The 63,195-nt window shown below is 45.2% G+C and overlaps 1 protein-coding gene across 4 annotated transcripts; it reads left to right on the plus strand.

The window, feature by feature from the left end:
• The first annotated feature begins 19,140 nt into the window (after nucleotides 1–19,140).
• On the plus strand, nucleotides 19,141–60,677 carry LOC128346556 (17-beta-hydroxysteroid dehydrogenase type 6-like). Of its 4 annotated transcripts, none has more exons than XM_053299985.1 (5): nucleotides 19,141–19,271; nucleotides 43,318–43,639; nucleotides 45,885–46,143; nucleotides 57,166–57,323; nucleotides 57,909–60,677. In XM_053299985.1, exons 2-5 carry the CDS (start codon nucleotides 43,327–43,329, stop codon nucleotides 58,124–58,126), a joined length of 948 nt encoding a protein of 315 aa, XP_053155960.1. In that variant the 5' UTR covers nucleotides 19,141–19,271; nucleotides 43,318–43,326; the 3' UTR covers nucleotides 58,127–60,677. The 4 variants fall into 4 exon arrangements, with proteins under 4 accessions (XP_053155960.1, XP_053155958.1, XP_053155957.1 ...); XM_053299983.1 differs by lacking the exon at nucleotides 19,141–19,271 and adding an exon at nucleotides 36,311–36,459; XM_053299982.1 differs by lacking the exon at nucleotides 19,141–19,271 and adding an exon at nucleotides 36,495–36,625.
• Nucleotides 60,678–63,195: the final 2,518 nt, after the last annotated feature.

Below are 63,195 nucleotides of genomic sequence, written 5' to 3' on the forward strand. Positions count from 1 at the left end.
TGTACGTGCATGGAAGTTTATAGTTCTGGTGAGGTTTTTTCCCCTGCACATTACATTTTAAGGGCTACTTGTAAAGTCCAGTCTTCTGTGTTCTGAGTATGTGCTGTGCAACACAGATAGCTTCTTTTCTAGGGATGTGTGGTTCGGTTCAGATCCTTGTGCATCTGCCACTAGGGCGGACATTGGCAGTGTGCCAGCCAAAAGGCAGGCTGCACTGCCAGTCCAGCGGTGGGCGCAGTTGTCGGGCAGCCAGCGTATTGTTCGCGTGGACCATCATCACCTCACCCGCCTCATAGGGGAGATTATTTCCACCGATGACCAGCCTTTTCAGGTGGGCGAGAACACCGGCTTCCGCCGGATTCTCCAGTACCTGGTGCCCGAATATGTCATCCCCTCAAGGACCACGTTCATCCGGAACGTGGTCCCCTCCCTGTACCGCCAGTGCAGGGAGCTCGTGTCGGCCGAGCTGCATGCAGCACCGGCGGGCACCAGCGTGCATTTCACACCGGACCTCTGGACCAGTGTCAGTGGGATGCACGCTGCTTTCCTGGCCCTCACTGCCCACTGGTGTGGACCGGAGAGTGTGGGGACCTCCTTGGGTGATGCTTCCGGGTCCTGCACGGCTCCCGCTACACTACGGCACAGGTGGGCCATCCTGCACGTGGAGACGATGGACACCAGGCACACCAGGGAGGAAGTGGCGGCCGTACCCGACTGCCAGATAGAGGAGTGGATTGGCGGGTGTCCACACCTCTCTAGGGGATTCATTGTCACCGACAATGGATACAACGTTACCGCTGCTGTTGAGACGGTCATGGGCTGTGTGAACATACGTTGTATGGCACATACGCTCCATCTGAAAGTCAGGGACGCCCTTGGGCTTAAGGAGCTGAAGGAGTCCCAGGAGAAGGGCTGCCCCCTCGCAGGTGCTTTTGCTGCCACGGCCACGCTTGTGGAGAAGTCTCGCAAGCTGCCACCCACTTCCACCGCAGCGAGAAGTCCAGGAGACTGCTTCGCCAGAAGCAGGATGACCTTGGGCTTCCTCGCCATCTCATCCCTATGGATGTAGAGACGCGGTGGAACACCACCTTCCTCCTGTTCCAGCACCTGTTGGAGCAGGAGAGAGCCCTTGTCGCCCTGGCGAGGCACGAGTCCTTGGACGTCTGCGACCTCTCGAACACAGAGTGGAAGCAGATGTCTGAGGTGGTGTCGGCACTCAAGCCCTTCCAGTTTGCCACGAAGGGCTTGTGTGGCGACACCACTCCCTTGAGCCAGGCGTTGCCCACAGCTATGGGTCTGGATAAGCTGATGGGTGAACTCCAGATTTCACTGACCATGCCAGAGGGTCGTGCTCTGGCTGGGAGGCTGAGGTCTGGGGTTGACAAGCGGCTCGTTGGTGCGCTGGGAGACAGGGAGGAGTATGTCCTCGCTTGTCTCTGTAACCCAGCCATCAAGGGCAATGCCGTTAGTGCCGGCGACTTGCCCGGGTGGAGGGACATCCTGGTACAGAAGGTCAGGGAGGAGGAGGCCGCTAGGAACCGCAGAGACCAGGATGTTGGTAGTGGTGCGGGGGCAGCCCCCGCCGCCCATCCCGCACCCAGCAGCAGCGTGGGCGGCCAGCCGGCATCAGCTTCCCCTTCCCCTCCCTCTTCCCAGTCCAGCAGCATGGCATCCCTGGCAGCGCCATCGCAGCAGCCATTTGCTCCCAACTCGAAATCCGCCCAGTGGTTTCAGAGGTTCTGCTATGGCGCCTTGCCTGGTATGCGGGAGGCTCAACCTGCCAGGCCCCCTCCAGTGCTGAGCAATGAATTGCGCAGTACTTGGAGGAGCCTGTAGAGGAAGACGGCGTGGACTGCACACAGTTCTGGGCGCCCCGCCACCAAGTCTGGCCGGACCTGGAAGTGGTTGCTGTGCACCTCCTCTCCTGCCCCCCAACCCGTGTCCAGAGCGAGCGGGTGTTCTCACGTGCCGGGGACATGGTGACACCCTCTTGCTCCCACTTGGACCCTGGGCTGGTGGAGCAGCTGGTCTTCCTTAAAGTGAATCTCCCCCTGCTGGGCTACCCCAAGCTAGAGTTTGAGCCGGGTGAGTGATTACCGTGGGTTGCCCCATGGTTGGTCACCTGCCTGGCTCGACCTCTGTGCTTATCCCTACCCTTCCCCCTTCCACCTCTAGCTGAGCTGACATGCCAGATGCTGAGCCGTGCCAGCCAGTCGCAGCGTGTAGTGTGCCCACACAGAGATGCAGTGGTTGGTAGTAGTAGTTGTAGTGCTGCGACTGGCCAAACTTTTACAACGCCCATGCCCACCTAAAAAGAAACCCAGTGCTGACCAGCAGCAGCACAGGCCCTTATCTCTCCACCTGTCAGCATTTGGGGACCTGGCGTGGGCACGGCACACACCCCAAAGTAGCACGCGGCCCTAATAGTACTAGACGCAGCGGCAGCGGCGGGTATACGTTCTAATAGTGTAAATATGTAAATACCAGTATGTAAATAAACATGTAAATAATTTTTTCTTTAAAATCCCTTGTCAAAATCAACCCTCAAAATTATGCAAAAGGAAAAAAATTGGTAACAAAGGGAGAACAAAATTAATGCTAAATGAATTGATTTTATTGAAAATGTTACCCAAAATCACGTGTGGGGGGCTTGGTTTACATGGAAAAAATAATTTAATGATTTTTTTTAATGAAACGAATGAATTATCATCTTATGTTCATCTTGATTGTGGTCATTGTTGATGTTGGCTGATGGCGAAAAAACAAAAACCATCATAATAGCAATGAACTGGCTGCCAACACAACATATTGATTGATAACTATGCAGGGGGAATTGGGTGTGTGTGTGTGTGTGTGTGTGTGTGTGTGTGTGTGTGGTGCAGGCTCTGTCTCTTCCTGTTGTGTGTCTGTCTGTCTGTGTGAATGGATGCCTAGCACTGTCTGTGTGTGTGGATGATGCTTGCTGTGTAGTTTGTGCGCTGTCTTTTGTCTGTGCTGTGTGTGTAGTCTGTAGTGTCTACATTCTTTTCCTTCCCCCCCTCCAAGACTCCCTCCCCCCATGCCTCCCTCCATCCCTCCCCTCACCCTCCCCCCTTCCTTTTCATCACCCTCCATCCTCCCTTCCACGCCCACCTCACCTGCCCCCACCCTGTCTGGCAATGATGAGAATGTGGTCTGATTCTCTCCCACCGAAGCACACACGTGATCACGTGTGTGTAGAATATGTGGCTGACCAACTCTGAGCCGGACCCTCCTCCCCCTTCAATCCCCTCTGTTGCTACAACCCTCTCCCCCTCCCACTCCCCCCTTTCCTCCCCAATTCCCTCCCTCCCTCCTAGATAGCAGCACACACACACACACAACACCTGGTGGCAAACACCAGCACACATGCACTCACACTGGTGCCACCACTGTGCCTTGGGCCTCTCTGTGTCCTTGAGCAAATATGTGGTGGACCAGAGAACCATTTCTTTCAAGTAAGGCAAAAGGCATGCACTCTCACTGCGCACGCACACACGAAGGAGAGGTGAGACGACAACTACTAGAACCAGCAGCAGCAGGTGAGTGTTGTGTTGTGTTGTTGCTTGCCAATGCCATTGTCATGCTCCATGCTCAGTCTGCTGAAACTAAACTAACTATCATCCTCACAAGCAGCTCAGCTCAGCTCAGCTGCACTCAATGCACTCACTACTAGACACTACAGCTGGTGGTAGAAGATGTCCTGGAGTGGATTCTAACTTTCAAATCTGTGCTAGGATTGCCTCGCCTCCTCCTGCCTGCCTGTAATTGTGCCCTCTCCCCTTGCAGTTGCGCGTCGTGACGGGTTGGTGTGCGGGCGCCGTCTACTAGCTCTCCTCTTGTTGGCTTAGTTGGCTTGCTAGGCACTGGCTGGCAGCAGCTGTTGGCTGTGTGCTATGCTCAGGCTGTGGTGCGTGCATGTGACTGGCAATGTTGGCGTAGCAACACTGGTTGTGGTGGTGGTGGTAGTAGTAGTAGTAGTAGTAGTAGTTGTTGTTGCTGGCTGGGCTGGCCTGTGCTGACTCTGCGCACTTGGTCTGGTTTGGCTCGGTCCCCCTGGCCTGCCTGGATGCGGATGTTGGATGTGCGTGAATCATCCATGGGGAGGAGGAGAAGCAGAAGAGCAGAGCAGGTTGGCTGGCTTCTGTCTGTCTGTGGTGGCCTCAAGTGGCAGGCACTGAGTGAGGCTCAGTTGGTGGCTTTTTGGGGCATCACATCACCCATCATGCAGAGCAGCAGGTCTGCTGCTCTGCAGCTCCGCCTCCTCCTTCTTGTGCTGCTGTGCTGCTCCACTGCTGCTGCTGTCAGGCAGCAGCAGCAGTGGCCTTTTTGTTAGATCAGAGAATTAGGGATGTGCGAAAAGTTTCTGATACAAAACGTTTTGTACCCAAAACAGCCTGCTTCGGGTGTTTTGTAGACAAAACAAAACACCCATTTTCCAGATCCAAAAGTTTTGTATACAAAACAAAACGTCTCTGTTTCGGCTACAAAACGTTTTGTTGTTTCGGACCTCCATTTTGTGGTGATCTCTGAGTCAGTCTCCATTTTGTGTTTGACATCTCTTTGGATTTACCACCCTTCCAGCCTTCTGATCGGTGACCTAAATCATGGGCTGACCGGCTGACAATTCCCTCCTTATTCCCCATTGGCCAGGGGAAGGGTTGCTAACCCATGGGGTGCTGGGTTCTGTTGTTTCTGTGGTTTTCTGAGTGTAGATTCTCTGGTAGCATATGAGAGTGGATTCTTGTTTTTCACTGAAAATCTCATATGCTACCAGAGAATCTACAATGAACACCTCAGAAACACAAAACCCAGTACCCCAAGGGCTTGTGGGTATGGAGGTGGTTGGCACCCTATGTGCACTACACAACCCCTTGCTCTGGGAAACCCCAGTGCCCCCCAAGTGGAATTATGGGGCTGCTGAAACCTCCATTATTCCCTATGGGAGAAATCTTAAAAGACACGTAAACTTCAACAATTCACAAAAGATCAGCCCTTTGCCCAATGGAGAGGAGAACTGGTCTTGTGGTTGAGCATGACTTGTCTCCATAGCTAAGCAGGATCTGCCCTGGTTGCATTTGAATGGGAGACTTGATGTGTGAGCACTGCAAGATATTCCCCTCAGGGGATGAAGCCGCTCTGGAAAGAGCAGAAGGTATCAAGTTCCCTCTCTGGCTTCTCCAAGATAGGGCTGAGAGAGATTTCTGCCTGCAACCTTGGAGAAGCCGCTGCCAGTCTGTGAAGACAATACTGAGCTAGATAGACCAATGGTCTGACTCAGTATATGGCAATTTCCTATGTTCCTAATTCTTTTGAGATAATTCTGGAAGTTTCCTTGCCCCCATTGGGCACTACCACCCACCACACTCTGCTCTGGGTCATCCCTTTCCCCTTGATTTGAAGCGATACATTTGCTGGAATCCCCATTATTCCCTATGGGGAAATTCTTAAAGATATGTAAACTTAAAAAAATCACAAAAAATCAGCCCTTTGCCTAATTCCTTTGAAATTTGGGTGTTAGCTTCCACCCATTGGACACTACCACCACCACCCACTCTTTTTGCCCTGGGACCTTTTTTAAAAATCCAAATCGATTCGGATTCAGATTTGGAAAATTCGGCAACAAAACAAAACAGGGCTGATTCGGATTCAGAAAATTTGGGTACAAAACAAAACGGGGGTGTTTTGATTCGGATACAAATCGGAACAAGAAAATTCCAGAATGCACACCCCTAATGTCAACCAGTCTTTGCTGCACCAATTTGCGTGCTGTAGTCGCAACTGCCTCCAGCAAAAAAGTGGGAGATAATCCACAGCAGGAAAGCTTATGCATTATTTCCTTGCACCAGGATGCTTGTGGTTCTGCTGCCAGTAATTTGGGGATTAATCCTTTCAGGAAAAGATGCAGTTTTATCCAATAGTTTATCGATAACATCCAGGCCTTGGACTCCAATTTAAGAAAGCCCGCCTCTGAGCGGATCACTGCGTTGGACACACAGTTGGGGGTGCTGAATAGCTTCCTCAGGAAACCTGTTTGGATTTTTTCGAGTTCGCCAGATTTTGCATACATCCCCAATTGGGCTCCATATAGTAATTGAGGAACCACCTTGATCTTATAGAGTTTGATTGCTGCTGGAATATAGTTCCCCCCCTTAGACCAAAAAAATCTCTGTATTGCTGCAATATTATGTTTAGCCACTTCAGCCATTAAGCTGATGTTAGCATTCTTGGAGCCATTGGACTGAAAGGTCATCCCTAAATATTTAAATTGTTTAACCTGGTCTATTTTGTGGCCGTCAATTGACTAATTATAACTTTGTTTTTTTTAACTAAAATGAATTATCTTCGTTTTAGTATAATTTATTACTACCTGTTCTTCTTTGCAAAATCCGGCCAGAACACCTAAGGCTTTCTTCAAGCCTATTCTACTCTGAGACAAAATCACTGCGTCATCAGCATACATAAGGATTGGTATGTGTCTATTTGATAGTTTGGGCACATGAATATCTGTTTGTTGTAGATGCTGAATTAAGTTATTCACATAAAAGTTAAATAAAAATGTCGCTAAGATGCAGCCCTGTCTGACTCCCTTATTTGTTGGAATCTTCTTTGAAAGATGACCTGCAGGGGTAAGACGAACGCAGAGAGTTGAATTTTCATAAAGCCTATATATTAGTAGTAATAGTCGCCTATCAATTGACGTGTTAAGTAATTTAGACCAGAGGATGCCTCTTGAGATGGAATCAAACACCATCTGAAAATCAATGAAAGCTGCATATAATGGGATTTTCTTAGTATAAACATATTTTTCTATTAGATATTGGAGCACAATACAGTGATCCATCACTGATCTCCCAGGTCTAAAACCTGCTTGTTCTTGTTCCAGAATGTCCTCCCGGTCCATCCACTCACAAAGTTTGAGGCACAAATGCTTAGCGTACAACTTGCTGATGACATTGAGGAGACTTATCGGCCTATAATTCAAAGGGTCATCCCGCGCTCCCTTTTTATATATTGGGACGACAACTGCAAGGCCCCAATCAGTGGGGATATGTGTTGTTCAGTCTATATAGGTGAATAGTGCAGCTAAGATTGGCGTCCACCAATCTATGTTTGCTATCAAGAAATCTGGAGGAATATAATCATTTCCTGGAGATTTACCCCTCTTAAGTTGGCTGATTAAGCATTTCACTTCCTGAATTGTTACTGGGGACCAATAAGGTAAGGAGGTCAGGGAAATATCAGGTTGCGGGTAAACGGAGGTCTCGCTGTAGAGCGTTGTGAAGTGGTTCTCCCATTGTTCTGGGGAGATGGGGATAGATCTCTGTAAATATGCCTGCATCTGGGTTAGCCACCAAAATCCAACTGAATCATTATTCTTGATGGCTTTTATAATTGCCGCCCATCGCTCTTTCATAGCAATTTCCTGTTTAACTCTTAGAAGAGATTTATATTGCCTTTTATTTTCCTTTAATTGTTGTTGTAAGATAAAAGATGGATTTTGTTTAAAGTAACCTGATAATTGGACTAAGGCGCTCTTAGCCATAGTACATTCTTGATCGAAGCATTTTTTGTTGCTTCTAGTCTGGTTACCCCCACCACATTTACTCAGTCTTGACAGCAGTGGCCTAAGCTGGCAGATCAAATACTTATAATTTGTCATCATCTCATTATGTTTAACTGTTGTCTGAGTCATATCCGTATCAGATATATGATCAGTCTGTCCTAACTGACCTATGAAATAATCACGTATCCTCCGACCTATTTCAGAGCCACACCACTCATTTATTGTCTGGGCGGATCTTTGTGTCCATTTAATCTTTTGTCGGGCTGTGTTTATATCAATATTAACATCCATGTTTAAATTACCTGGTAAATCTTTAAAATCAGAAGCTGCTAATATGCAAGATAGAATAAGAGGATGATGGTCACTTTCTGGTCTCGCCTCTACTCTGAGTTCTATTATCCTCTTCAAAAAATTCTGAGAGGACGCAAAGTAATCAATAATTGAGTGCCTACCTCCCGAAGAAAAAGTATATTGGCCCGGGCGATCGCTGTTTATGGCACCATTTAATATAAATAGATCTAAGTTATTGACGTTCTGAACAAATATACAGCCTGCAAGATTACCTATCTTATCTAAAAGGAGACGAGGTAAAGTGTAAATGTTGGTAATGAATTCTGGAGAACTTAGAGGAGATTTGTTGGATGGCCATGAATAATTGTTTCCCAGTCTTGCATTGCAGTCACCTCCCAGTATGAGGGAGGCTGAGGGATATAGAGAAATTAAACATGTAAGATATAACTCCACTGCCTTCCAATGTGCTCTTATCTGCTTACCACCATGCAAAATGGGCAAATATACGTTAACACATAAAAACCTACAGTTGGCAAATATTAATAATACTGCTAACACCCAGTCTTCATAATAGGGGATTTCCTCAATTGGAACTCTTAGTTTTGGGGATATAAGTGTTGCCAATCTTCCTCAATTTCTACCCCACCTGGAGCTGGCAACTGCTGGTGGCACAAGTACTTTGTAATCAAGAAAATAAAGTTCATCCTTAATCCAGGTCTCCTGCAGGAGAATTAAATCATGACTGTCGATAAAATTTTCAAAATCTGGGTCTTGTCTTTTTTGGCACCAGCCAGAGATGTTCCAAGAGAGAATCATGAGTTGATCACAGGGCGGGCAACTACATGATTGTCAATTGATATTATCATATTTTTGCGTTGGATTCTTGCATCTTAGCATGATCGAGCCCACCGCCGAGGAAGTATGAGAGTGACTCCCCTGTAGGGGTTGGCACAAAAAGGGCGGCATAGGCTCTGGCGAGGCAACTTCTGAATTTACAGTAGAATTCTGAGGCCCTACATCACCTTCGCCAATAGAAAAAGCTGAGGAAGATGATATGTTCAATAAATGGGTGACTCCATCAAACTGAGGGCCATCCCATAACAAAAGCTTTGTCGGCTTCCCTTGTTTAAGCTTAAGTTTGGATGCTTTGTAGGTGTAGGTATTTTTATCTTCTAGCCTTCCTGAGTTTACGATGGAATCTCTGGATTTTGTTAAAATGATCTCCATGGGAGCAGTGGGTAATTCTCTTAAGTACTCAGCTCCTTCACATCCAGCGTCAAATTTATGTTCCCTTCGTAACTCTCCGTTGGAAATTTCGGCGCCTGCTTCAGATTTTCCAAAATCCTCCAATTGGCGTGAAGGATACAGGTCTTCAGATATCTCTCCCACTTCTGAGATAGTTATAAACAAGAAGTCATTTGGTTCTTTTGAGTTTAAAAAAGTTGAACTTGAGGGGGCTTTTATATTCTTTATTTGCTCAGTACACCCAGTCTGAGTTTGTTGGTCTTTCATATCTAAAGAGGAGCTGTGTAGGAACGCTCTCTTCTGGATGTCACCAGTGATCTGGTTCACTCGTGTGGCCATACAGTTCCTCATAGTTCCGATGTATAGTTCTACGGGATCATCTGGAGTATTCAGAGGGGTTCCAATAACCCTTCTAGGGAATATCTCCCATTCCTCTAGGCGGTTCCTCATTCTGAGCAGAGACTGTGGGATTAGTGCGTAATCGAATCGAAGCAGCAATTTAAGCATGCGAGATTTAAAAGTTTTTAACCTTGAGAAGGATATCAGATCTGCTGCATGTATTGGAAAGCATAGAATTTGAGCAAGTGAAGAGCTAATTTTTGCTTTTGTATCCCAGCGCTGAAAGTTAATTGAATTTTGGAAAATGTCTAATATGATATGTCTTGGTTGATATGTTAACTGGGAAGTTCTTTTCTTATTTTTTGAACTATAGTTGTCTGTAGAAGTTGAACAAGCATCCCCTTGGTATGTGATGGAACTCTCAGATGCCAACATTTTATTAGATGTTAAAAACTGCACTCCTGTTTGAACAGAAGCATCTGAAACCTGTTTGCCTTCCTTAAATTGCAAGGGTTTGTTGCCATCAGAGTTACCAGTTGGGGCTAAGTTAGTTAGCTTTTTCAATTCCGCTTCTAAAGAGTCCATCTTAATTGCAATCTTGGAAAAGTGCTGGAACAAATATATCAGAGTCTCCATTATGAGTTTTGACATTTTCAGTGGTGTTCCCTCATCAATGTCAGCTGAACTTGCTTTTCTTAAAGGGCTAGCATATAAATTCGCTGAGTCATCCATAGATAATAGTAAATGTTCACTCACACCATTTGAGAGGGAGTTAGATGGTTTATTGCAAGCATAGTTCTGATCTTGGCATGCCTCCAGTAGGCTAGTCCCTAATCCCTCATCTGCTTTATTAAGATTGTGTATCACCCACACATTTCCAGCATTCAAGGTACTCACAGTTTGTGACTGCAGATAATAGGAGTCTATTTTCACTTGTACAGCTGTTCCATCGATATTAGAGGATCTCAAGGCTCTGCCGGAACCCAGAGAGCTCTTATCTGTAAGCTTAATTTGGTTGCTTTGCTTTGTTTTCTTAGCTTGCTTTTTCTTCATTGTTTACTAGGGGTGTGCAATTCGGGTTTTTGGGTGATTTGGCTCGGACCCGAACTGAATCACCCCTGTTCTGTTTTGTGCCTGAATCTGGGTCACCCAATCACCCTTGATTCGGTTCGGATTTGGATTTAATCCAAATCCGAATCCGAATCGATTCATGTGGGTAAAAAGGGGCCCAGGGGCAAAATTTTGGGGTGGGGTGGTAGTGCCCAATGGCTGGAGTCTACCACCCCAATTTCAGAGGGATTGGGCAAAGGGCTGATTTTTGGTGAATTTTTTAAGTTTTAGTGACTTTGGGGCAGTTCGGGGGCATATCATGGGATCTGGGCAAAAGGAGTGGGGTGGGGTGGTAGTGCCCAATGGCTGGAGTCTACCACCCCAATTTCAGAGGGATTGGGCAAAGGGCTGATTTTGGGGAAATCTCTGAAATTTACATGTCTTTGGGACAGATTGGGGCATATTGGGGCAGAAAGTGGGGCCTGGGGCATAAGAGTGGGGTGGGGTGGTAGTGCCTAATGGGTGGAGGCTACCACCCCAATTTCAGGGGGATTGGGAAAAGGGCCGATTTTTTGAGAATTTTTGAAGTTTTAGTGACTTTGGGGCAGTTTGGGGGCAGAAAGTGGATCTGCCCCAAAAGAGTGGGGTGGCGTGGTATTGCCTAATGGGTGGAGGCTACCACCCCAATTTCAGGGGGATTGGGCAGAGGGCTGATTTTTTGGGAATATTTGAAGTTTGGGTGTCTTTGGGGCAGATTGGGGGCAGTAAGTGGATCTGCCCCAAAGGAGTGGGGTGGGCTGGTAGATAGTGCCTAATGGGTGGAGACTACCACCCATCCCCAATTTCAGAGTGATTGGGCAGAGGGGTGAATTTTGGTGAATTTATGAGGTTTGTCTTCATAAGGTGAAGTGTGCTAAATTGATTACTTCCTCATATTATTCATAGTAATTGAGGTGTGAAAAAGTGAAAGTGGGGTCATGAGAGTTGTTTAATTGAAAAAAAATCTCATTTGCTATGATAGAATGAGAATTCACACCTCAGAAAAAACTTTTTGGTAGACCAGGCCTCCGGCAATCAAGTCCTTTGTGGCGCACGCATGTGCGCGCGCAAAGCCTCAGTAGCCTACAGGACTTGAAAGAGAGAGGAGCTCTGTTCGGTAGCTCCTCTCTTTGTTTTCAGCAGCATGGGTGAGGACTCGGGTGGGCGGGCAGGCAGGCGGCTGGGAGGGAGGGAGGGCTGGCGGGCGATGGCGGCAGTGTTAGTTTTTGGCTTAATCTGCTCACGGCGGGGGGGCGGCGGTGGGGGCGGCTGGTTTCCAGCGCCCCGTTACTCTGTGGAATACGGGTGCTGGAGGGGACAAAGAGGCAGGAGGGGTAAGTAAGCCCTCCCCGCCCTAAAAGGAAGGCCCCCCTTCGGTGCCGGTCCGGACTGCTCCGGACCGTGCACCTCCCTACTTAAAATGTGCAACTTGCTCATTCTTCTTATTATTATTATTACATTTATATCCCGATCTTCCTCCAAGGAGCCCAGAGCAGTGTACTACATACTTGAGTTTCTCTTTCACAACAATCCTGTGAAGTAGGTTAGGCTGAGAGAGAAGTGACTGGCCCAGAGTCACCCAGCAAGTCTCATGGCTGAATGGGGATTTGAACCTGGGTCTCCCCGGTCCTAGTCCAGCACTCTAACCACTGCACCATGCTGGCTCTCTTATGACCTTTGATCCTCCTGGCAAAGGCCATGATTTTAGTTTTGTGATAGTTAATTTCGATGCAGTCCCCCTTGCAGTGCAACAACAAAGCCCTCAGTACTCTTCTAAGGCTGATGGGGGTCCTTGAGAGGATGGTTGCATCATCTGCATATAACAATATGGCAATATGTCTCCCTGCAAGTTTTGGAGAGTGAAAATCAGGATTGCTGAGCTGGCCCACCATAGAGTTAATGTAGAAGTTAAATAGGAGTGAGGTCAAGATACATCCTTGTTTAATGCCCTTCTGAGTTAGAATAGCTCTTGTGAGGTGACCTCGTGGACTACATCTCACCTTGAGTGAGGTGTCTCTTTGCAGGATGTGGAGAAGATATAGCAGACGCCAGTCAATGGAGGAGGCCTACAACTTCTCCCATAGTTTAACACGTGAAATAGAATTGTATGCTGCCTCGAGATCAATGAAGGTGGCATAAATGTGTTTTTAACATGTTTTTATCTAATTTTTATCTTATGGATTTTAAATGTGTTATATTTTATGTTTTAATTCTGTACACCGCCTCGAGCTTTTTATACTAGGTGGTAAATAAATAAATAAATAAATAAATGGAGGTCATCCTGCTGGAGGAGTATTTCTCTATGAGGCGCTGTAGGACTAGGCACTGATAGATGGTGGAGCACCCTTCCCTAAAGCCTGTTTGTTCCTCAGCAAGGAGATTTTCCTGTTCCAGCCAATCTCTAAGTTTCCCATATAAGTGTCTCACATAGAGTTTACTGATGGTATTGAGCAAATGAATGGGTCTGTAATTGGTGGGATTGTCCTTTTTGCCCTTTTAAAATATGGGGACAATGATCGCTGCTCCCCAGTCTTTGGGAATTTGGCCATTCATATTGATATAGGTAAAAAGCGATGCCAGGATAGGGGCCCACCAGTCCAGATTGTTTTTAACAGTCTCCAGAGGAATAAGGTCCTCTCCTGGAGCCTTTCCTAGTCTTAGTTGGGCACCTAGACTATGGATCTCTGAAGTTGACACCAGAGCCCATGCTGGGGTATCCTCAATCTGCAGACTGTGGCAGGATCTTTGTATAAATCTTGAAAGTTTCTCCCAGATCTCTGGATGGATATGACAGTCCAAGTGATTTGGGCCATAACTGGGAGAGTTCTTTGTTAAATGCCAGAACATAACAGAGTCTTTGGATCTAGCAGCCTGAATGAGTCCCATCCAGGCCTCTTTCATGGCCTCTTTTTTCTTACTAGCCAGTAGAAGTTTATACTGCCTTTTCTGCTGAAGGAGGTTCTGTGCAGCCCACAGTCCAAAGCTGAATTTGTAGACTCGATAGGTATCGGCAAGGGCTTTTTTGGTGATGACACAGTCCTTATCAAATCACTGCTTGGAGGCTGGTTGATGCTGTGCATGAGGCTCGCGGTTCTTATGAGAGAGGAGCTGCTGTAATTCCTGAACTAGGGGCTTATAGGACTCCAAAGGTGCATAGGTAGGGTCGCTGTTAAGTAAGGAAGATTGGATACACTGCAGGTGGTCAGAGGCAAGTAGCTCTCTCAACGCTTGATCCAGTTGTGATGTCCAATATGCACTATCTGCCAGGGATATAGAGGAATTATAGTGGTTCTCCATGTGGCACTGATAGATGAAAGGTTTCAGAAGTAGCGAAATGGGAAGGTGATTGCTGTCAAATTTGGGGACAACCTCAAATCCATGAAAGGAAGCAGGTTCCCTGAGGTAATAAAGTAGTCAATCAGATTCATTCTGGAGCCGGCAAGATAGGTAAATTTGGCGGGATGGTCATTTTCAAGCAAGCCATTCAGAATGGAGATATTAAGTCTGGTGGTCATTTGACTCAAAGAAAATCAAAGATTCTGATTCTGCATAATTTGACCTTTGGTTCTTAGAAAGATGAGTGAGAGGGAGCCCGTCAGCCTCGAGGCTGGGTGGATAGGCCCACAGTTGAGTGTACAAAGTGTGATCGTCAGGACCCAACCTGGCATTTAAGTCACCACCCTCCACCACGTATGCATTAGGAGTGGAGTGATCTGCTACATAATTTTCAAGTTCAGTTCACATGGATCTAACCTGTAACTTCCTACACTGGGGAGGGAGATAGATATTTATTATCAGCAATTTGCATTGGCTGAATTGGACCAGAACTGCCATCGCATATTGCTTGAGTGAAGGAAGCAATTTCAAAGATGCACGCAGAGAAGTAGCAACAAGCACACCCAGGCCATCCTTGTATCTGCCATGTCCAGCCCCAGGTACAGCACCAACTGTATAGGAAAGGAAGCCATTGAGTAGTAAATCCTTGGTTGTCCATGATTTCTGAATCAGAATAATATCATGGAAAGAAAGTCTCTGAAGGAGGAGTCTGAGACAGGAAAACCAGCCTGCCAGATTCCAAGATAAAAATCCAACTTTATGTTGGTCTACTGGATGTCATTGGGTAGCAAGTGGAGCATTTTAAAGTTCTTGGACACTCCCCCGTTGCGTCTGTCTCTTAAACTGGCTGTCCTGGGTCCATTCAGGATGATAGGAGAGTCTAGAGTGCTCCCAAACTCTGGTGGCATATCTTGGGTCTGCATCACCCAAGGAGGTTCCTGGTCCTAAATCCTGTGTGATAGTGTCTTCTGGGGCTTCCGAGATGGTCTGGGATCTCATGTCAGGAAGGACAGCAGTGGGGACCTGGATAGACATCAATCCTTGGGGATTGTCTAGCATGTCCGTAGTCTTCAGTTGGTCATCACTGAACAAGGGCATGTCAGATCCCAGCTCTTGTACTTCAGGTGATGCATCCCTTAAGTCAGCAGAGGGATGATATGAAGGCTCTGTAGGTGGTAGGATAGCTAGGGAGCTTTGTCCCTCATTCTCATTGGTTGCCAAGATGGTTGTAGGGATCGGGACCTCCAACCCTGAGGCCAACTCCTCCATTTCAGAAGAAGTCATAGCAAGGACTTAGGAGTTTTGTGGCATAGGCAGTCTTTCTGGAGCGAGGAGGGCAGTGACACTATCAAAGTGTGGATCCGTGGACAGCAACACTCCTGGGCATATGTCAGTTGTTGCTGGGTCCTCTGCCCTGAATATGCTAGGACAATTGTTAGAGACAGGGAAGTGCCTGGAAGATTGTTCTCGGTCACAATCACTTTCCAGGTCTGTTTCAGACTCTGAATCAGTTGCAAAATCTTCTGCATCCGCTTTTAAGAGTCTTTTTGGGGGTGATTTAGGGGGTGATTTATTTGAATTTCTATTGATATCTCCTGGTTGGTTTCAGGGTCTGAGACTGAGTGGCCAGCTCTGTGTCTTTTTGGACTCAGTCTCTTCAGGAGTGCATCAAGTTTACTCTTTAGTTGTAGCAAATCATCTTGTCTGCAGGGCTGAGAGTTAGCCAACTCTGCAGAGAGAGTCGGCTGTGACTTGTCTTGGGTAAAAAACTTGTTTTGGTTATGTGACCTTGAGTAAACATTTCTGAACTTCAGTTAGTGAGGCACTGTCATAGTTCAGAGGGGGCAGTTTATTTTTAATGTAAGATTCAGGATTTTTTGCTACTGATGTTTATAGGGCCCTTAATTAGTGACCTGGAGCTGAGATCTTTAAAAACATGATGCGAAGTGATGTTGAATTGTCTCAAATGCTGGCCTGAGTGAAATAACTGAGTTGGCACCCTTGCTGTCTTGAACATTAAGAATAGCCTTTTGAAGTCCATCTGAATTGGCAAAAAGCGAGAATGCTCCATCTCGGAAGAGAAGATTTGTTGATTTAGGAGTTCCGAGAGGGAGGTGAGTATCTTTTTTTTGTTAGCCCATAAATGTGAATCCTTTCTGGGAAAGTGGATAAGGATCTGATGGGCTTGCAAGGTTCTTTGCAGCTTTCCCTTGCTTAATCCATCTGCCTCTGGATAAGCCCAATACGGTATGGTGGATGACAAGAAAGAAGGGAGGGCTGACTCGGGGCTGACATCAGCTGAGTTGTTAACTCCTTGCTGGGTCCTAGCTGAGAATTGGGCAAAAGCCTGTGTTAAAGTCTCTATTCATCCCCCAATTTCGTCCAGGCGCCTTAAAATTAAAAACAAACTTTCTGCGGAGATAAGACATGTGTCGCTCAGCTGCTGGGTAACAAGGTCAGACTGAGAGTGAGGTGCTTGCACGACTATTGAGCTTCAGCCCCCTTGCCTTGAGGAGGTTCCCTCCTCATCCCTCCGGTGAGATGATTTTAAGGTGGATTGTTTGCTATCTGTCTCCTGGTGAGTCTGCCTGTCAGTGGGGCTGGAGGCTTCTGTGGTCAGGGCTGTGAATCTGTTCTTGGTACTCACAGCAAATGAGTCACCCAGCACTGCCTCAGTTGCAGGGAGGAAGTTTTCAATCCTTAGCTGTTTCTTCTTCCTTAATCTCCCCTCCTCCTTCCTCAGGGGGGCTCTTGCTGCTGGGACTTTTCTGTAGTCTTTTCCTCCCCCAGATGGGGTCATCCCATTGGATGGCATGCCTGGGGAGGAGGAATGCCCAAGTACAGGCAGGAGCTTGATGATTAGGCTGTTAGCCCATCACCATCTTGCAATTGGTACAGAATGCTGCTGCCAAATTGGTCTCTGGGTTGCCCCATAGACCACATTACTCTGATTTTAAAAGATCTACACTCTTTACCAATAGGTTTCCGGGCAAAATACAAAGTGCTGGCTATTACCTATAAAGCCCTTAATGGCTTGGGCCCATGGTATATAAGATAATGCCTTCTTAATTATGAATGCCACCACCTATTAAGATCTTTAGGGAGGTTTAGGGAGGTCTGAGGGTGCCGCCAGCTCATCTGGTGATGACTCAAAGGCGTGTCTCCTCTGTAGTTGCTCCAGGACTGTGGAATGCATTTCTTGCTGAGATTAGAGTTGCTCCATTCCTTGTGGCTTTTAGGAAACAACTGAAGACACATCTCTACAGCCAAGCTTTTTAGTTAGATGGTGTGTTAATGGATATTTTAATCTGGTTTTTATAGATGTTAACTGTTAAATTTTTGGTTTGTTTTATTCTTGGTTTTATGCTGTAAATCGCCTAGTGACATCGGTAGTGGGCAGTATAAAAATCAAATAAATAAATAAAATCTCTATATTAGGAACTCAATAAACTCACCCATTAAAAATAATGCTTTAAAAATGTTATTTTTATATACAAAATATTTTTGTATTTTATAATTACTTTCTTTTGTTTTAATGTGCTTTTAATTGTAAGTTTTATTCAATCACTATTTTATTCTTGCGAGTCACCCAGAGAACAATTGTCATAGGTCTGCAAACAAAGTTGTTGTTTGTTTGTTTGTTTGTTTATGGCTAGAAGCATGTGTTTCTATTTAGCTGTGAAATTATTTCATTTCCATCTATCTGCCTTTTTTTTTAGCAGGCGCATTGGGTACTTCAGCCGACGATGCAATGAGGTAGGCCACCACCCCAACGGACCCTTTGCTAATGGAGCGCCGTGGGGAGGGGGGGAAGCAGAGGGAGGGGTAAGTGCACCCTCCCCCACCCTTAAAGTCACCCCCCACACACACCTTCAAACTTCCCTTGTCCGGTTCTGTGCACATCCCTAATACATAGGAATGGAGCAAAAGTGTCAAGTTACTTGGATGGAACAGGGAAAGGGGGCTGATGAGCCAGATTTGGGAGTACCATTAAAAGGTACCATAAATGGCCTCTAAACCAGTTCCATGCACATCCCTGCTGTGTATGGAGTAGAAAAATGAAGCTGCATTTGGGAAAACCAGTGATTTTCCAAGGAAGGAACTGTGGGTACCCTTAGATGATTTTCTGAACTGAACTGAACTGAACTGGCCTGGAAGCCTTAAGGGTTCTACTGCCCCAGGCAGCCACCTGTACTATCTACTGGGTTCAACCAGTCCTGGTTAGAAGCTTTGAAAATTGCTGCTTAATCTGGAGCCTTCTTCACCAAACACTCTTTGGAGACCCCAAGCTGACCATGTGCCAGAACAAAACTAGATGTGATGTGGGAGGAGAAATACAATAGCAGGGCAAGTCAACTCTATGGGAAACATTGTGAGTGGAGGACTAAAAATGCTTCCAGGCAGAATGCATCTGTTTTGTGTTAGATGATGTTAAATTGGTAGCAAGGTTGAAATGTGATTGCAATAAAGCCATTTTCCAGCAGAGCTATCAACCAGTTTAAAAATCTGATACAAGCATAGTTAAAACACGATTTTTATTTTTCACACATGCACACTGATAGCAGAAGGCAGGTTCAAAAGTGCTCTGCAAGGCAGAGGTGGAAACTGTCCTAACTCATCAAGCATGGTCAACTGGAACAGTTGTCCTCGCTCTGAGCAGGCAGCAACCAAGCATCCATATACCCAGGCACATTTTTAATAAATAGTGGAATATAAATAAACTATTAGGTGAGGCCAGTCATTGACTGGGCAAGGTCATTTTGCATAGATTACATTTCTAGGAAAGTTCAAGAAATTAAATATATATGTAATATAATTTTCTATTAATGAGCTTGCAAAAGGGAAGTAAAAACAGTTTGAAATTTGTAGGATTTCAGCTTCAAACATTATTCATTTTATTGTATAATGATCATATATGGCAAATTTAAAACATAGTAAATTTGAATCTGAGAAGAATCTTCTGCTTTTCTTGGGCATTACATTGCTCTGGAATGAATGTTATAATCTTGAGACACATTTTTATAGGGAATATGGGACCTCAGGGTTTGAAGAGGTTCTGCTGAGGCTGGTGGGGAAGAACTGGACAAGAGATCCAGAGGGAGTTTCACCAGAAACTACATCTATTTGGAAATGAAACAGTACATCAGTCTGGTCTTGTAATGATCAAACCCTTAGCTTTACACACAGTGTACTTTCTGTTGGGCTGGGCCTGGCCCTGCTTGGAAGGGTGGAGCTACTTTCAGCCTGCTGAGTGAGAATAAGTTCAGCAGCAGCCACTTCCACATGCAAACTGCTGTAAGCACAGAAGAGTGACTCAGAAAAGAGAAGCTCACTTCTGTTCTGTTTCCAAACTGAAACCAGAAGACACACCTGGAATCCATTGCAGGTTAGTTCCTGACATCCATGCTGTGTCATCCAACTGCCCAGAGAATAATTTGTTATGAGCCCCTGGTGGCACAGTGGTAAAACTGCCACCCTGTAACCAGAAGGTTACAAGTTCGATCCTGACCAGGGGCTCAAGGCTGACTCAGCCTTCCATCCTTCCGAGGTCAGTAAAATGAGTACCCAGAATGTTGGGGGTAATATGCTAAATCATTGTAAACCACTTAGAGAGCTCCGGCTATAGAGCGGTATATAAATGTAAGTGCTATTGCTATGAGGCGGCTAACAGATACAGTTGTTTATTACCATCCTCATCCTCATCCAGCAAGTGACATCAACATGATGTGATGTTGGCGTTCCATGATGGCTGAAACTCCGGATGATTCTTGCCTTTTTAAAGGACTGCTGTGGAAGTGGATATGGCTTGCTTCTGAGGCATGAAAAGGGTTTAACTCCAGGCCCAGTGCGGATTCCCTGACCTAAATCCACTCCCCATCACCATGCTTTTGGGGGGTGGGGTGGATATATTTGCAGGTTCAGAGCTAGTGTTGCCAACAATCCTGTATTATACGGGATGTCCCATTTTGGAAGCAAATATCGCTTGTTCCCTATAGGACACATTTCCCTCCATATTATTGGCAGAGCTTGGGGCCGTCCCTCATCCCTCAATGTATTTGCATTGAGCCCTTTGAAGTCTGGGTGAAGTCTATATTATAATGTGAAAGAAACAACAAAGTACAGAAAGGAGCCCCAATTACTCTGCAAATTTGCAGGAGCTATTGACTCAGTTTGCCTACATCTTGAAAGCTGTTAATTATTTACTTGTCAAATGTAAATAGACCCACAGACTCCCACTAACTGACTCCAATCAATATTCAACCAGAAATAATCAAGCTAATGCAGGGAAATAAACCAAAAAGGAAAGGAAAAACCAGAACAACCGGTGAGCGGCAACTATCCAAAGCTTTTGAAAGAAAAAACAGGAGGGCAGAATGCCAAACCTTCACAGGGAGTGAAACGAGACTATAAAATAGTCATATAAAATAGACTAGACTAAACGAGATATAGACTAAATAGAAATTAGACTAAACGAGACTATAAAATAGTCATATAAAATAGACTATAAAATAGTCATGAATCTGTCACTGTGGTCCTTTATTACAGAATTACTGCAATTAGGCATTCAGATAAAGAACCAGAAGCCAAAGAATCAAAGTCACTGGGAGTATTAAAAAAAGTTGTTTGGAAGTGAGTAATTAAGTCTATGTTGATGTCTCTAATTAGATCTTAATTAAGAAGGGTCAAATGAAGATGGAAAGAGGAGCTCAAGAGACGGGGGAAAAGTGAGTCAGATTACAGCAGGCAAACCTCTTGAAATGCAAGTTCTCCCTTCTGGGATCGCCCAAAAAACTTCCAAGATCTTTATCAGACCCTAAAAGCTTCCAGGCTACCCCCAAGCCGAGGGGAACCAGCTCTTCCTTCTGTATTCAATCTTGTCAGCTGAAAATTTATAGACCGTGGGAGAGAGAAAGGTCTTTGCAGACCTTACTTCAAGGCGCCATTTTGCCGAGTGGTGGTGGGGAGGCTCTTATTTCAACAAGGAGTGCATTCCAAAGTCCAGTTTCTGCAATGGAGAAGGCTCGTTCCCGAGTAGCTGCCAGATGAGTTGGCTGCAGCTGCTGGCAGACCTCTCCAGATGATCTTAGCAGGCGGTGGGGCTCATGGTGAAGAAGACGTTCTCTTAAATACCGAGGGCCTAAGCTGTTTAGGGCTTTATAGGTGATGACCAGCACCTTGTATTTTGCCCAGAAACATATCGGCAGTCAGTGCAATTCCTTCAACACAGGAGTAATATGGTCTCTGCTAGATGACCCGGAGACTAACCTGGCTGCTATGTTCTGAACCAACTGTAGTTTCCAGACTACGTACAAACACAGCCCTCCACATAGAGTGCATTGCAGTAATCCAGCCTAGAGGTTACCAGCAGATGTACCACTGTTTTGAGGTTGTTCATCTCAAGAAATTGACACAGCTGGCGTATCAGCTGAAGCTGATAGAAGGCACCTCTGGCCACCACCTCAACCTGGGACACCAAGGAGAGGATCAGATCCAGAAGCACCCCCAGATTGTGTACCTGTTCCTTCTGGTGAAGCGTGACCCCATCTAGAACCGGCAGATCATAATCGTCTCCTGAGTTTTGACCCCGCACAATAAGTACCTCTGTCTTATCTGGATTCAGTCTCAGGCAGGCATTTACGGGGGTTATGCCTTCCCCGATGATGTTGACATGGAGAAATAGATGTGGGTGTCATCAGCATATTGATAATACCCTATACCAAATCCTCTGATGAGCTCACCCAACAGTTTCATGTAGATGTTAAAAAGCACTGGAGACAGTATGGAGCCTTGTGGGACTCCAAACTGGAGCTCTTGTTTTGAACCAAGTGACATCATCTGGAATCTGCCCATGAGGTAGGAGCGGAACTACTGCAAAGCAGTGCCTCCCACCCTGAATCCCCTCATACGTTACAGAAGGATACTATGGTCAATAGCATCAAAAGCCACCGAGAGATCCAAAAAGACCAACAGAGTCACACTCCCTCTGTCAATTCCCAATTGGAGATCATCCATGGTCATGGAACTTGTGTTGGAGTCTCCCAGACTTTTGGTACTGGGAGACTTCAATGTTCATTTTGAGACGAACTTGTCCAGAGCTGCTCAGGAGTTCATAGCGGCCATGACAACTATGGGCCTATCCCAAGGGGTCTCTGGACCTGATGCACATTGCAGGTCACACACTTGGTTTGGTCTTTTGCTCTGATCAGGTCTTTTGCTCTGTTCAGTGGGTGGGGAGTCCTTTGATTCCTCCATTGTCATGGACGGACCACCATCTGGTTAAAGTTAGATTTACAACCACTTTCCACCTCTGCAGGGGTGAGGGGCCTATTAGAATGGTCCTCCTGAAGAGGTTATTGGATCCAATAGGATTCAAAAAAATCTTGGTGGGATTTAATATTTGCTTTGTCAATGATCCTGTTGATGCCCTGGTGGAGAACTGGAATAACATGCTCACCAGGGCAGTAGACACGATTGTTCCTAAGCGTCCCCTGCGATCTGCTTTGAAATTGGCCCCTTGGTATACAGAAGAACTACGGGGGAAGAAGGAGCAAGGTAAGCGACTGGAGCACAAGTGGAGAAAGACTCAATTCGAATCCGACAAATTATGACATAGAGCACATCTAAAGATCTATGCTCAGGTCACAGGGGTCCTATGTTCAGGAAATATGTGAGGCAAAGAAGCAGTTCTTTTCTGCCCATATTGCATCTGCGAGATCACATCCAGCGGAGTTGTTCAGAGCTGCGAGGGGGCTAGTATGTGCCCCCCGCATCCTAATTTGGAGCCATCAGTTTCCCGCTGTGATGTGTTTAATGAGTTTTTTTGCAGATAAAATATCTCGTATTCAGGCCCACTTAGATGAAGACTCCACAATTGCTGCAGTGTCTGAATTGGAGGTGTCCAGCAACTCCTCTTATGTGGTTTGGCTGGATTGGTTTCAGTTTGTGACTCCTGAGGATGTGGACAAGCTGCTTGGGGTGATGTTTCCTTGTCTTAAGGAGCCAATTATTAGATCTATTTTAAAGAAGCCTGGATTAGATTCCTCAGAGTTGAGCAACTATAGGCCTGTCTCCAACCTCCCATGGCTGGGCAAGGTAATTGAGAGAGTGGTGGCCTCTCAGTTTCAGAAGGTCGTGGAGGAAAATGATTTATCAAGACCCATTTCAAACTGGTTTTCGGGCGGGCTATGGGGTGGAGACTGCCTTGGTTGGCCAGATGGATGATCTCCAATTGGGAATTGACAGAGGAAGTGTGACTCTGTTGGTCCTTTTGGACCTCTCGGAGGCTTTCAATACTGTCAACCATGGTATCCTTCTGGAACATCTGAGAGTGTTGGGGGTGGGAGGCATTGTTTTTCAGTGGCTCCGCTCCTACTTTTTAGACAGATTCTAGATGGCAGTGATTGGAGACTGTTGCTCATCAAAATCAGAGCTAATGTATGATGTCATAAGAACAGCCCTGCTGGATCAGGCCCAAGGTCCATATAGTCCAGCATCCTGTTTCACACAGTGGCCCACCAGATGCCACTGAAAGCCACAGACGGGAGTTGAGGGCGTGCCTTCTCTCCTGCTGTTACTCCACTGCAACTGGTACTAAGAGGCATCCTGTCTTTGAGGCTGGAGGTGGCCCACAGCCCTCCGACTAGTAGCCATTGATAGACCTCTCATCCATGAAGTCATCCAAACCCATCTTAAAGCCATCCAGGTTATTGGCTGTCACCACATCCTGTGGCAGAGAGTTCCATAAGTGGATCACACGTTGTGTGAAAAAGTACTTCTGTTTGTTGGTCCTAGACCTCCTGGCAATCAATTTCATGGAGTGACCCCTGGTTCTAGTGTTATTTGAGAGGGAAAATAATTTTTCTCTCTCCACTTTCTCCACACCATGCATGATTTTATAGACCTCTATTATGTCTCCTCGCAGTAGTCTTTTTTCTAAACTAAAAAGCCCCAGGTGTTGTAGTCTTGCCTCATAAGAAAAGAGCTATAGGCCCCTGATCATCTTGGTTGCCCTCTTCTGTACCTTCTCCAGTTCAACAATGTCCTTTTTAAGATGTGGTGACCAGAATTGTACGCAGTACTCCAAGTGTGGTCGCACCATAGTTTTGTATAAGGGCATTATAATATTAGCAGTTTTGTTTCCAATCCCCTTTCTAATGATCCCTAGCATTGAATTGGCCTTTTCCACAGCTGCCGCACATTGAGTCGACACTTTCAATGAGCTGTCCACCATGACCCCAGGATGGATCCCTCTCCTGGTCAGTCACCGTCAGTTCAGTTCCCATCAACATATACTTGAAGTTGGGTTTTTTTGTCCCAATGTGCATCACTTTACACTTGCCAACATTGAACCACATTTGCCATTTTGCCACCCTCTTCCCCAGTTTGGAGAGATCATTTTGGAGCTCCTCACAATCTCTTTTGGATTTCACTACCCAAAAGAGTTTGGTATCATCTGCAAATTTGGCCACCTTGCTGCTTACCCCTAGCTCTAGATCATTTATGAATAAATTAAAAAGCACCGGTCCCAGTATAGATCCCTGGGGGACTCCACTTCTTACTTCCCTCCATTGTGAAAACTCTCCATTTATACCTACCCTCTGTTTCCTGTCTTTCAACCATTTAGCAATCCACACATGTACTTGTTCCCTTATGCCGTGACTGCTAAGTTTTCTCAGGAGTCTTTGATGAGGAACTTTGTCAAACGCTTTTTGGAATTCCAGGTATACTATGTCAACTGGATCACTTGACACTCTCAAAGAACTCCAAAAGGTTTGTGAGGCACGATTTTTCTTTGCAGAAGCCATGCTGGTTCCCTGCCAGCAGGGCCTGTTCTTCTATGTGCTTTACAATTTTATCCTTGAGGATGCCTTCCATCAATTTTCCGGCAATGGATGTTAAGCTAACCGGCCTGTAATTTCCCAGATCACCCCCGATCTCTTTATGAACATCAGTGTTACATTGGCTACTGTCCAGTCCTCTGGTACAGAGCCTGATTGTAGGGATAAGTTATATATTTTAGCAAGGAGGTCGGCAATTTCACATTTGAGTTCTTTGAGGATTCTTGAAGGAATCCATCCTTTATGATCCATCATCTTTGAGGATGGATGCCACCCGGCCCTGGTGATTTGCTAGTTTTCAGTTTTTCCAGGCAGTTTAGAACATCATCACTTGTCACTTGAGGGTCCTGGACTCCAATATGCTACTGATCAGCCTAAATTTGGCTTCCAGGACCTCCTGACTACATTTCCAACTTTTTCCAATTAAAAAAAAAATTATTCCATTTTTCCACAACACAAAAAGGAAAGCACAAATAAAACAAACAAACAAACAAACATACAAACAGAAAAAGGAGAAAGAGCACATAAGGACTTCCATCTCATCATTGAAACAAGTGTCAGTAACAATATCCAGGTCTTGCCTGTAGTTTCATCATTCTCCCCCCGATAAATCATACAGAAATCAACTCTGGGACATTTTTAAAGCATTTGTTATTACCCCTCGAAGGCCTGATAAAAATCCATTTTATAATGTGTTTTTAGATAAACAAGAAGAGGGTCCCAATCCCTTTTAAATACTTCAAGTTTATTTCTTAATAATGCTGTTAATTTTGCCATTTCTGCCAATTCTAATACTTTAAGTATCCAATCCTCTTTACTCGGGCAATGACTGTCTTTCCATTTGTGAGCAAATGTCAGTCTTGCTGCTGCTGTCAGATACACAAAGAGGACCCATTATTTCCTCGGCAATGCATTGTTGTCAATACCTAATAGTATTGTTTCTTGGCTCTTGGGAAAAGTCATTTTAAACACTTTTTTGAGCTCATTATAAATTAAATTCCAATAGCCTTTAGACTTTTTACAAGTCCACCGTAAATGTATATAGGAACCCTCCTCTTTTTTATACTTCCAACATTTGACATGTTCTTGTAGATTAAGGCCAACTTCTTGGGAGTTAAGTGCCATCTGTACATCATCTTGAGATTATTTTCCTTTAAACTAGAACAGGCAGTATATTTCATGTCTTTTATCCATAGCTTTCCCCATTTCTCCAAGTCAATATTATAACCAAAGTCCTGAGCCCATTTTACCATAGAAGTTTTCACTACTTATTCTGACCAAATAGTTCCAAAGGTAGCTTTTCTGTTCTTTGAACCCAAGTGGGTGTTTAGTCAAAAGGGATGTTATTGCTAATAGCTGACAGACAAGACTTGGTAACACTATCCAAGGCAAGATGACAGTACAGGCCATGTGGGGTGGGTGGGCAGGGAAGGAAACAAGAAGATAAACCCAAAATGCAAGGAGAGGACTGCACTGAAATGTGTTTGCTATGGCTGACCACTCCAGCTTGGAGGCAACATGATTTTTGGAAAAGGAGAGAGAGAAAGAAGGAGTAGCAAGAGCCAGACCTTTTCTCAAGCCTGGAGCACATCTTGTATAGCAATCAAAGCTGAATACATGGAGTTTGGCTGATTTTGTGGGATTTAAGTGGGGAAAGGGGAGCAATTTAGGAAACCTATCAAAGAGAATGTTTGTTTTAGTTTTTGCTCCTTTTATTAGCAGTCACTCTCTCCCTGCTCTCTTCTCCTCTGCATGGGTCACAATAGCCTGGCGGGGGAGGAAGCAGTGGGCGGTGGAGCAAATATGCTGCCTGGAGAACAGCCTGCTGCTGCCTCTCCCAGCCGGGCCGTCCAGAGCTCTCCAGACTTTGGAGCGCTCCAGACGGACCTGGTGGGGGAGGAAGCAGCAGGCGTGTAGTAGTATCTTTGTCAAGTTAAAATGCAATTACCTTTTGGATCAGCCCATAGCTGCCTCCCTGAGCTGGCCCGTCCAGAGCACTCCGGACTTTGGTGCACTCCAGATGATTGTCTTCAATTGACACCATGAATCAAAAAGTCTTCCCCCTCTGGCCATTCTGTTGGCTGCCTAAGCAGTCCATCAGCCTTATCCTTATCGGACTAGTTCTCAGGGTGGTACAAGCACCGCCCACCTTCCAGAAACAAAGGTGAGCATGCTTATTAGCCCTTTGCTCATTAATATTTAAATTTTGAACATTTAGCAATCCCCTATTGGGGCTTTTAGAAGGCTGCTACAGGTGGCCACAGCTGCAGGCATGGACTGTGCAGGGCAGGCTAGGCAGCACTTGAGGAGGCACAGGGAAGCAAATGGTGGTGAGGAGAGAAAATGGCTCTCACAATTGCCCCGTAAGACATGAAGTCCAGGCTCTGGAATAAACTAGCTATGTCACTGGCGACATTCGCACATAACATGAAACCTGGAGGTGATGAGACCTCCAGTTTCATAAACTGTATGTCTAAATGCGGGCAACCACAGTTCTGTAAAGAAATAGATCCATGGTTTCCCTCCCTGAACTGTCTTTTGTACCTTCAGTTTGTAGTAAGTTCTGTTGCCTGGACCTCTGGTTCCATGGTGCCAGCATTACATCTGAATGCCGGCACTGCAGTCTCCTCCTTCTGCAACTGGACTTGTGGGAGGAATCTCCCTTGCTAGGGCTGCTTTTGGCTGATGGCTCTGTCCTTCATTAAAGCAAGAAGCCCCATCAGCCAGTTCCCCCTTCTCTCTGCAGTCAGAGAGACTGCAGAGACGGAGCTCACAATTACGTCCGAAGGCGGATGGGAGCACATGGGGAGGGGTGCGGAACTGTGGGTCCATTGTACCTGCGGTTCCACATTACATCTGAAGGTGGCCAGTGTTTGGAAGGCAGACTGATTTGGTTGCCCTCATGATGCATCCTGCTAAAGAAGCACAGGTGGTGACTGAATGGTTGGAGATGGGGCTTTACATGAAAGAAGGCGAAGCAGATTATGATAAAAAGCATGTATAGGAAAAATGCTTTCATCTTTCCCCCTGCTGCTGTAAACCTCAAAGATTCCTAAGAAATCAGCCCTTTGCCCTATTTGGAATCTGGGTGCACCACCCTTGGGGCACTGCCACCCAACCCACTGTTTTGCCCCTGAAGCCCCACATAAACAAGTTGAAAGAGTGAAGAGAATGATGAACAACAATTTTTTGGCACAGTTATTTGAGAATTTTGCAGCGTGTGTGAGCCTGTCCCTGTGGCACTAGAACAGCAGCACAACCTATTTGTGGATTCAAGCAATCTTGCAATAAAACCACTCCCTCCCCATGGAACAGTGACCACAGGTCACTTGAGTTAGCAAGATAGACCAATGAACTGCCTTGATACTACGGAACAGCTTCAAATGTTCATTTAACTGAACTGGAGTGAGCCATAGCCCAAACAAATCAGCCTACTGTTCAGAATTGTTGAGATTTATCATCACTGCATTTAAGAAAGTGCAAAACCATGGATCATGGTTACAAGAAAGAGAGAAACAACTAAGATTCCTGCAGATGTCAATAGATTGACAGGGGTATTCCCCACCCCCCTCCTTTTGTCTCCTGTAGTCCCATGTGGATGACCTGACCCTGCAATGGCAAAAGTTGTGAACCACTGGCTTAGACATCATGTTCCACCAAATTACATTGTGGCCTAAATTACATTAGACTGCTCAACTTGGTCATCAAAACTTAGACACCACTATAACTCATAAAAATCAGAAGAAAAACAAAATAGCTCTTCAAAAGAGCCCTGAACAAGTCAAGAGATTCCTTCTAAACCTTTGGAAAGAAACACCTGTGTAATTTCAAAACTTTCCTAACCAGCTTCTTGAAAAGCTTCTCCACACAATTTATACTGTGGCTTTTAACAAGAGCTTTGGAATTGCATTGAGCTCCCAAAGATATTTGGGTATTTCTGTCTCAAAATGCTGTCTTCCAAATCCCTTTGCAAGGTCAGTTTGCATTTCAATCACACTGAGTACAACTCTTAACTAAACTATTCATGCTCAACAGCTTTTTGCATATTTTATCTTCTGCTAATCACTCAGTGCCTCAGCTGGAGTGGAGAGAGTCAGAGAAGTCAATTTCAATTGCAACGCTTTTCCAAAGAACAAAGCATTCTCTCCGAAACACAGTTATTTCAATTTGGAAATAAAAATCTCTGTTTTTTAACTCTTGATTTTGTTTTGGTTACAAAACCTCCCAAATTGCCATTTTCAGGCACAAAATGTTTTTGTACCCGAATCAAAATGCACAAGCCTAATCACTATCACTGTTAACATCTCTCTCCAAATTTACACCAAAGAGAAAGAGGGAAGAAGTATAACTATACCTCAATAACTATACCTCAATAACTATACCTCAATAACTATACCTCAAATAACTATACCTCAACTTTCATTAAGCATTATCTTCTTTTGAGATCCTACGAGGCAAGTAAGATATTTTGGTAATTACCAAATTACTCAATTAATTAAGAAATAATTGCCCTTTGCTGCGCAACTCAACAGATTAAAATTGATAGAGAAACAGCTCTTAAAACCATGGCATAATCTGAAAGTTACTGATTGTAATACAAGGCAAAATAATCATCCAAGTCTTGTCACAGATAATTTAAAGAGGAAAGTTTTGCTTGCAACAAGGAGATGGGTAATTAAATGATATAGAACCCTGGTCTGTATATACGCCATATGTGAAGTAATCTATGTTGATGTCCCAAGCATGCACACTCCTACACAGCCACCCATATATTTTTGCAAATGCATGCTTCAGGTATCAGGGAAAGATAGATGGTGAATTTCACTTCCAGACAATCCATAGAAAGACACAACCAGAGTTGGAAGTCAGTTGTCTCTTCATAGACAAGAACTTAATGTAGCATACTGTTGCTTCCAAATTGCGTTTGCCTGTGCTCACCACCAATGCTCACCACCAATGTAACACCAGTACCCCAAATTGGAAAAAGGCGGGAGGGAAGAATGGAGTCTGGACATTGACCAGCTTGACATCACAATACACACTGAATTATGAATAGGAAACCCCAATGGAAGAATGTGGTCAGAAGCAGTGGGCAGGGGCATATCTAGGGAAAATAGCGCCTAGGGCAAGCACTGAAATTGCACTCCTGTCCAAACATCTGACACCCATCTTTCAGATAACTGAAAGAAAGAGAGAGAGAGAAACCACACACACTGAGATAAATCTCTCACACAGAGAGCAATTCAAGCATGTGGGGTAGGAGGACGAACGCACACACACTGCAACTCAAGCATAGGTAGAAGGAAATCTGAGAGAGAGAGAGAGAGAGAGAGAGAAACCACACACACACACTGAGAGAAATCTCTCTCACACACAGCAATTCAAGCATGTGGGGTAGGAAGAAGAAGAAAAAAACACACACACACAGAGAGCAACTCAAGCATAGTGGGAAGGAAATCTAAGAGAGAGAGAAACTGCACACACACAGAAAAATCTCACATACAGAGAACAATTCAAGCATGTGGGTTAGGAGGAAGAACACACACACAAAGAGCAACTCAAGCATAGGGGGAAGGAAATCTGAGAGAGAGAGAGAGAGAGAGAGAGCACACTGAGAGAAATTTCACACACAGAGAGCAATTCAAGCATGTGGGGTAGGAGGAAGAACACATACACACACACACACACACACACACACACACACACACACACACCCTAACTCTAACCTCGGCAGCAGCACGGGAGTCCTTCTTTCTTTCTTTTCCAACCCCAGGGGAGATATTTGTCCCTAAATAGCTCCCTCTCTCACACATGTGCAAAAATGCACACTGGCACCAACTCACTCTCCTAAGGGTGGAGGGATTTTGCAAGCAGAAAAGACAAGACACTGTGTGTTTCCCATCTGCCCAAAGGATGCACACCCTTTCATTTCATTTCAAAGCGACAAATCTCAACCAAACTGGGGGAAAGGGAAGGGAGGAGGGATAGGAAGAGATCTGCATCTGCAAGCAGCCCATTTACACATACCACCACCAGCCCCATTACAAAGCACACGTGTCTGAAGAACCTCCAATGCAGAGAGAGACAATTCCTCCAGGAAAGGAGTGAAATCAAGCAGTGCAATGGAAGAAGAGATGGGGGTGGGGGGAGAAGTTTCTTGCACAAAACAGTTGCTGCTCCACCGCGCCCCCACCTCTGATGGAAGCAGAACAGGGAGAAGGAATGGAAGGGAAACCTGAAAGGGAAGGGAGCCTTGGCTGGCACCCTCCCCCCACTTCTTGAGAGCACAGAGCTCAGCAGACCAGACTGAGCAGAGCAGCACAGGGAGAAGAAAGGGAAGCCCGGCATCCTGCCCCCTCCACAGTCTTATGCACATTTACTTGAGAGTAAGCCCTACTAAACTTGATAGAACTTACTTCCAAGTAAGCATGCATAAAACCCAGTTGCACATTGCAAATTCTTTCCACCACATTTTCGGACATCCAGCACAAAGTCACCCTAGGCAGAATTATTTTCCCTTTCCCACATAAAATAAAGGACTACTCCTGAGCAAGAGCTGGAAGTGTCGCCAATCTTCTATACCCCAAACACTCGATTTTTCTCCCTTTTCTCCCCATGGCTGGTGGCCACGCTTTCTAATAACCTCTTTTACCTGGAAAAAAATCAACCTTTAAAAAAAATAGTACCGACCAACAGAATGCGAGCATTTTGTTTTTGTAAGTCCTCTCCCGTTGTGATGTAGCTTTTTATAGGTTAGGTATTAGGGAAAAAATGCCAATTTCCCTTCAAATTAAGAGTGGGTGGGGTCAGAAAGGTTGTCTCCACTGCACCAAAAAAAGCCCATAGCTGATAGCAATTCTCCCACAAATAGAAGGCTACAGTCTTATGCACACTTACTGGAGAGTAAGTTCTACTAAGCCGCCCGTGCCCCCCCCCACCCCCAAGACACCCTGCTGACGCTGAGGGAGGCAGCCCCAAGAAGAAGCCAGCACACACGCCCCAGGCCCGCCTGCCCCAACCGTTCCTCAACTCTCCTCCCCCTGTAAATTTAAATATTTTTTTAAACAAAAACAAAAACACAGACACACACCTTGATGCTTTAGACTTTATTGAAGAAGGTCAAGAAGACAGACACCGTTTCAAGAAGCAACAAGGCATGCTGCTGCTTGCTGCTGTCCTTGCTGAGCCTGGATCTTCCTGCTTCCTCCTCGATCCTCCCCAGCACTCTGCACAGCTCTTGCCAGTGTGCAGCAGTGCACGGATGTGAGTGGCGGGAGAGTGGACAGAGATCTCGCACAAGCGCGAGGGGGAGTGCCACCAGGACAGGAAGCCAATGGCAGCACAGCGAGCCAATGGCAGCACAGGCAGTGCTGCGCCCGGCCTGGAGCCGAGAGTGCTCACCCGATGATGGTAGCTAGATTTGGGGGGGGGGGCATGGCAGGCCGGGGGGGGCACCGGGGCATATTTGCGCCCCCCTCAAGTGGTGCCCAGGGCACGTGCCCTGCCTGCCTCTCCCCAGTTACGCCTCTGGCAGTGGGGATAATGAGAACAGCTTTATATGCCTAGCCCATGTTGAATGGTTTTAATAGGGAATCTGGCAGGAAACATTTAGCCACCCAGACTGAACTAGGGATGTGCACGAATCGATTTTTTCATTTGATTTGTACCCAAATTGAATCACCCTCAATTTGTTTGGGGTCTGAATCTGCCCCCCACTCCCGAATCATCCCAGATTCAATTTGTACCCGAATTTTCCGAATATGAATCTGAATTGATTCAGGGCAAAAAAGGGGTCCTGGGGGCAAAAGGGTGGGGTGGATGGTAGTGCCCAATGGGTGGAAGCTACCACCCAAATTTCAAAGAAATTGGGCAAAGGAGTGATTTTAAAAGAATTTTTGAAGTTGATACATCTTTAAGCCTTTTCCCATAGGGAATAATGGGTATATCAGCAGCCTTATATATCCACATGGGGGGCACCAGGGTGTCCCAGAGTGGGTTGTGGTGAGTGGTAGTGCCCAATGGGTGCAAGGAAGCTACCACCCAGATTTCAAAGAAATTGGGCAAAGGGGTGATTTTTAAAGAATTTTTGGTGTATCTTTAAGCTTTCCCCCATAGGGAATAATGGGGATTTCAGCAGCCTTATATATACATGTGGGGGGGGGGCACCAGGGTGGCCCAGAGTGGGTTGTGGTGAGTGGTAGTGCCCAATGGGTGCAAGGAAGCTACTACAAAGGGCTGATTTTTAAATGATTTTTGAAGTTTATGCATCTGTAAGCATCCCCCCCCATGGAATAATGAAGATTTCATCAGCCTTAGTTATAACTCCCTGAGGGGTGGGGGTGGTACCAGGGTGGCCCAGAGTGGGTTGTGGTGGGTGTTAGTGCTCAATGGATGCAAGGAAGCTACCACCCAGATTTCAAAGGAATTGGGCAAAAGGGCGAATTTTTGTAGATGACATGTCTTTAGGGCAGATTCAGAGCAGAAAAGGGGTTTCAGGGGCAGAAGAGTGGGTCTGGTGGTAGTGCTCCAATAGGTGCCTGCTACCATCCCGATTTCAAATGAATTGGTGAAAGGGGTGATTTTTAAAGAATTTATGAATTTTGTGTGTCTTTAAGCTTTTTCACAATAGGGAATAATGGGTATTTCAGCAGCCCCATAACTCCACTTAGGGGGCACCAGGGTGGCCCAGAGTGAGTGGTGGTGTAGTGCACATAGGGTGCCAACCCCAAGCCCATGGGGCACTGGGTTTTGTTGTTTCTGAGGTGTTCTGGGAGTAGATTCTCTGGTAGCAAGTGAGAGTGGATTCAATGTTTGTCATTGAATCCACTCTCATTTCCTTAAAGTGTTAAGGAAAGTTAGACCCTGCTAACTGGGCTATGAAGCACCTTTTAAACATGGTGATTCTTTTTATTCAGCAGGGGGAGAGTAACTGGGCCTACCCCCCCCCCAGCACAGTACCTCCAGTGACCGTTTCTAGTGTCTATCTTATGTTTCGCTTTAGATTGTGAGCCCTTCGGGGACAGGGATCCATCTTACTTACTTACTTACTAACTTACTTACTTATTATTTCTCTATGTAAATTGCTTTGGATACTTTTGTTGAAAAGTGGTACATAAATATTTGTTGTTCAAAGTTGATCTCGGTATGGATGCTCAGGAAGGAGACAAAAGAACATAGACATGTGCCTTGAGAACAAAGAGTTTCTTTTTTAAAGGGGTAATAGGAGTGCAGAATGAGAGAAGAGGGTTATTAAGCAAGAATTAGCACCTAGTAAATTAGCTGAAAACAGTCTTCCTGTAAGTGGGTTAGCAGACTCTCTCCAGTAATACCCTAGGTTGCCCCTAATACACATTCACCACATAGCGTTGCTGAGGGAGGGGGACAGAAGTATGGGGTGAAAGGTTTTTTAGAGAAAGAGACAGAAACACCCATTGTTCATAACTACCTGTGATCCAGATGGTGTCCTTTTCTTCCACGATGGCTTGAGCATGAGGCATGGAAGGTGGCATGCAAGGGAAGTGCAAGAGAAGGTACTCTCATGGGGGGAGGCATTTATAGTCAAAACAGTTGGAGGGCATGAGTGGTGGACAGCAAAATACTTTGAGTAATTGTACTATATAAGGCATGATTTTAGGATTTGAATTCCAAACCTTCAGTTTGTAAAACAAAAGCAAATTGGTCACATATACCGTAATTTTCAGTAGAAACGCTGCGGCAGGTACATTTTTTAAAAGTTGTTTTTTGCTGCCTGCGGCATTTACACCAATGTGGTGTTTATGTGAGAATTGGGGTGCAAGCTGGAAAAGTGCTCCCGCCGATGCGGCGTTTACGAGAGATTTCCGGGTGGGATTTCTAGTGGCGTTTTCATGGGAGGAAATGGCTCCCAAGCGGCATAAGAGCTACACTGCTAGTTTCAAGCTGAGAGTTGTGCTAAGAGCTAAACAGATCAGAAATAGAGCTGCAACCCATGAATTTGAAGTGGATGAATGCTGCTTTCGTAGGTGGAAATCAGAAAAAGATTGCCTGGCAAGTATGCTGAAATTGTGCAAGGAGAAGTGATGTTACAGCTTGGCCTGATTTGGAGAAAAACCTCCAAAGGAGTGGATTAAAGACTCCTGAATAGGACTGTGAATGAAAAAGGAGAAAAAACAGTTTCCATAGTGACAACTGGAAATGAGAAGACATCTTTCACATGCCTATTAGCCTGTGCCACAAATGGCGACAAACAAAAACCATTGCTAATTTTTTATTGGAAATCTATCTGAAAAGGCAATTTTCCTTCGAATGTTGTTATTCGTGCTAATGAGAAAGGGTGGATGTGCAAAGACATAATGTTAGATTGGCTTAATGAAATTTGGTGGAATACTACATAAATATTTTTGATAGAATTTGTATATTAATAGTTTCATGGTTAGTTGTTTTGTTTAGTGCTGGACTAGGACCGGGGAGACCCAAATTCAAATCCCCATTCAGCCATGACACTTGCTGGGTGACTCTGGGCCAGGCACTTCTCTCGCTGCCTAACCTACTTCACAGGGTTGTTGGGAAAGAGAAACTCAAGTATGTAGTACACCGCTCTGGGCTCCTTGGAGGAAGAGCGGGATATAAAATTTAAATAAATAAATAAATAAATAAATAAATAATATTCCATGCTTCCAATTCTTAGCTATCACCATTCTAGCCACTATCAACTAGGAATGTGCACGAAATGGATTTTGCATCTTGTTTCCAGCTTGAAACAAAGCACAAATGGCCAAAATGTTTAGCCAAAAACAGCAGTAGAGACAGCTATTTCAACGAATCACAGCAGTCATCAAGAAGTATTACACACACAGCTATCCATTTCTTGCCAAAACACTATCTCACAAACAGGGGCAGAGGGAGACCAGCGGCAGCCCGGGTTCAGCCTGCTGCTGTGGCCCTAGCCCCGCCCCCTGCATCAGACACTTCTGATGTCAGATGCAGGGCATGTGGTTAAGCCCCACCCCCTGCATCTTACATCAGATGCAGGGGGCATGGCTTAGCTCACAAATGGGGCTGTGCGGCCCCGTTTGCAAGCAAAGTCTGGCCAGCACTGCATTTGCTCTGCAGCCGGAGCAGCTCTCCCTGCCTTTTAAAGGAAGAACCTTTTAAAGGCAGGGAGAGTCGCTCCTGGCCATGCTGTGGACACAGCACTGTTTTCGCTTACACACAGGGCTGCGCAGCCCTGTTTACGAGCAAAAGCTGACCAGCGCCACATTCACAGCGAGGCCGGGAGCAACTCTCCCTGCCTTTAAAAGTGTTAGCCAGATTTTGCTCATAGATGGGACCGCACAGCCCCATTTGCGAGCAAAATAATGCCCTGCATCTGAAATTAGACGCAGAGGTATGGCTGGGGCATGACATGTGGTCCTTGAGGGGTGGTGGTCCTGGTTCTTCAAACCCATTTACACAATGGTGGCTCCACCACTGCTCACTAACAAAACAAACCACAAGGAAGGAATGCCCAAAAACGTTTATATCATAAGGAAGCAAGATGGATTTCTTAACAGCCAATTCATTTCCTTCAGATCTCAATGACAGAATGGACTGAGAGTTGCTTTGAATGACTTATGTATGCACTGTTGCTTTAAGAAAAGCTATCACCGGGCTTATTGCAACACAGCTGGTGCAACTGAATTCTAAACTTTGGTTTGTAAGAGGACAGCAAATTGGTCACATTGAGGACTGAGAGCCATTTTCTTGCTCAACCAAATTGTAAGTTATGAATGTTTGGTTATTTATAGCAGAGGATATATTTGGTCATAAATAGCATCAGGAATTTTTTATTTTTTGCAGTTGTAAGACTTACTTGAATAATCTCTGTGCAAGTTTTGCTTTGGTTTTTATAAAGTGTATATACATGAAGGTGATCATCCTTAAGGTATGATTTATGTATTTTTTTCAGTGGGATGTTATTTCCACCTCTAATTCCTTTATTTTTATTAAAACAAACTGTTGTCTATAATAGAACAACGAGCGTCACATATAGCAGTTATATCCCTTTCAGCAAATCACGAAGGCTCTAGTTTCTACTCAAACACACAACAGCTTCATTTAACAATCTTTCCAGATACTTATGTGATTGGAAGGTGGAGAATGAGCAAAGTTTTCCTGATTGGTAAATAAAATCAAACCATGTCCTTTAAAAAAGGGGGTTATCCTGACCCAATTGAAAATGAATAATATGGGATAGTTTTTCCGATATAGCTATACGCTACTAGTGCTGATGCCAAGTATCAAAGGTCATAGTTTTATTTCCCTAATGTTGTGCAATAGAGAACTTGGTGGCTGTTAACATAAATGCTATCAAATTCTTAGATGACAACTTTGAGTTAACCCCTGAAAATATATTTAGTAATGCCAACTGCGGACTCAAACTTAGCCTCTGCTTTGTGATTTTACTCATCTCTGAGAAAATCTCTGACCAAAAGGGGGGGAAAACCCACAAGGACAGGATGACCATAAGTGAAAATATGTTCCCCTTGACCCACAAACCATTCCAACAGAGAGGGAAAATACTCTTGTTGATACAAACTGATTTGGAAGGGGTCACATACCACCTATGGAAAAGGTTCTCTTTAATTCAGGCTGAGGTTGATGCAACTGGTTGCCATTTCCATATCTTATTCCATTCCAGATCTAATAGTCTGTTGTAAATCATTTCCCCTTCTCACTCAAGGTCAATTAAAGGATTGGTCATTTGATTTGTTATAATACCATACAACTTAGAACTAAGGTTTGGAGGACTCTGAAACATCTAGTACTAATGTTTCAAACTTAGTTCTCTTCTTGCTTGCTTTATTCTATCTGGATGAGAAATAATACTTAAACTGAAGGAAATTCAGCCAGGAGTAAGGCATACTCATGAGTTTCTCTCGTGCAGAATTCAAGTCAATGGGTTTATCCAAATAACAGAAGTCTAGTTGTCTCATATCACTTGTCTCATATCACTGGGCCAGTCACTTATCTCTCAGACTAGCCTACTTCACAGGGTTTTTGTGAAAGAGAAACTGAAGTATGTAGTACACCGCTGTGGGCTCCTTGGAGGAAGAGGGGGATATGAATGTAATAATAAAATAATAATAATAAAATAATAATAATAATAAAAAGAAGAAGAAGAAGAAGTTGAACAGAAAGGAAATTGCCCGAACACCAGAGGCACAAAAGATCAGCTGCTGATTGACAAAATGATTTTAGAAAATTGCAAGAGGAGAAAAACAAATCTAAGTGTTGCATGGATTGACTACAAGAAAGCCTTCGATTCATTGCCTCACTCATGGATACTAAAATGTTTAGAAACAACTGGTGTCAGCAAAAACATTCAGATATATAAGTCCAAACTCAATGGAGGGAACACCATACAAGCCATAAACACCTGGGCTATACCTGTTATCAGATACACTGCAGGAATAATAGACTGGACCTAGGCAGAGCTAGAGGTGCTGCATCGTAAGACCAGGAAAATCATGACCATCAATCATGCTCTGCACCCCCGCAGTGATGTAGATAGGCTATACCTCCCTCACAGCTCAGGTGGAAGAGGAATGCTGCAAGTCCATCAAACAGTAGAGGAGGAGAAAAGAGGCCTTGAAGAATATATCAAGGACAGTGAAGAAGATGCACTTCAAATGGTCAATAATGAGAAACTATTCTACACCAATGAAACAAAGCAGGCCTACAAGAAAGAATAAGTCAAGAACCGAGCAGAAAAATGGAGAAATAAGCCCCTGCATGGTCAATATTTGCACAATATAAGTGGAAAATCAGACATCACCAAGACCTGGAAATGGCTTAAGAATGGCAACTTGAAGAAAGAAACAGAGGGTTTAATACTGGCTGCACAAGAACAGGCACTAAGAACAAATGCAATAAGAGCAAAAGTCAAAAAGTCAACAACAAACAGCAAGTGCCGCCTTTGTAAAGAAACAGATAAAACCGTGGACCACCTAATCAGCTGTTGTAAAAAGATCACACAGACTGACTCCAAACAAAGGCATGACAAGGTAGCAGGGATGATACACTGGAACATCTGCAAAAAATACAAGCTACCTGTAGCCAAACATTGGTGGGACCATAAAATTGAAAAAGTTGAAGAAAATGAAGATGTAAAAATATTATGGGACTTCCGACTACAAACAGACAAACATCTGCCACACAATACACCAGATATAACTGTAGTCAAGAAGAAAGAAAAACAAGTCAAAATAATCGACATAGCAATGCCAGGGGATAGCAGAATAGAAGAAAAAGAAATAGAAAAAAATCACCAAATACAAAGATCTACAAATTGAAATTGAAAGGCTGTGGCAGAAAAAGACCAAAATAATCCCAGTGGTAATTGGCGCCCTGGGTGCAGTTCCCAAAGACCTTGAAGAGTACCTCAACACCATAGGGGCCACAGAAATTACCATCAGCCAATTACAAAAAGCAGCTTCACTGGGAACAGCCTATATTCCGCGACGATATCTATAACAGCAACAACATTGACAATAAAATTCAGCCATCCCAGGTCCTTGGGAAGGACTCGATGTCTGGATAAAACAAACCAGTCAATAACACCTCTCTGACTGTATAAACAAGAAATAATAATAAAAACTAGCTGAACCCGCACAGAGCATCTGTGCGGTAGTTCACTTCCTTTTTGGGGTTAGTTGGGAGAATTTGTTTGGCTGGTCCTCCCACAGCTCTCTCACTCGCTCTGTCTCCCCCCCACAACAGCTCTCTCGCTCGCGTTGACTCTCCCCCGCGTGCCTCGCTCATGCTGTCTCTCCCCCGTGCACCTCGCCCGCGCTGCCGCTCCCCCGCGTGCCTCGCCCGCCCGCGCTGCTGCTCCCCCGTGTGCATCGCTCGCCCACGCTGCCGCTCCCCCCACGCACCTTGCCCGCCCGCGCTGCCGCTCCCCCCACGCACCTTGCCCGCCCGCGCTGCCGCTACCCCCACGCGCCTCGCCCGCCCGCGCTGCCGCTCCCCCGCGTGCCTCTCTCGCCTGCGCTGCCGCTCCCCCGCTACCTGTCTCACTCAATCGCTAGAGTCTGCGGCCACCACCGGTTGCTCCTACTCCCCTCCCCCCAAGCCTTCTGCCTGTTCCCTCTACCCCAATCCTTCTGCCCCAGCATCTAAACTTTCCGTTTGTAAGAGGACAGCAAATTGGTCACATTGAGGACTGAGAGCCATTTTCTTGCTCAACCAAATTATAAGTTATGAATGTTTGGTTATTTATAGCAGAGGATATATTTGGTCATAAATAGCATCAGGAATTTTTCACGCACCTCGCCCGCCCACGCGGATAAAACAAACCAGTCAATAACACCTCTCTGACTGTATAAACAAGAAATAATAATAATAATAATAATATCCTATGGCTCATAATAATAAGGTATCAGAGAGAGAAAATTAGGATGACTACAAATCGATATGAGGGGGGAATATAATGGAACAAAAATCGTATGCCATTTTCCCCAGATCTTGAATTTAAAAAGGACTTTCAACTGTTCAGTGAGATGTTATCATATATATAATGATTTTGTTATAAACTGGAATGCATTTTCTATATAAGTTCTTCTATTTAGTGATGCATTGTTTTTGTTTTTTAGAAACAAAATATTTTAGAAACAGAAATATTCTTGAAACCTTATTTAACTTTAATTTTCTTCTACTTGATGTAATAGTCCACCTGTGCTGATAAAGAACTTGGAAACTTTTAGTGCTACAAATTATATTTCATGCTGTAATTTTTGTGCACCTTTGCCACATGCTGCTCTGACTTACCGAATACTACATAAATAGTTTTGATAAAATTTGTACATTAATAGTTTCATGGTGGTGGTTTTGTTTACTACATATCCTTAAGGTATTTTGATCCTGCACCACATACATCATTAGTATTCAGATTCCTCCCCCCTCCGCATCTCATTTTAAGTAATACCTCTTTTGTGTTCGATTGTAATTTTGGAGAAGCTGCTGCCAGTCTGCGTAGACAATACAGAGCTAAATGGACCAATAGTCTGACTTGGTATAAGGCAGCTTCCTATGCTCCTGTGAAGCACTCTGTAACCTTTGTGCAACCACTAGGGACAAATTTTCAGGGGTCATGGAGGAGACCTGGTCTTGTGGTAGGAAGCATGAATTGTTCCCTTTGCTAAGCAGGGTTTGCCCTGGTTTGCATTTGAAAAGAACACTTCCTCCTCCTCCCACTGTTTTCCTTTTATGTTATATTGGGAGCTGCACAGGATTAGTTGATTGCCTTCAGTTCTTTACCTGAATCATGGTGTGGATTTGTATTTAAGAACAAGACTCAGCCATCTTTGTATAGCACTGAGGATGTTGTCTTACATCAAAACATTTGCTATTTTACTACATCTGTGGTTTAGTTAAGCTTTTAATGTTTTTAAACTTGTAACTTGCAATTGTGCGTTAAAGAAGGTCATTGAAAAAAGATTTGACGTGTAGAAATGCGTATTTCATCGCCCTTATACTGTCTTATGGGATACTATATGTGAGCACTGTAAGATACTTCAAAAGCTTTCCAGCACATAGAGAACAAGCATGCCAGAGAGAAAGGTTCAGCCTAGCTTCTCTCTGATGTGCTATTTTTTTTTCTATTTCCAGGGAGTTTCTTAAATATAAAAATGTAATCTAACGTTTGATCCTCCACCTATAGTGAGAAGAGGTCAGGTTAGTTCTGAGGGAATTCATCTGTAGGTATCTGTTTCCCAAGTTCTTAATACTCTGCTTCACAGCAACAACAGAAAACCTAATTGTGCAAATATAGGAAACCCAAATTTTGTGTTAAGAAAACAAATTCTGGCACTCAGAATGAATCAAGAACATTGATCAAACAAATGGAGCCCCCCCGCCCTTGCATGTTTCAGTTTGCCAATTAGTATGTTTTATTCTGACTTTGGGCATTATATGTATGAGTTGACTTCAGACTAAATTGGAAAATGTCCTGCATTTGTGTGTGTGTGTCCCCAAGGGAAAAAACAAACAAAGCAGCTACTGAGGGAGGGCTGGTTTGGATCAGTACCATGGCATTCATGGAGAGAAGCTTTGTCTGTGCTGAAAATCTCACCCCTTGCCACAAAAAACAGTGTGTTGAGGTTTGCCTCCAAAGGAGCCATTACAGCAAATAACCACAGAATAGTGGTGGTTGTGGTTTTCAGTAGGAAAATAGCAGCAGTTAAAAAAGACAAAAGCCCTCTTCCACTCGCAGCACAGTCTCAGTCTGGCTCTGCTCTGCTCTGCTCTCCACGCCACCCAACCCCAACAGTAGTTATAAAAGGGAAAACACATGCAGGAGACAGTAGCTGACATCCTGACCAAATGTATTCACAAAAATCCCATGGAAATTGAACAGCAAGTTAGGCATGCCTAACCCTGTCCTTTCGATTTCAATGGGACTTCCTCAAGTAAGTTTTGTCAGGATGCCTACCCATGGCGCTTTCCAGATTACAGGCTACAACCACCGTAAAATGCGAATTGACAACAGAATTAAAGGGACTTGTGCAAATCCACCAGCAGAGGGAGCAGTCTTTTTTAGTTTGCCCCAAACACCCTAAAATGGAAAAAATACAGCTATATTTTTTGTTGGAAGTGAAGGACTTTGCTCTGTCTCTTGTCTCAGTGACAAAGGAGGACAGACTAGTGAGTCAGAGGGCTAGAGGGTCAAGACATTGATCATCCCTTCTCTATTGCTCTAAAACTATCCCTTTGGAATGTAGATTGCTAATCTCAGGGTCACTTCCTCCCTTCTCTTCCTGTTCTTTCTACCTTGCAACATGCAAGCAAGCTCCTCTCCCTGCACCATGTGTGCAGAGATGCAGAATCCATCTGCATCCAGCTAGCTAGCTAGATTAGAGATCCTAACTCCTCACTTTCCTATCTAGAATGGAGTTATCTAATAAATGCCATATATATTGATTTGAAACTATGAACTGGCTCCAAGTTACTTTACTCTCAGCATACATGCATGCCTAACTTAATCCGTTGTCTTGTGCCTCTGTGCACTCTGCTATGATGAAAAAGGGGTTTCTCTACCAAAGATAATTCCCACATTTTTAACAATGTTGCAGGACTAAAACGCAAGGATAAAATCTGAAACAAGGCATCGGGAATGTGAATGGCACCTTGCAGACAGCACAGGGCAGGGACTGCAATGTTGATAACACAGGCAAGATGGAAGCACAATTTGCAGATCTGTAGTGACACTGTGGTAAGGTTTAATCTGCAAAGTGCCTATGACACATTCCCTTTGGCCCTCAATTAGTAAAAATCTCTGTATGCAAAGAGAGCATGGTATGGTCATTGGATTTGGATCAGCTTGCTAGAACACCATTTGTTAATGTATTGCCATTTTTGCCCTACTTTGCTTTCCAGGTGTTCATTTCCCCTCCTGCACCTATACTTCATCCTGGCAACAGTTCTATGCAGTAGTTTAGCTGGGAGGTAGTGACTGGCCCAAAGTCACCTAGTGAACTTTGTGGCTGAGTGGAAATTCAAATTCTGTTTTCACAAGCTGATGGACTTGTAGTTGTCCCAGCTCTTACACTCTGCTTGTTTCTTTCTGCCTTGCAGCTTTTAGCCATGTGGCTGTACCTGGCTGCCCTAGTGGGGCTTTACTTCCTTCGCCGATGGTACCGGGAGAGACAGACGGTGGACAACCTGACAGAGAGATATGTCTTCATCACTGGTTGTGACTCTGGCTTTGGGAACCAGCTGGCCAGGCAGTTGGATATTCAGGGCATGCGGGTGTTGGCAGCTTGTTTTACCCAGAAGGGGGCAGAGCAGCTGGAGAAGGCCACCTCAGAGCGCCTGAAAACCACCATTCTGGATGTCACCAGCACAGAAAGTGTTGAGGCAGCAACCACATGGGTGAAAGGATGTGTGGGGAACAAAGGTGACAGAGTCTTCCTACTCCTGTCATGTTGTGCTGTATGTAGGCAAGGCCAGCAGTGAGATTCTGTTTAAAAGATATGCTTGTAAATTGTGATAACAAACCCTCTGCAAAGCTGATTAACAGTTTTAGAGCCCAATCCTAAGAAAGTATACAGGGAAACATGTGTCAATGTGCCACCCACAAGGTGGCACACTCCTTCTCTAGCAGTCAATCAATCAGTTTTTATTACAGCCGTTGGCCAGCCAAGAGATAAAAATCAGAATAACAAAATATAACTAATATACACAAATAGTAATAACACACAATAAAGCAGTGTACAAGCATCCAGGATAGATTACTTTAAAAACAGTAAAACAGCTCCTAAAGTTGAGACCGTAATCTCATAGCAGCCTATAGCAGTCACAGATGATCAGAACATCTGTTTGGGTCACCAAACCCAGGACACCCATGGATAAAGTAGCCGGGGAGTTGATTGATCAAATCAAGAGCTAAGCCCCATGCTACCATGGAGGTTCCCCTGGTCCCTCTGCTTTCCAAGCATGCTTTGAGCTGCCAGCAGAAGGGGAAAGTCTCATATCAGCAACTACCCTTTGATTGGACACTGAGGAACAGGAGGCAGACCCAGACCTGCTGAAATGGTTGCAGAGACTGGATCATAGTGTGCTTTGCAGAGTGGCACCTACATGGTTGGAGACCCTCTAGCCACAGTTCTCTATTGTTCCAATGGCTGCTCTGCCCCAAGAGCTGCATGATAGGTGAGTGGATCCACACAACCATAAGAGCAGAGTAGGAAGGCTCTCTTTTTCTCCTACCTTTGTTTAGACCTGGTTACAGAATCTGGTTTACCCTAGTTTGAAGAACCTAGGCTGGAGGGATTCCTGTGGATTCCTGGGTATTTTGCCTCCTACCCTTTATTTTATGGACATGTGAATTGGCCCTCCCCCCCACCGCCCCCAAGCATAGAGCTTAAGGTAAATAGCACAAATCTTAAATAGCCCAAATCTATTTCTCCATGACAGAATCATCAGGAGAGGGCATAACCTCCCTAAATGCCTGTCTGGAGTTGGTGATAGGCTGGATGAGGGATAACAAACTGAGACTGAATCCAGATAAGACGGAGGTACTCATTGTGAGGGGTCGAAACTCAAGAGACAATTTTGATCTGCCTGTTCTGGATGGGGTCACACTTCCCCAGAAGGTATGCAGTCTAGGGGTGCTTCTGGATCCAAGCCTCTCCCTGGTGTCCCAGGTTGAGGCAGTGGGCAGAAGTGCCTTCTATCAGCTTTGGCTGATATGTCAGCTGCGTCCATTTCTTGAGATGAACAACCTCAAAACAGTGGTACATCTGCCGGTAACCTCCAGACTGGATTGCGCTCTATATAGGGCTACCCTAGTATGTAGACCGGAAACTACAGTTGGTCCAGAATGCGGCAGCCAGGTTGGTCTCTGGATCATCTCAGAGGGACCATATTACTCCCATACTGAAGGGGTTACACTGGCTGCTGATATGTTTCTGGACAGAATACAAAGTGCTGGTTAGAACCTATAAAACTCTAAAGCCTGGGTACTTAAGAGAATGTCTTCTTCCCCACTGCCCATTGAGATTATTAGGAGAGGTCCGTCTACAGTTGCCACCAGCTCATCTGGCGGCTACTCAGGGATGGACCTTCTCCGCTGCTGCCCCAAGGCTTTGGAATGTGCTCCCTAATGAAATAAGTGCCTCCCGCTCTCTGACAGCTTTTAAAAAACTCTTTAAAGATGCACCTGTTCACCCAGGCTTTTAATTAATATTGTTTTAATAGATTTTAATGTTGTAACCTGGTTTTCAGGGTTTTTTAATTGTTCTAATTGTTTAATTGCCATTTTAAGATGTTTTAATTGTTAATTATTATTGTTTTATACTGTTTTATAATTTCTGTTTTAATCATTAACTGATTTTAATGGTTTTGTTTTGATGTAAACCACCCTGAGCCTTCCTGGAAGGGTGGTATAAAAATTGAATGAATGAATGAATGAATGAATGAATGATAAGTTCTCAGAGCAACACATGTGAGATAGTACCTTCTTCATTCTTCAGTTTTGTGAAAGTTAAGGTAGAACTTACACTGAAACGTTTTTGATTCTTGAATGTATATCTGCATTTGGTAGGGACCACAAAGCTATGTGGCCTTATAGACACTACACAAAACAGAAAATCTCTAGTTTTTAGCATAACATTTTCTAAGTATCTTCTCTCCTCACACAGGACTCTGGGGCTTGGTGAACAATGCAGGCATTGGTTCTCCAGCAGCTCCTGATGATTGGCTGACTAAGGATGACTTTGCCAAGGTGATAAATGTCAACCTGCTTGGGGTGATTGACGTGACGCTGCACATGCTACCTCTGGTGAAAAAAGCCAGAGGGAGGGTGGTCAATGTGGCCAGTGTGATGGGGAGACTCGCGTGCTTTGGAGGAGGTTACTGCCCAGCCAAGTATGGTGTGGAAGCCTTCTCTGACAACCTGAGGTAAAATACCAGCCCTATGGCTTTCTCTTTTGCTTGGTTAAGTGATGTTGCTTTTGCTTGATTAAAGTAACCCATTTAGCTGCTTTGAAGGAATGAGATATGGACCCAGATGGAGTCCTAAACGGCACTGAAATTTTTTATTTCTTGGTAAATAAGTTACTAAGAACATTTCTTAAATATGTGTAGCCTATTTTGTTTCCCTTGAGTGAGACTTGTATAGGGTACAGTAATGAGGTCAAAAATGTATAACACAATTCATACAGAAAAAGGAGACAACAAAAACTAGTGGGAAACAGAATACTGAGGCATTGGAAACATGGCACCGGAAGAGTTTACATCTGTATTGAGAGCAGAACTGGATGCATTTAAAACTGAAATTAGATCAGACAGTTAAAACATTAGAAACAAAATTAAGCGAAATTGACAATAAAATTTTAAATGAGAGAGTTAAACAATTGGTTCAAGCACAATCAGAATTTGAAAGTGATCTTAAGATGAGAGTAGAAACACATGTATGGATTTAAGGACATAAATGAAAGGATACTCAGACTGGAACAGCTATTGGATCAAAATGAAAATAAGATGGACATATCTGATTTTTAGAAGGATACTGGAGGGTGCAGAAAAAGGAAATTTAATGTTTATGGAACAGCAAGTTGCACATATTTTGGTTATAAGCAGTGAAGAACAAATATATCTCAAATCTGTCTATAGAATTAATGCAAAAATTGCTAAAATACTTGGAAAAAATAAAACAATCAAGAGATGTGTTAGTAAAATTTTGAGTAAATTATAAAGCCATTAGTTTGGAATATTATAAGGCAAAATCCAGGGCTTGAAATTAATGGAGAAAAATTATTAAACTGTCAGATATCCCCTAGAACATTATGGAAGAGAAAAGAATTTAGTTGAGTGGTTTAAAAATTACAAGAAAGAATTAGGTATTGGTGGGGTTTTCCAGCTAAGTTATATTAGTCATAAACAAAAACTGTTGTCTTGTCAACTCATGAAGTGGAAGATTGTTTGGATTATATTAAAGAGGAAGACCTAAGTTAAGAACTACTGTAAAATAACTTCCAGTAAATATATACTAAGCATTTCTTGGTAAATTAAACATCTCCTTTTCTACAACACAACTGAAGACGTACAAATAATTGGATCTTTTGAATCTCACATTTATGTCTTGTACCCAGCACAAGTGCATGAATCAATTCTTCTTTTACAAAATAACTCTGAAAAGAAATTATGAATGGGTTCAGACAGCCCACCGAACTTCAAATGTAGGTTACAAATGGGCAGAGAATGTCAAGTGAATTTGCCCAGCACCCAAGAAGACACGAGACACAAGGTATTGGTATAAATTAGGGCCATGATTTATTTAACTTCAGAACAACAGAATTAAAAAGAGCAGGGATTGGCTCTCCACCCCATACAGTGTGGTATCAATAGGCATGCGCCAACAGGGCATGCCTAGCCTATGGCATAGGGCAATACACCTGGGCTCCAGGCAGCCCCAGTGCTCTAAAACAGGGGCTGCCTATCCTAGCCGGCCTAGTGCCAGGACTCTGCCATAGCCGCACACACACACCCCGGTAGCCATCCAGCGATTCCAGGGAGCTTAGCCTGACAGTGTAGATCGGTCAAGGGCTGATCTCCCTGAGCCGTGCAGTCTCTAGAGAGTTGCCCTGGCCAACCTATGGCCAAACGCTTACCTGAAGGTGTTCACCAGCCAGCAAAGTTATTCCCGACTGTACTGTACCTGCCATAGTGGGGGTTAGCCTAGTTAGCCCCCAACTGCCCAACCAACCTCGCAAAAAAGCAGCCAATCCATGTTCCAGGTCTCTAAGAAACGACCTCGTCCCACTGGATGAAAGATGAACTCCATCCCCTCTTTACAAACCAGGTGCCGAGAAAACGATGTCTAGGTGTGCCACAAAACCACCCCCATGGGCCCCTACAAAACGTGCCATTTGGGCATTAACTTTTCTGTGGGCCCTGTCAATCCAATAGGGGTCCCTGGCCCCCTCCAAACCCTGCATTGCAGCATGGCGGACCAGATCACTGAGATCCCTGGAAACCAGTCCAAAACCTGTGCAATGTCCCTCTGCATGTTACAGAGGATGGAAAACCCTGACTGCATAGCTAAATCATTTTCTCCCAGGTGCACCACGATGATATTGGGTGGTGGATTAGTCACCAGGAATTCCTGCAGCCAAGGCAAAAACTGGGCAATGACCATGCCCCGACGACCAATCCAGGAGATGCCCATTTCCTGAGTCCCAGTTGTGTTCCAGGCTGAACCCCACATGCAGCTCTACGGGCCCAGAACGCAATCAAATGACCCAGGATGAGGACCCGTGCCCTCTCAGCATGTCGCACTGTGCCTGAAAGGAGAAAACAACCAGTGACTGCAGCCCAGTCCTTAGCACACATACTTCTTATATGTGGCTGACTGACAATGCCCAATGCACTCAATAGCCTCGCCCAAGAGATGCAATCGGGAGGACGCCGAAGCTGCTCCAGTACAGAATGAGTGCAGGGACAAGTGCTCCGTGGGGACCCCTGCCACTGCCAGGACTCGCTGCACCACCGCCCAGAACTGATACTGAGAAAGGGGCCGTCCATGTGCGTGCACGAACAGGCACCTGCTTGTGGACCCCTGGAGGACTGCCTAAGATGTTAATGCCTGCACAGGGCACAAGAGTACGTTGCTAGCCAGGTATAGCGAAACTAGCTGCTCCCTGCCCTTCTGATTGGTCTTGGAAAACCGAAGGCGCAGCTGCTCTGAGGCTGGTCCCAAGTCAACATCTTCCGCACAGAAGAGTGCAGCCTCATAGGGGGACTGGCAGATGGACGAGAAGCGTTCCAGGGCACCCTGAACAGCTGTGGGCATAAGGGGCATACGACGGTCTGCCTGTACCGGACACTCCCGGGCCCAGACCTCCAGCATCCTTCTTACTCTAAAGTCCCCTGTGGTGTCACAAAAACCCTGAGCTTTAGCGTGGAAAGCAATGGCTGCTAGGTAACCTGCCAGGGCCCTGGGAGATAACCCCTTACCCTTAAGGTGAACCAAGAACTGCATCAGGTGTTCAGCGGGTGAAGGCCATACCTGAGCCACTCCTTCCTAGAACCTAAACTCCTGGAAGGCCCTGAACTGTCTACCATATGCTGCCCTAGTGTTGGGAGCCAAAGAGACCCAAACAGTTCTCTGCGCTTCTAAGCACCAAGGCTCCACAGCCAAGGGGGCATCTTTTCAGGCTCCGACTCCACCTCTGGTGCCAACTGATGCAAGTGCTGCACCTGGAAACGAGACAGCGCATCCGACAAGCTGTTCTGGACACCAGGCACATAGCAGGCTACAAACATGATGTTATTAGTTAAACATGCCATTACAAAGACCCTCACCAAGGTCATAACCCTAGGGGACCTAGACGTCTGCCGGTTGATGACCTGGACCATGGCCTGGTTATCACACCAGAAGCACATGGTCTTGTTTTTAAACAGGTCAGCCCATATGTGTATAGCTACTACAATTGGGAAGAATTCCAGGAATGTTAAATCCCTGGTAATATCCCCATCTACCCAGGCATCTGGCCACCTTTCAGCACACCAGTGCCCATGAAAATAGATGCCAAAACCCAGGCCACTCACAGCATCCGATTGGACCTGAAGCTCAGCCTCTAACAGAAGGGAATCCCCCCAGAAGGAGACACCATTATCGGAGTCCAGAAAGGATGCCCATAACTCCAGATCAGCCCGCATAGGAGCAGTCACCCTAATGCTATGGTGCCAACTCCTAACTTCGCTAGTGGCATCACAGAGCCGACGTAAGAAGGGGTGGCTGGGCACTACTACCCGGCATGCAAAATTTAGATGTCTAATAAGCTGCTGTAGCTGCTTTAATGTGACCTTGCGCCTGGCGACAGGCCTGCAACAATGCCCTCAAGGTCTTGAGTTTCGCCTGTGGGAGCCTAGAGCTTCCGTATTGAGTGTCCAGCTCGATTCCTAAGAAGGTAAGGATGGTGGAGGGTCCTTCAGTTTTATCCTTCACTAATGGGACACCCAGCTCTGAGCAAAGTGAGCTTGGAAACCATCTAGGAGGCGCCTACATCGCCTGGTCCCTGCCCTTCCTAAGAAAAGGAAGTCATCTAAAAAGTGAGCTGTCATTACCAACCCAGCCCTCCAGCAAAGCGCCCATTCCAATATGGAACTAAATGCTTCGAAGGCTGTGCACGAGACAAAACATGGGCAGGGTGTGATCAATGCAATACTGGCCCTCAAACGCAAAACCCAATAGGTTAAAATCGGCGGGGTGAACTGGGAACAGGCGAAATGCAGACTCTATGTCGCATTTTGCCAAAAGCACGCCGGGCCCACATGAACGGACCACCCTAACCGCCTGATTAAATAAGGTGTACTTCACAGAGCAGAGCTCTGCTGGGATCCCATCATTCACTGAAGCGCCGTGTGGGAAATAAAGGTGGTGAATCAATCTATACTCGCCCGGTGCCTTCTTGGGCACTACCCCCAGTGGGGTGATGTGAAAGTCCAGCATGGGCGGCTCTTCAAAAGGGCCAAGAACATGTCCCAAGGCTACTTCCTTGCGAATCTTTTTGAGCACCACCATTTCCATCCCCAGGACGGACTTCAGATTTGGGGCTGGACAATGCTTTCTCAGACCAACATAAGGGATGTGAAAACCAAAGTTGAAACCCTCCCACAAATAAGCCACCTGGTCCTAAAGGGGGTACTCTTCCAGGAGGTGGGAAAAAACTGGGATCCTAATTGGGCTGAGGCCCTTTTCCATGGGATCCCCCTTGTGGAGCACCCCCAGCCTTCTGGCCACCAACTGGTGGGTCTCTAAGGCCGCCCCTGAAGCCTTTGATGTGCTGGCAGTGGAGGCTGGCATACTTTCCGCCGCGGAAGCCACACCCGTGCTGGAAGCGGCAGGGTGATCGACTGCATTTTCCACTGGTATTAAATGCCCAGCATGGCAGGGTACTTTGAACACCCTGTGCAGTGACAGGCCCAGGGGACAGAGTTGCAGGAGTCTTAGATATCAAATGGCTGCCGTCAGCACGCTCCCCTTGAATGGGCCTCAAGGAGGTCATGATAAGAAGCCAAAGCTCCTGATGTTGCCTAACCCAGGGGATAGCAGGGTTCAATGCTGCCCTGTGCCTGAAGGAATGATTGTACCACTCCCAGGCATTCCCCATAAAATCCATGTACCCCTGGTATATGATGTCCATGTATTTAACGAGAGCGGGGCCCTTGGACGTGTGCACCTGCAGCATAACGCCCATATAGACCATGTATGCTGACAGCCAATTAGCCCAGTTGTGTTCCACCAGCTTGCGTTTTGACTTCTCCTCCTCCCTTTTTTGTTCCCCATCCTTCACTACCGGCTCGGGTTCCCTGAATAATAATTGAAAGATATCAACAGATTCCCCACACCAAATGTGTTCCTTAACAGCAGGCAACAAATGGTCACCCAAGGGGAGGGAGGTATCACACGGTGGATAAGGGGGCTGTGTTCCAGGAGCCTCTGCAGCTCCATAAGGAACTGCTGGTGGGGCTCCAACCAAAGGGGCTACACCACCTTGCCAGACCTGTGCACATGCCCCATAAGGGAGTGAAGGGCCATACATGCCTGGGTGCCACCTGTATGGGCTATATATAGGTGCCATGGGCGGCATTCCCCAAGGCCAAGTGTGGTGCAAGGACCTACCAGACCCCTGCCTGTCCAGAGTGTGACCATCATTGCCAGATGATTCCAACGCAGGCGCAGGACTGGTGTTGTCCAAAGTTAAGTCCACCAATGTCTGGACCGGCTGCTGCCCTCATGACTCTAAAACATCCAGCCTGGCAGACAGGGACTGCATGAGTTTGGCTTTCTTAGCCCCCCTGGTGACCCTCTTATGCTCAGCAGGAATGCCAGATGGTCCACCTTTCCAGGGAGTAGCAAGATTGGAGTGGGCCCAGAGACAAGATTTTAAAATGGGCCCCTCACTGATATACACACACAAACACACTTCACAATATATAGTGCACTCACACTCACATCCTCATTATGAATACGGTGAATGTCTAGTTCACATTGAATCTAGTTTTTTAACTCTCTGCTACTGCCAATCTCCAAGAGACTCAACATAATTCATAGGGGGTGCAACATGGGTGGGTGAAGAGTCATGTGACATGCCTCTGGGGGGCCCCAAGATGACTGTCTTTCCTTGCCTATTGGTAGTTATGCCCCTGCCCCTTTCTCTTTTTCCTTAGCCGCCCCCTGTTTTTCTTTCTCAAGAACTTCAAGGTGCGCAATAAGCGCCCATGTCCCAGTCATCCTCTGATGAAGAATCAGGCCTCGGCCAAGGCCGGACAGGTGCCCCACGCGTTTCCCCCTTGGCCTTTTCGGGGCCCATCAGTGTAGCACAGGCCCCCCAAACCTAGAAAAGCACAGGCCAGGGGCCTCTCAGGTGTAGCACACAAGCAAATCCCAGGCCTGAGGACCTGTTTCCAAAATGAAAGACCTGGCCACTAAATGCTGACACCACCCAGCAGACAAGCCCACACAGGACTGACTAGGGATAGAGGCCTAAAAAAGGCCTTGCAACCCCAGCGAAGTGGCCTGTAGAGGCAAAGTGGGGGAAGCCTACCCACCTGTATGCCCAAAGAGCCATGTACTTGCCCGTGGCGGGGAGGGGAAGTGCCCCAACCCCCTAGATGCCACAAAGGCCTTCCCACTGGGCCCACAGGCCACTCCAAAACTTGGGTGTTGTTGGTTAAAAAAAACAACAACACCCCACCCCCCTGCCACCATCACTGCTCGGGTGGAAATCCACACCGACCCCTGGGCCACACGCTGTTGGTGTACCGATCGCCCTGCTGCCCGATGGAATCCCTTACTGAGCTCACGGACATGGTTGCAGAATTCACGTTGGAGTCTCACAGACTTTTGGTGCTGGGGAACTTCAGTGTTCATTTCGGGACCAATTTGTCCAGGGCAGCTCAGGAGTTCATAGCGGCCATGACAACCATGGGCCTATCCCAAGTGGTCTCTGGACCGACGCATATTGCAGGTTACATGCTCGATCTGGTCTTTTACTCTGATCAGGGTGGTGTTCTGTGGGTAGGGACTCCTGTGATTTCTCCATTGTCATGGACAGACCACCATATGGTTAAGGTTGGACTTACAACCACTTCCCACCTCGGCAGGGGCGAGGAGCCAATTAGAATGGTCCACCTGAAAAGGTTATTGGATCCAGTAAGATTCCAAGAAGCCTTGGAGGGATTAAATGTTGGCTTTTATGGTGACCCTTTTGATGCCCTGGTTGAGAATTGGAACAACTTGCTCACCAGGGCAGTAGACAAGATTGTTCCTAAGCATCCCCTCCGACCTGCTTCAAAACTGACCCCTTGGTATACGGAAGATCTACAGGGACTGAAGTGGCAAGGTAGGTGGCTGGAGCGCAAGTGGAAAAAGACTCGACTTTAATCCGACAGACTATGTCATAGAGCACATTTAAAGATCTATGTTCAGGTGATACGTGTGGCAAAGAAGCAGTTCTTTTCTGCCCATATTGCTTCTGTGAACTTGCGTCCAGTGGAGTTGTTCAGGGTTGTGTGGGGACTAGTATCAGCCCCAACTCCCCTGAACCAGAATTTGGAGTCATCAGTTACCCGCTGTGAGGTGTTTAAAAAATTTTTCGCAGATAAAATCTCTTGGGTTCGGGCCAACTTAGACAGAGACTCCACAATTAATTCAATGTCTGAATTGGAGGTGTCCGACAACTCCTCTTATGTGTTTCGACTGGATCGGTTTCAGTTTGTGACTCCTGAGGATGTGGACAAGCTGCTTGGAGCAGTGAAGCCTACCACTTGTTCTCTTGACCCTTGTCCGACATGGCTTGTTCTATCTAGCAGGGAGGATGTTCGAGGAGGCCTGGTGGAAATCATAAATGCTTTTCTGAGGGAAGGCAGGATGCCTCCTTGTCTCAAGGAGGCAATCATTAGACCTATTCTTAAGAAGTCTGTCTTGGATCTCTCAGAGTTTAATAACTACAGGCCTGTCTCCAACCTCCCATGGTTGGGTAAGGTGATTGAGAAGGTGGTGGCCTCCCAGCTCCTGGTGGTCTTGGAAGAAACTGATTATCTAGACCCATTTCAAACTGGTTTTTGGGCGGGCTACGGGGTGGAGACTGCCTTGGTCAGTCTGATAGATGATCTCCAATTAGGACTTGGTGGAGGAAGTGTGACTCTGTTGGTCCTTTTGGATCTCTCGGTGGCTTTCGATACTGTCGACCATAGTATCCTTCTGGAACGTCTGAAGGAGTTGGGTGTAGGAGGCACTGCTTTGCGGTGGTTCTGCTCCTATCCCTCAGGCAGATTCCAGATTTTATCACTTGGAGACTGTTGCTCTTCAAAACTTGAGCTTTTATATGGGGTCCCTCAGGGCTCCATATTGTCTCCAATGCTTTTTAATATCTACATGAAATCGCTGGGAGAGATCATCTGGGGATTTGGAGCCGGGTGTTATCAGTACGTTGATGACACCCAGATCTATTTCTCCATGTCAACTTCTTTAGGTGATGGCATATCTTCCCTGAATGCCTGCCTGGAAGCAGTAATGGGCTGGATGAGGGAGAATAAACTGAAGCTGAACCCAGATAAGACGGAGGTACTTGTTGTGCGGGGTCAGAACTCCAGAGACCATTTTGACCTACCTGTTCTAGATGGGGTCACACTTCCTCAAAAGGAACAGGAATCTGGGAGTACTTCTGGATCCACACCTCTCCCTGGTTTCTCAGGTTTAGGTGGTGGCCAGGAATGCTTTTTATCAGCTTCAGCTGATACGCCAGCTGCATCTGTTTCTTGAGATCAATGACCCCAAAACGGTGGTACATTTGTGGGTAACCGCCAGACTGGACTTCTGTAATGCGCTCTACGTGGGGCTGCCTTTGTACATGGTCTGGAAACTTCAGTTGGTTCAGAATGCGGTAGCCTGGTTGGTCTCCGGGTCATCTCGGAGAGACCACATTAGACCCTTGCTGATGGAGCTACATTGGCTGCCAATTGGTTTCTGGGCAGAATACAAAGTGCTAGTTATAACTTATAAAGACCTAAATGGCTTAGGCCCTGGGTATCTAAGAGAACGCCTTCCTCGTTATGTTCCCCACCGCCCACTGAGGTCACTTGAGGAGGTCCATTTCCAGTTACCGCCAGCTCGTCTGATGGGCACACGGAGACGGGCCTTCTTGATTGCTGCCCCGTGATTGTGGAATGCGCTCCCTGCTGAGATGCAATCCTCCCCATCTCTGACTTAAAAATAAATAAATCTGAAGACCCATCTCTTCACCAAAGCTTTTTCAGCTTTTTAAATTTGTAGTTTTAATTTTATACTGTTTTAAATTTATACTGTTTTTAAATTGTTAAACTGTTTTAACCTTTTATATTGGTTTTAATTATTTTTATGTCCTTGTTAACCACCCAGAGATGAAAGTTTGGGTGGTTAAATAATAAATAAATAAATAAATAAATAAATAAATAAATAAATAGTGGTCCAAATTCCACGTTTGCCGGAATTTGCAGTCCGGCAAACTGATTCGGTCAAACTGCAAACTTGTTGGACAGTTTGAGATGGTGCCAGGGGAGTTGCAAGCAGAACCTTGAAAAGTAAAGACTCAGATCCCTGCTGGAGTGACCTCCTCTTCAGGGAGCTTCTGCTGAAGCGGCACTCCCCCCACAGCCCACACATGGTGGCAGTTCTGTCACTCACTCAGCCTCCGCAATTCATCAGTTGTGTTAAAGTGCCATTTAGTTTATTATATCAACTTTAAAAAAATGTTTAAAGCCCATTGGAGAAACTTATTGAGTAGTGAATGAGGAATGTGCACCACAGTGTGAAACAGGATGCTGGACTAGATGGGCCACGGGCCTGATCCAGCAGGGCTGTTCTTATGTATGCATGTTCATAGAAATACATAATAAGCAAATTGAGGAGATAGGGGCAGGGCCAAACTCATTGGTGGGCCAGGCTGGGCATGGGCCCGAAAGTCTATACCCAGCGACCTGGCCGTTTCAGTGGCAGCAATACTGAGAAATGTCTGGCACATCAATGCTGCTGCTGGGCATCACCCACCAGCCAATGGGAGCATCCTGCAGGTGATGAGATAGCACAAAGGCCTGGGGGACGCTGCCACTGGCTGATGGGTGGAGGTGGAGGAGCTGCCAACAAAGGGCTCAGCAAGACCAACTCTTCTTCTGATGAGCTGCCACTGCCACATCCTTCACTAGCTTCAGCAGCAGTTCTTCTTCCCCTTCAAGTGTGGCCAAGTCCTTTGTTCTAACAGCTCCTTTTTTCTCATTCTCCAAGGGCGGGAAGGGGAGAAGCTGTGCAGGGTCCTATTTTGTCCATGGGGCAGTGAGGGCACAGAGCAACCTAGTGCTGACTCTGGATAGCTGGAAAGAAGGGAGTTTGTTCTTGCCATGTTTTCTACAAGAAAGCCTTCATACTATCAACTTACAGTCTTTGTAACAACTGCCCATGGACTCTCATGTATGGGGTGGTATATACATGTAAGAAAAACTCAGTTGGGCTTTCTCTTGCTTTTACAGGAGGTACATCTGCTCCTTTGAGAAACAGTTTCTAGCATATAAACTTTAAAACCAGGGTTTGTAAATGACTGGAAAACTGTTTTAAATTGCTGCCCTGATTTTCCAGGGTTTTTTTTTAAGCTGTTTGAATTGTTTAATTCATTTTATTCTGTTTTGTAGTTTGATTTTAACTGTTAACCTGTTTTAATTGTGTTTTTTAACTTTTGGTAAACTACCCTGGGCCATTTTGGAAGGGTATATATAAATCTAATAAATAAAATAAAATAAAATAAGGAAAGGGATCAGGAGGGCCAGAAGATCCGAGAGCTAGAATCCTCAGTGGTACTATTTAAAAATCAATAATGCATCAGGATGATTATGATTGATCCATAGAAGGTGACTGGTTTCTTGTTCTCTTTGGTTCCAATGCAGGCGGCAGCTCCACCATTTTGGGGTTTGGGTCAGCATTGTTGAGCCTGGCTCTTTCATTACAGACATTGCAAAAATAGCAGTGGAGGATTTTAAGAATATATGGAGTCAAGTGCCTTGCAACATCAAAGAATCCTACGGACAACAATACTTTGAGACCCGTGAGTTACATTTCTGGAAGGGCATTCACATGACGGGTGGGGGAGCACTACTTATTGCACCACTTACCTGCCCCACCAGACAATAGTTAAATGTTGGTGGAGATTTGGAGCATGTCCTGGCCTCCGGGAGTCCCACAGTGCACCGCATGATGTGTGGAGTGCATTGGGGACTTCCCCCAGGAGACAGACACTCTAAGTACCTGGATCTGTGTCCACTCAGGCTGCAAGCAGCCCAAGTAATCACAATGACCCGTGTGCCAGGCTTAAGGATGCACTCATGCCCTGAACCTCAGCTAAAGGCATGGGTAAAAAGCAGGGTTTGGAGGGAAGGCAGCACTGGGAACGGCCTGGCTCAGCTAGGCTGACCTAGCTCGGGCTAGGCTAACAGGAAGGTGAGAAACCCAAGTCCAAGAACTCCCAGTCCTGCCATAGGAATCTCCATTCTGAAGCATCAAGGACAGTTCAGTGTTTCTTCTTTGGAATGACTTTTGGGGGAGGTACCCATGGGCTGTTTTATTCCATTAGCTACCAAAAATGTTTGCTTGCCTCCTATATTGTTGCACAGACTATGTTTTCCACACACAGTTTACAGGTTTTTCCAACAAATGATCAAGAAAGGCAGCCACAACATCTGCCTGGTCACCAACTGCATGGAACATGCCCTGACGTCCTGCCACCCTCGCACACGCTACTCCGCAGGCTGGGATGCAAAGCTCTTCTACATTCCTCTCTCCTATTGCCCTACATCGGTGGCAGACTACGTGTTGACCTGCTTTATGTCCAAGCCAGCCCAGGCACTGTAGATTATACCATAGCAGCAGCATTGCTATTGTTGAAATAAGAGCTTCCCCACCTCTGGCAACTTCTAAAAAGGCACCCAAGACATATTCACCCAGGCTTTTAATTAGATTTATAGATAATTTTGAATGTGGAGTTTTAAATGATAATGTTAATGATTGTAATGTTTAAATGAATTTAACTTTTGTACTTTTTATTGATTTTAATTGTAAGCCGCCCAGAGATGCAAGTTTTGAGTGGTATAGAAATGTTAGATAAATAAATTTTAAAAATTGTCCAAACAAGCCAATAAACTGCGGAAGGGACATAACTCTAATAATGTTTTTTAATATCCTAAACAGATGCATCATATGTCATCAAATAATTGGTGTGAGCTGGTGTGGGGTAGTGGCTAAGTCTGAGCTGTGGATCCAAAAGCCCCTGGTTCAAATCCATGTCTCTGCCATGTATCCACTAGGTGGCCTTAGGCAAGCCAGTGCACCCTAGCCTCGCTCCCCATCTGGAATGGTGAACAATATAACTCACAGAGTTGACTGATATGGTGCACAGTGTTATGAAGGCACAACGCTGCTCTGTGGGGCTGCTGTGGACTTGAAAGGCAGGGTCCAGCGGTTGTACACACAGTGCTTCTGCAGATCTCCCCACAGGCCTGAATGAGGAGGACAGATCTCCCCAGTGTCCTGAACAGCCTTTCAGTTCCTCAGAAGGCCTGCAGTTCAATGTTACACCACCGTAACACTGTGCATCGTGTGGGCCATGGTTACAAATATTTAACTGGAAAGTGCTTCAAACACTCAAAAGTACTATGCTACTTATTGCACAGCCTTGAAGAAAAAACCTTAGTTTATTTTTTCCATTTATTTCTGAGAGAGTAGTTCATACAGCTTTGTCACATTTTTGCCCTATTCACCAGCCACATAGTCTACAAATGATAGATCTAGAAGCAGTCATTACTGGTATGTACATGCAGTCAATGTCAATCAGTATTTCCCAAAAGGCTGACATTTCTGGAAGGAACTGGACTGATATGCAACAAGCACCATCTATACTTTGGGCTCACAAGAGCCTTTAATTGCTTCATCTATTTCTCATGGCATATGTATCTGGCTGGATATGAGGGCTGTTGATGCTACTGAGTGCCAACAGTGAAGGCATCTGATGGCAGCAGGATTACAACTAAACAATCTGTTGCCTTGAGATGAAGAGTCAATGAACTATGCATGGACACATCTCTGAAGAAGCTCCAGCCTTATTTGCTTGGGGCAATTTGGAGACCTTGGTTCACTCTCTCAAAAGGTGTGTACTTGAACAACAAGAGCTATTCACAGACAGTAGCCAAGAAACATGAACTAGAAGGGTTCACCAAATCACAACTGTACCCAAGCTGAGAACCAAAGAGATTAAGAAATACTCATTTAATACTTCAATAAAGAATCATTATCACAAAATATAACATAGTGAAATTCTAAAATAGCATGTAACATTGTTTCCACATAAGAATTCTCATGCAAAATTTAAAATGAAACTGCCCAAATAGTGAAGTTCTTGTGAAACCCAATAGTAACTCTGAATCACAATCCTTCTTATTTCTGTTCCAGTTTGTTTTCTGGTCTCAGATCCTAATAAACTTAATTTGAATCAAATAGTAAAATATTTCACAATTCTTATAGAGGTCCAATAATCCAAAGCAATTTGTCCACGGTACAAGATGACAATTTACAAGTCCACATATGTAGAGAAGAGTCATTGTATGATTCTGATTTTCAAACACCAATTCTTTTCTGGTTCTTATCAGCCATACACATATCAATCCTCCTGGGTCTTCCTCAGTGGCCCACTATGAATACTTTTTGTAGATAGTCTACAATAAAATCATATCTTAATCTATGTATATATAATCTGTAGAACCATATCCAATCCAACAGTAACTGCCCATGTCTGAAGTAACAATTGTATTCCCTTCCACTGACTGGATCTTATATTATTCTTTGGTGCATAGCTGCACTACCACTTGTAATATTGTTACAACTTGTTATAGCTTGTGCTGCGCAATTAATGTAATGCTTAAGCAATCTTGCTTAAGCATTACATGAATTGTGCAGCACAAGCTAAAGTATTAGTGAGCTGCTGAAATCATCTGTTAAAATAGTACAAATATGCATATTGAAATCTGTGTTGCAGGCTTGATGTGTACAACTAGTATAAAGTGCAATAATAAAGGAGTATGTCTGTCTAGGGTTCATAGAAAGTCTTACACTTCTTTCATTAAGACATGCCCAGTACTGGTCCTTTCAACTTCAGACATCACTGTCACCCTTCAGCAGCATAATGTAATTCTTGCAAACTTGCAAGATACTCCACTGTGATAAAAGAGCTGAATACAGCCATTAGATCCTTCCTGTCTGAGGCAAATTCAAGCCTGAGGATAGAAGCAGCTTGAACAGGGTGCTTTCCAGACTGCAAGCTTACGCATGGGAGGAAGTGGTGTACGATCCCACGGCTTAGTATGATAGTAGTCAAAGCACAAATGAAAGGAAATAAATGTTTTAATGCCTAGTTTGGAGTAAATGTTCTCATTTGTTATGAAGTTTGGCTACAGGGTGTTACATTTTTCCAAGCAGGAACTATTCGCACAACATGCTCTCCCCGCCCTCCTCCTGCCCCATTTTTTGGCCAATGGGGTTGTAGAGGGGGCGGAGGGTCCACCTCATTCCCAATTGTGAATTCACCTTTGGGCAGGTAGCAAAGGATGACGTGTGCATGCAGCTGTGGTGGAGGGCTGGTTTCCCCTCCCCGCTTAAAACTCCTCCCTCCATGAATTTGCACAAGATTGCCTGCAGGGGGAGCAGCGCTCAGTTTCTTCTGTCTGTCTTGAGCAAGCATAACAATTCTATGGCCATGGTTTCATTTCCTCAATATAAAAGTCCCTCAATTCTTTAGGAGAGTGTGACAAAGTAGACTGGACAATGTCACTGTTAGGATGACAAAAGCCACATTTCTGTTGGAGCTAGGGCCCTGGCAGGATTAGCTCTCAGCTGCAATGTCTCATAGTGACCACCGGTGGCGGGAGGTCATGGATAAAAGTGCTGGACTCCTCCGCTCTTTGTTCTTCCAGTGTTAGTCTCCATTTTGTCACCCCAGAGATGGCTGTCTGTTTTTGGTCTCTCTTCAGCCATGAGCTACAGCTGAAATAAGCTAAAGGCTCTTTCACATTTGTTTGTAACCTTTTCTTTAAATAAATCCTTGAAGTTCTTCAATACTAAAGAGATGTCTCAAGGCCTCTTGCTTTGCTGCTTTCTCACCAACTGGTTTTGCTTGCTATTTGGGGACTGAACTGCCATTCTTCTCCTATGAATTCCAGGTGCCATATTTTGCCAGGAAGATCCAGCAGCAATTGTGCTGTAGTCAAAAATGCCTTTAGAATGTGCAGACCTTGCACAGCTGCCACCTCTGTAACTCCATTGGTCAGAACCAGAGCACTCCACTATCAGCTGCTCACTTTGCACTGCCCACCTTGCCCATCCCCTGACCCAACCACTTGCAGGCATGGAAAGGTGCACAAAAAGCATAGCTTTTGATTTCTGGGTGAATTTCCCACACCCTTGCACAAGCTTGGTGCTCTGTAGACTTGTGCAAGCCTTCTTAACTCCCACACAAGCTTTGCTGTTCTCTGGGTATCTCAAGACAAAATGAGAATAGGGTTGACATCTTCCCCAGATTTCCAGGTATTTACCAGGTTTCAAGCATGTTCCCCAGCACCTGGTTAGCTCATCTTATTTATGTATTTTCCTAAGTAAACTGCTTTGAGAACTTTGAAGAGCAGTATATAAATATTTGCCTGCAGAGACTCTATCTATATGGTCGCTAAGAGTCAATGCCGACATGATGGCACTCAGTCAATCAATCAATCAATCAATCAAAATATTTGTCATTGTTGTCATTAGATTGCTCAGATCCCCAGAGTCTATTTAAAAAAAACAAAAAACAAAAGCTATGCTCCAGCCTTTGTAGAAATGGAATTAAGCAGCAAAACCTGCAGTCACTATTCTGTTCAGCCACAGGATGCTGGCTGGGAGAGGTTTGCAATCAATGATCCACCACGAGGAATGTTGCTTCTGTTTTGGGTCAGTAGGACATCTCTATAGGGCCGTTAAGAGGATAGCTTGATTTTGATGTAAATCACTGCCTACCTGTAGATTGTAAGCATTTAGGCTTTATAGTGCAATTCATTATATGCATGCCTACTTAGAATAAAGTACCACTGGTTTCAATCAGACTGTCCCCCAAGTAAGTGTGTATAGGTGTTGCAGAGCTTACCGTGCTGCCACCACCTGTCACAGCCCAGTCTCAACCAGTCCCGTGATCTTAAGCTTCATTGTTGCACCAAGGAAACTTTGGATTTTCCCCCTCTGGTTGTGTCTACTAAAACAGCCTTCCAAACCTCCGTCTCATTCAAAATTAGGCAGGATGGAAAGGCTTCTAAGCATGGGGTGTTGAAACAGAAACAGACAGCTGCTACAAATTTTTAACTTCAAAACAAGAAATTTTTTACTTTAAAAGAGTTCCATTCAAAACCATCGTTCTTTCAGAAAACTTTGCACAAAACACCAACCATATGAGCAGCACAATAGGGATGTGCATAAAACCAGTTCTCCCGGTTCGGTTCGGGTCCGAACCGGGTCCGGACCGGACCGGGGAGGTTCGGTTTTGGTTTTGCCGGACCACCCCCCCGGTCCGGTTCAGTTTCGAACTGGTTCGGATCACAAAAAGTGGCTGGTTTTGAAGGGGACATTGTGTTCTACCTGCCACCCAAATTTCAAGTCGATTGGACCTTCCTCTGATTTTTTACAATTTTTTTTAAAAATTAATTCTTGCCCATAACTCACAATGTGGAGCCCTTAGGGGCAAAAAAGCTGGGGTGGGTGGTAGCCACCCATGGGTGTCCTCCACCCCAAAAATCCCAAGGCAATTGGTTGCTCCTAGTATTATTGGTGAATTTTTGAAGAAAATTTTTTTTCCATTGGCTAGAATGGGGGTTTAGGGCTGCCCCAGACCCGCCTCTGTGGGGTGGCAG

Source organism: Hemicordylus capensis, chromosome 2 (assembly GCF_027244095.1).
Source record: "Hemicordylus capensis ecotype Gifberg chromosome 2, rHemCap1.1.pri, whole genome shotgun sequence".
NCBI lineage: Eukaryota > Metazoa > Chordata > Lepidosauria > Squamata > Cordylidae > Hemicordylus > Hemicordylus capensis.

What these genes read in the sequence shown, in the direction of transcription:
- LOC128346556 (XM_053299982.1), top strand. Translation starts at nt 36,605, where the DNA reads ATGAAGGTGATCATCCTTAAG. An exon ending in TGAAGGTGATCATCCTTAAG is followed by an intron (nt 36,626 to 43,317) that starts GTATGATTTATG and finishes TCTGCCTTGCAG; the next exon opens with CTTTTAGCCATGTGGCTGTA. An exon ending in GCCTTCTCTGACAACCTGAG is followed by an intron (nt 46,144 to 57,165) that starts GTAAAATACCAG and finishes GTTCCAATGCAG; the next exon opens with GCGGCAGCTCCACCATTTTG.